General features: G+C 42.9%; 1 protein-coding gene across 1 annotated transcript; it reads left to right on the top strand.

Annotated features, from left to right (window-relative positions):
• Positions 1-20680: 20680 nt before the first annotated feature.
• On the top strand, positions 20681-43969 carry LOC132011016 (zinc finger protein 791-like). The gene is made up of 5 exons (XM_059389096.1): positions 20681-20861; positions 39050-39171; positions 39507-39633; positions 39813-39873; positions 41016-43969. The coding sequence occupies exons 2-5, from the start codon at positions 39169-39171 to the stop codon at positions 42745-42747; spliced, it is 1923 nt and encodes a 640-aa protein (XP_059245079.1). The 5' UTR covers positions 20681-20861; positions 39050-39168; the 3' UTR covers positions 42748-43969.
• The last annotated feature ends 28120 nt before the right edge of the window (positions 43970-72089 follow it).

The raw sequence follows: 72089 nt of genomic DNA, 5'->3' as shown, positions 1-72089 counted from the left end.
GCTGCAGGAAGATGCCACTGTCGCGCCAGGGTCCGGACCAAGTATTGCCTAAAAGCCAAGGGCGTCTGGGTGGCTCAGTGGGTTAAAGCCTCTGCCTTGGGTCCAGGTCATGGTCTCAGGGTCCTGGGCTCAAGCCCCACATGGGGCTCTCTGCTCAGCAGGGAGCCTGCTTCGCCTCTCTCTCTCTGCCTGCCTCTCTGACTACTTGTGATCTCTTTCTCTGTCAAATAAATAAATAAAAATCTTAAAATAAAATAAAATAAAAGCCAACGTCCAAGGAGGGGGCGGGTTCCCCACCCTCAGCAGAGAGATCCCTGCGCCACAGAGATCTGGACCTCCTGCCCTGTTGTCACTCTGGAGCGGAGGGGCGGGTCCTTGCGAGCTGTCCAATCAGGGGCGCTGCCGGGGCAGGGGGGTGTGGCGACGCCCCGCAGCCACGTGGACGCTTGTGATCTTGCTGGGGGTGAGTCTCACCTGCGCTTAGCGGTTCCAGGAGGCTCTGCTGCCGCGTCTGTAGCGTGGAGACCTCCACTGGGTGCGGGAGCCATAGGGAGGACGCCTGCGGACCGAGAAGCCGGGGAAATGGTGAATGTGCGGGGCCGGTGTGCCAGGAAGGGGCGGAAGGGCTGGCGACGGGCGGTGGCGGGGACCCAACCTCCTGCAGGAGCTTCCGAGTCTGCGGAGCCGAGTCCGCGGTGGCGCCGCTCGGACCTTAGTCCCCTCCGGCGCGCGCGCTGGGCTGGCAGTCGGGACCCCGGCGTCCTGTCCCGTCCCTGCGCGCGGCCGCGTCTCCCCTCATCGCGCGGTGACCACGGAGAGGGAGGGTCGTCAGGGGACAGTCGTGACTCGGCCTCCGGGGTTCGTGCGCGGGAGGTGCTGTGGTCCGGGGCCCCAGTCCCTCCTCTCTGTCGAGGGGCACCCGTTTCTCCTGAGTGTTCCCGATGTTCGGGAAGCAGAGGGTCGAATCCACGACGCTGTCCCTCGGCCTATCCTTTCCTTGGACTGGCAATGAATGCTTGTTTCCCAGTCCCGCCCGCCTGGCCCGACGCCAGCTTCCCCTCTTCAGTTCACGGGATCCGCATCAACCGTTTGTCCTCCGCGGTGCAATGTCACTCAGCTCAGTATTTTAATTGTACATCATTTATCTACAGTCAGTGGATGGCTCGTTTTAAAAAGTTTATTTTTTGTTTCTGGATATTTTACACGAGAGGAAGCCGAGAATAATCATCTGGAACAACGTTGCGTGATATCCTTGTGCCCCGCTCCCCAGGGTCTTTCCTGGGCTCAGCTATGCTTTGGAACTTTGAACAATCTTTGAAACTTTCTTGGATGGTCTATTCTGACCCCACTGCCCCTTCCTGGTTTTGTCACATAGAAAACATTTATTTCACTCTTAAAGTCTCTCCTGTACGATAAGTGTAAAACACATTTAATCAATAGTCCTTGAAAACCAGTGTATTTCCAGAGGCAAGAAAGAGGAGAAATTCGGGAAAAAATAGTATTATATTGCATGTGTTAAGTTTTTTTTTTTTTTTAAGATTTTATTTATTTGACAGAGATCACAAGCAGGTAGAGAGGCAGGCAGAGAGAGGAGGAAGCAGGCTCCCCAGCCGAGCATAGAGCCTGATGCGGGGCTTGATCCCAGGACCCTGGGACCCTGGGACCTGGGACCGTGACCTGAGCCTGTTAAGGTTTCTTTGCTTCTCTTTTTCTTCCCCTAGACCGTGGAGTTTGTTTCTGAGGTCTCTTCCTTCCTTTTGGGTGATTTCAAATGAAATTCCAGGGCTTAGACTTGCAACACCAGAGTGTTCTAGCATGATCGTTTATAAAACGATGTCATGCAAATAATAATTAATTATTCTTTAATACAACAGTGCAATAATGACATCTTTATTTTCTGAAAGTAGGATATAATTGTGGGTTTTCTTGTTAGAAAAATACCTGACAGTTTTCTTCTCACCTTTTACATAATCCCTGGGTTTGAAGGATTTTTTTTTTTTTCTTTAAGATTTATTTATTTATTTGGGAGAGAGAAAGAGCACACACGCACCCACACCCCCTCGAGAGAGTGAGAGAGAAGCTATATGCAGCCCAAGGCTGGGGTTCAGCCTCACCACCTGAGCTCATGACCCCAGCTGAAATCAAGAGTCAGACTCTCAACCACGAGTTTCCCAGGTGCCCCGTGTTTGAGGGATTTTGCTGGATTGTTCAGACACTGGGTTTGGGTTACTTCAAATAGCAGCGGTGATCTTGAGCCACTCTGGGGAGTGTCAGAGGCATTCACCTCTAAAATAAGGTCCATCCTGCCCTCAAAGTACTTCAAAGCCCAGTCAGTTCTTTTTGTGGAGCTCCCCCTGCAGGTGTTCTATGCACTCAAACACACCCGAGAAGGAGCCCTTTATTAGTATTATTTTTTTATGTTTTAATCTTCAATTTATTTTTTTTAATTTTTAAAAATTTTTTATTTTCAGCATAACAGTATTCATTATTTTTGCACCACACCCAATGCTCCATGCAATCCATGCCCTCTATAATACCCACCACCTGGTACCCCGACCCCCCCCCCCCCACCCCTTCAAAACCCTCAGATTGTTTGTTTCAGAGTCCATAGTCTCTCATGGTTCACCTCCCCTTCCAATTTTCCCCAACTCCCTTCTCCTCTCTTTCTCCCTATGTCCTCCATGCTATTTGTTATGCTCCACAAATAAGTGATACCATATGATAATTGACTCTCTCTGCTTGACTTATATCACTCAGCATAATCTCTTCCAGTCCCGTCCATGTTGATACAAAAGTTGGGTATTCATCCTTTCTGATGGAGGCACAATAACTCCATAGTGTATATGGACCACATCTTCCTTATCCATTCGTCCGTTGAAGGGCATCTTGGTTCTTTCCACAGTTTGGCGACCGTGGCCATTGCTGCTATAAACATTGGGATACAGATGGCCCTTCTTTTCACTACATCTGTATCTTTGGGGTAAATACCAAGTAGTGCAATGGCAGGGTCAAAGGGAATTTCTATTTTTAATTTCTTGAGGAATCTCCACACTGTTCTCCAAAGAGGCTGCACCAACTTGCATTCCCACCAACAGTGGAAGAGGGTTCCCCTTTCTCCACATCCCCTCCAACACATGTTTCCTGTCTTGCTAATTTTGGCCATTCTAACTGGTGTAAGGTGATATCTCAATGTAGTTTTAATTTGAATCTCCTTGATGGCTAGTCATGATGAACATTTTTTCATGTGTCTGATAGCCATTTGTATGTCTTCGTTGGAGAAGTGTCTGTTCAGATCTTCTGCCCATTTTTTGATATGCTTGTCTGTTTTGTGTGTGTTGAGTTTGAGGAGTTCATTATAGATCCTGGATATCAACCTTTTGTCTGTACTGTCATTTGCAAATATTTTCTCCCATTCCGTGGGTTGCCTCTTTGTTTTCCTGACTGTTTCCTTTGCTGTGCAGAAGCTTTTGATTTTGATGAAGTCCCAAAAGTTCATCTTCACTTTTGTTTCCTTTGCCTTTGGAGACATATCTTGAAAGAAGTTGCTGTGGCTGATGTCGAAGAGATTACTGCCTATGTTCTCCTCTAGGATTCTGATGGATTCCTGTCTCACGTTGAGGTCTTTTATCCATTTTGAGTTTATCTTTGTGTACGGTGTAAGAGAATGGTCGAGTTTCATTCTTCTACCTATAGCTGCCCAGTTTCCCCAGCACCATTTATTGAAGAGACGGTCTTTTTTCCACTGTATATTTTTTCCTGTTTTGTTGAAGATTATTTGACCATAGAGAAGGAGCCCTTTATACTGAGAGAAAGTATGGAGCCCTGGAAAGCGGGGGATGGGAGTGCATGGGGTTGGGGATGGTGGTCGGTGAGACACTCTTTCTGAGTTTGCAACGCTTTTCTTTGGGCCATTTCTAAACATAAATTGGAGTTTTGCATTCCCAATGTAGAGGAACTCAGAGTGTAAATTGTTTCCATTATGAAAGTCAAGTTCTGTGTTCTGGGTTAGGGTCAGTGAATGGGGAACTTGTTTGGCTAAGAACCTTGAACTGAATCCTTGTGAGAGTTTCCTCATTTGGGAGAATGGAAGCCGAAGGGAGGGAGCAGTTCCATTTCACCCTGGGGAGGGGAGGGCGTGCAGGGCTCCCAGGGTTCATGCCTGTGGCTTCTTAGGTGCCCCTGCCTCCTAGGTGACATCCTCCCTCACCAGGGACAGACCCACTCTGAGGCTTCTGTCCCCACTGGCTGAGTCTAGAATGTGGAACCTTCTGAACGTGCCTTCCCCTTCTGTCCTGGGGGAAGCGGGCTGCCCCTCTGTGCTGAATCCCATGTTTGTTTCCTGGATTCCGTTCCTGATCCAACAGTGCAGCGCTTTGGCTCTGGCTTCCCTCAGCACTTGGGCTCCTTGGCTGTAAGTTGATTGAGAGACAGGGTAGAAAGCTAGAACGCTAGGGAAACCAAGTAGAATTTGTGATCTGCTTAGTCAAGTGAACCTCAACATGGGAGATGAATGTATTTAAGTTCTCAGGTTATTTTTCATTTTTGGATCAGCTTTTGTTTATAGGTGTCCCTGGAGAACACTGACAGTCAACAGGCTACAGCAAATGAATAACTGTTTTAATCGATGTGAAGAAAATGGCCCAAATCTTATGGAAATCTTTGAAAATCTAGTGCATTTAAGGAACTACAGTCGTTAAGCATCTACCTTAGGCTGAAGTCATGATCCCAGTGCCCTGGAATGGAGCCCTGCACGAGGCTTCCTGCTCCCTCTTCCACTCCCCCTGCTTGTGGTCCCTCTCGGGCTGTGTCTCTCTTTGTCAAATAAATAAATAAAATCTTTAAAAAAAAAAAAAAAGGAGCTAAACTCAAACCCCTAAAGCCTTAGAATATGCTACCTCTTTCTGAAAATATCCTGAGTGTGGCTTAGGGATAGGACGCACCGTTGATGGAAGATTGCTGACCACAATGGTCAAGAAAGAATTCTTGTGATGTTTTATGGTGCGAAAAGTAGTTTTTGTTAGAGCACAGGGACAGGACAGGTGGGCAGAGAGCCATACTGTGATTGTGAGGAATCACTGATTACACAGGGTTTTCTCTCCTTTGGAGGTGAAGGTGACGTTAGGGCCCCAGGAAATTGAGTCCCTCCGTTCCTGGAGGCCCATTATTAAGGTGGTGTTTTTCTTGTAAATCATTAAGACAGCAACTGGAGTGTAGTTTCAGGTTCTAAATGACTGTGATTTTTATCAGCTGATCATTTGTTTTTCCCCTGCCTTTGTTCTCGGGCACTACTAGTGCCTCAGGAACATCCTGTGTACATCCCACCGTAAAGGGGGTGGTTTCGGGGCACCTGCGGCTCAGTGGGTTAAGCCTCTGCCTTCAGCTCAGGTCATGACCCTGGGTCCTGGGATGGAGTCGAGTTCTCTGCTCAGTGGGGTGCCTGCCCCTCCCCCCATCTGCCTGCCTCTCTGCCTACTTGTGATCTTTTTCTGTCAAACAAACAAATAAATAAATAAATCATTAAATCTTTATAAAGGGGGTGGTTTCAGGGTGTCTGCTCCCGTTTTGCCCTCAGCTTGCCTTTGGCTCTCTCATCAGTGATGTGGAACCGAACTAATGGGAGTTTGCTCCTAGGAAGTTCGGCCAGAGGCGTGCTAGGGCGAGTGGAGCCGGGAAGGCACAGATCACAGAATAGCTGGGGGCCTAACACAGCCTCTCTTGGGTCATGAAAACCGTGTCTCATCTTTCTTTTGCTGGGGACCCGTAACTGTCTGCTTAACGATGCCGTGTGCTCTTTTACTTAGAGATTTGGAAATGTTCTTTGTATGGTTTACACTTTTGTAATTGTTAGTGTTTAAGGAAACTCTGGGACACCTGGGTGGCTCAGTCAGTGAAGCATCTGCCTTCGGCTCAGGTCATGATCCCAGGGTTCTGGATCGAATCCCAAACTGGGGTTCCTTCCTCGGCAGGGAGCCTGTTTCTCCCTCTCCTTCTGCCGGCTGCTCCCCCTGCTTGTGCGCTCTCTCTCTGTCAAATAAAGAAAATCTCAAAAGAAAAAATTTTGCTTGAGCCTCTTTATGCTATTCTGTGCAAATTGGCCCACCTTGAATGAGCCTGCCCACCCCACAGAAGGCTCCAGAGTGTTTAAACCGCTAGAGAAGACATACTCCTGCTAATGCCCCCAGGTTCTCCTCTACTCTCAAGGCTCCAGGGACCTCTCATGCCTCGGGAGTTACACATGCGGCTTCAAGTTGTCTGTAGGCTTCCGAGGCAAGAACCTGCCACTTTCCACGCACACTGTATGCCATTAGAGCTGCAGTTACCACGAGGTACTGGACTTTCCTGAAAACAGACGTTCCCCTGGACCCTGAGCATGGGACCACCCAGTTGTCCATTATGCGTTTGGTCCTGGAAACAGCTGCCCATGAGCTCAGCACAGCTGCTGAGACCCTGAGACACAGGAAGCAAACCCACGCCCCCAGCATGCTGCTGCAGGAGGGCTGGCCCTCCCCTCTCCTCAGTGCCCTGCTAAGTGCCGTTGTTCTGGAAGAGGTCACCCCTGTCCCAGACCCACTGGGTCCTTGGGGAGCTCCTTGGGTTTAACTGAGTAAATTGCAGTAGGGAGTTTATCTTTTTGAAGACTATTTGAGAAAGAGAATGAGAGAGAGAATGAGAGGGGGGAGGGTCAGAGCGAGAAGCAGACTCACTGCTGAGCAGGGAGCCTGTTCCGGGCCTCAATCCTGCAACTCCGATGATGGCAGTTGCTTAACCAACTGAGCCACCTAGGCACCCGGGAGTTTACCTTTTTGGATGACATTACCACATTTGTACATGATGGGGCTCAGTGAGATTTGCTGCTTTTTATCACTTTCTTGGGGCATCCTTGATAAAGAATGGGACCCGGACATAACCCAAACTAACAATCCAAATTAACAAACATCAGTCAGTGATATTGTTTTAAAACTTCCTTGATAAATTAGAAAAAAATGGGAGGAAAATGGGAGGAAAAATGATCAGTTAATGAAACTACAACTTACAAATTTTTTTGATAAGGATCGGAGAAGATCCCATCTGAGGTTCTATTCTCTTGAAGATAATAATCATGGAAACAGAATATTGCATTACAAACACTGTTTTCAGTTCTTACAATTGCCTTAAGAATAGTAAAACAGGGGCGCCTGGGTGGCTCAGTCATTAAGCATCTGCCTTTGGCTCAAGTCCTGATCCCAGGATCCTGGGATCAAGCCCAGCATCAGGCTCCCTGCTCGGCAGGAAGCCTGCTTCTCCCTCTCCCACTCCCTCTGCTTCTGTTCCCTCTCTCGCTGTGTCTCTCTCTGTCAAATAAATACAATCTTAAAAAAAAGAATAGTAAAATAATATGCTTCTATTCTTGTGACAGCTTCTCTCCCTCCCACCATAGCTTTATTATGACATAATTGGCAAATACAATTTGCATATATTTAAGATGTATAATGTGCAGATATGCACATATACTATGAAGTGATTTCCACAATCAAGCTAATTAACACATCTGTGATTCAGTTTAAAAAAAAAAAAAGACAAATAATGGCTGGAGATGTCCCAGATCTTGGGAGAGATATGGATACCCTGGTAAATGAAGTCAAATGTCACCAGATGGGTTCTACCCAAAGAAAACTTCACAGACACATTATCATCAAATCATCAAAAATCAAGACCGAATTTTGAAAGTAACAAGAGGAAAGTGACTCATCACAAACAAAGGAATCCCAGTTACACCGTCAGTGTACTACTCAAGTAGAAACCCTGCTTACAATCCAGAACAGAATTAAATGCTATATTCAAAGTGCCGAAAGAAAGAAACAACCAAGAATGCTTTTCCTAGTAAAGCTGTCCTTCAGGATTGAAGGAAAGAAAAACTTTCCCAGACAATCAATCCCTGAGGGGGTTTTATCCACCAGTAGACCTACTGGTGATAAAATAGCATTAAGAGAAATGCTATAGGGAGTTCTTCAAGCTTAAATGAATGGATGCTAATTAGCAACATGAAAATAATGTGTAAGTATGGGGCACCTGGGTGGCTCAGTGGGTTAAAGCCTCTGCCTTCAGCTCAGGTCATGATCCCAGGGTCCAGGGATGGAGCCCCTCATCGGGCTCTCTGCTCAGCAGGGAGCCTGCTTCCTCCTCCCTTTCTGCCTGCCTCTCTGCCTACTTGTGATCCCTGTCAAATAAATAAATAAAATCTTAAAAAAATATGGATGTATGAAACTGGTCTAACCTATATTTTGTTTTGTTTCAGTATTTGATTTTTTAAAAACTATTTATGAGATAGAGAATGAGCAGGGGAGAGGCAGAGGGAGAGAGAGCGAGTGAGAATCACAACCAGACTCTGTTGAGCACAGAGCCGGACATGGGCCTCCATTTCACTACCCTGAGATCATGACCTGAGCCGAAATCAAGAGTCACGTGCTCAGTTGAGCCACCCAGATGCCCCTTAAAGATCTGATTTTTAAGTAATCGCTACACCCAACGTGGGGCTCAAACTTATAACCCTGAAATCAAGAGTTGTATGTTTCACTGACCGAGCCAGCCAGGCACCCCTATTTTTGTTTGTTTTTAAGATTTTTATTTATTTATATGACAGAGATCACAAGTGGGCAGAGAGGCAGGCAGAGAAAGAGGAGGAAGCAGGCTCCCCACTGAGCAGAGAGCCCGATGCAGGGCTCGATCCCAGGACCCTGGGATCATGACCTGAGCCAAAGGCTCAGTAGGCTCCATGAGCAGGGTGGAGCCTCATGTGGGGCTTAAACTCACGACCCTGAGATCAAGAGTCGGACGCTTAACCGACTGAGCCACCCAGTAGGTTTTTAAGATAAACCAAACTGACAACCTTTGGCTAGACTAAGAAAAAAGTATTGAATATTCAGACGACTGAAAGCAGAAATGCAAGAGGAAAAACTGACATGACAGAAATACAAAGGATGGTCAGAGACTATATACATGCAAACAAACGGATAACCTAATATATTTGGATAAATTCCTCAAAGCATACAACCTACCAAGACTGAATCATGAAGAAACAGAAAATCGTAGAGACCAATAATGAGTAAAGAAATGGCATTATCGATAAAGTCCCGACAGAGACAAGCCCAGGACCAGATGACTTCAGTGGTGAATCCTACCAACCATTTAAAGAGGAATAAATACCAATCCTTCATAAACTCTTGCAAAAACTGAAGTGGAGGGAACAACGCTTCTAAAATTACTTTATCAGGCCAGCATTACCTGGATACCAAAGCTGGACAAATCAATGAGCTATGCCACATTAACTGAATGAAGGATAAAAATCACATGGTCATCTTCAAACGTGCAGAAGCAGCCTTTGACAAACCTCAACACCCTTTCGTGTGAAAAATTTCCCACAATTTAGTATTGAAGAAACTTTATAGATTCTGCTTTTTTTTTTTTTAAAGATTATTTGTTTATTTATTTGTCAGAGGGAGAGAGAGTGAGCACAAGCAGACAGAATGGCAGGCAGAGGCAGAGGGAGAAGCAGGCTCCCTGCCGAGCAAGGAGCCCAATGTGGGACTCGATCCCAGGGCGCTGGGATCATGACCTGAGCCGAAGGCAGCTGCTTAACCAACTGAGCCACCCAGGCGCCCCTACATTCTGCTTTTTAAAAAAGATTTTATTTATTTGACAGAGATCCTAAGTAGGCAGAGAGGCAGGTAGAGAGAGAGGAAGCAGGCTCCCTGCTATGCAAAGAGCCCGATGCGGGGCTCGATCTCAGGACCCTGAGACCATGACCTGAGCCCAAGGCAGAGGCTTAATCCACTGAGCCACCCAGGCGCCCCTACAGATTCTGCTTTAAGCAAATCCATGTGCTATTCTTTCTGTGTCTGACTCATTTCACTTAGCATAATGTCCTCCAGATTCATTCAGGTTGTACAAATGTCAGGATTTCCTTGTTCCATAAGGCTGAAAGTATTCCTTTGTATATATATGCCCCACTTTCTTTAACACTTAGGTTGTCTCCATATCTTGGCTATGATGTACAATACTGCAGTGAACATGGGAATACAGACATGTTTTCAAGAAATAACAGGTGTTGGCGAGATGTGGAGGAAAGGGAATCCTCCTGCACTGTTGGTGGGAATGGAAATCGGTGCAGCCGTGTGGAAAACAGTGTGGCGGTTTCTCAAAAAATGACAAGTGGAACTACCATACAGTCCTGGAATTTCACTTCTGGGTATTTACCCGAAGGAAGTGAAAACACTAATTTGGAAAGGTGTATGCACCCATATGTTCATTACATTATTTGCAATAGTGGAGATACGGAAGCAACCTAAGTATTCAGTGATAGATGAATAAAGACGGTGTGACAGATAGGTATAAAATGGAAGGCTGGTTACCATCGGTCACCGTACAAAATTATTACAGTATTATTATTTTTTAAAAAAGATTTTATTTATTTATTTGACAGACAAAGATCACAAGTAGGCAGAGAGGCAGCAAAGAGAGGTGGGGGAAGCAGGCTCCCCGCTGAGAAGAGAGCCCCATGCGGGGCTCGATCCCAGAACCCCAGGACCATGACCTGAGCCGAAGGCAGAGGCTTTAACCCACTGAGCCACCCAGGCGCCCCTATTACGGTATTATTGACTATATTCCCTGTGCTTTACTTTACATCTCCGTGACTTAATGTGTTTTATAACTGGAAGTTTGCACCCCTTTATAACTTTTACCGATTTCATCAATCACCCAGACTCTTCCCTTTTGGTAACCAACAGTTTGTCCTCTGTATTTATATTTCTGTTTTGTTTTTTAGGTTCCACGTACACATGAAATCACGTGGTATTTGTCTTTCTCTGACTTTTTTTCACTTAACTTAATACCTTCTAGGCTCATCTGGGTTGTTACACATGGCAAGATTTTACTCTTTTTTTTTTTTTTTTTTTTTGTCTTTGATACTAGCCATTCTGAGAGATGTGAAGTGATATCTCACTGTGGTTTTGGTTTGTGTTTCCCTGATTTTCCCTGATGCTGGGTATCTGTTTCTGTGTCTGTTGGCCATCTGTGTGTCTTCTTTGGACATATGTTTCTTCAGGTCCTTTTCCCATTTTTATTTGTATTATTTTTTTTTCTTTTCAAGATTTTATTTATTTTACAGAGATCACAAGTAGGCAGATGCAGGCAGAGAGAGAGAGAGAGGGAAGCAGGCTCGCTGCTGAGCAGAGAGCCCAATGGGGGACTCAATCCCAGGACCCTGGGATCATGATCTGAGCCGAAGGCAGATGCTTTAACCTACTGGGCCACCCAGGTACCCCTTATTTTTATTCTTTTTAAAGATTTTTTTAATTTGTCATAGAGAGCACACGCAGGGGGGCAGCAGGCAGAGGGAGAAGCAGGCTCCCTGCTGAGCAAGAAGCCCAATGGGGGACTCAATCCCAGGACTCTGGGATCATGACCTGAGCCAAAGACAAGAGGAGAGGCTTAACCCACTGAGCCACCCAGGCGTCCCCCTTTGACCATTTTAAAATAAGACTTTTTTTGGTGTTAAGTTGTATGAATTCTTTTCTTTTCTTTCTTTCTTTAGATTTTATTTATTTGAGTGACAGAACGAGCGTGAGAGACAGCACATGAACAGGGGCAGAGGAAGAGGGAGAAGCAGGTTCTCTTGCTGAGCAGGGAGCCCGACATGAGGTTTAATCCCAGGACCCTGGGATCATGACCTGAGCTGAAGGCAGATGCTTAACTGACAGAGCCACCCAGAAGCCCCAAGTTGTAAGAGTTCTTTATTTATTTATTTATTTATTTATTTATTTATTTTTAAAGATTTTATTTATTTATTTGTCATAGAGAAGCGAGAGCAAGCACAGGCAGACAGAGTGGCAGGCAGAGGCAGAGGGAGAAGCAGGCTCCCCGCCAAGCAAGGAGCCAGATGTGGGACTCGATCCCAGGACGCTGGGATCATGACCTGAGCCGAAGGCAGCCGCTTAACCAACTGAGCCACCCAGGCGTCCCGAGTTCTTTATATTTTAGATATTAACTACTACTTAGATATGTCATTTGCAAATATTTTCTCTCATTCAGTGGTTTGCCTCTTCATTTTGCTGATTGTTTCCTGTGTTGTAAAAATCCTTTTACTTTCATGTATTCCTGCTTATTTATTTTTGCTTTTGGTGCCCTTGCCTGAGGAGACCTTCAAAAAGATACTGCTGAGACCAATGTCCAAGATTTATAGCCCATGTTTTGTTTTTTGTTTTAGGAGTTGTAGTTTCAGGTCTTTAATTCATTTGGGGTTTATTTTTGTATGTGGTATGAGAAAGTGGTTTGGTTTCATTCTTTTGCATGCTGAGGTCCAGTTTTCCCAACACCATTTATTGGTTTTTTCCTAATCATATATTCTTGCCTCCTTTGTCATAGATGACCTTGTAAGTGTGGGTTTGTTTTTGTATTCTGCTCCACTGATCTGTGTTGTCTGTTTGCATACTAGTGCATACTGTTTTGATTATTATAGCTCTATGGTATAATTTGAAACCTAGGAGCATGATAACCTCCAGCTTTGTTCATTCTCAAGATTTCCTTGGCTATTGAGAGTCTTTTGTGGTTCCATAAAATTTTAGGATTATTTGTTCTAGTTCTGTGAAGAATGCCAAAAATGCTATTAGTATTTTGATAGAAATTGCACTTAATCTGTAGGCTTCTTTTGGTAGTATGGACTTTAATAATATTAATTCTTCCAATCCATGAACATGGTATAGCATTCCATTTATGTGTGTCATATTAAACTTCTTCCATCATCTTATCATAGTTTTTAGAGTACAGGTCTTTCACCTCCTTGGTTAAATTTATTCATGGGTCTTTTTGTTCCTTCAGATGTAATAGCAAATGGAATTTTTTTCTTAATTTCTTTTTTAATAGTTATTGTATAGAGATGCAACAGACTGTATATTAGTTTTATACCCTGCAACTTCACTAAATTTATTTATTAGTTCTAATAGTTTTTTGGTGGAATCTTTAGGATTTTCTACATATTATATCATGTCATCTGCAATAAGTGATAGATTTACTTTTTCCTTACCAATTTGGATGTCATTTATTTACTTATTATCTATTTTCCTATTAATTAATTAATTGATTTTTAGAGGGGAGGTGAGGCAGAAAGAGAGGGAGAGAAAGAATCTTAAGTAGGCTTCATGCCCAGAATGGAGCCCACTGTAGGGCTTGATCTCCCTTCTGGCCTGCTAAGTTTCTGTTGAAAAATCAGCTTATGGTCTTATGGGTGTTCCCTTATATGTGACTAGTTGCTTTTTTTTCCTGCCTTTAAGATTTTCTTTATCTTTAATTTTTGACATATTAATATATGTCTTATGTGGAGTTCATTGGATTCATCTAGCTTCTCACTTTCTGTGCTTCCTAGACCTGAATGTCTGTTTCCTTCTCCAGAGTAGGGAAGTTTTCAGCCATTATCTTCAAATATGTTTTATGCCCCTTTCCCTCTCTTCTCCTTCTAAGACCCCTACAATGTGAATGTCAGTGTTTGATGTTATCTCAGAGGTCCCTCAAACTATCCTCATTTCTATTATTTCTTCCTTTTTGCTGTTCAGTTTGGATAATTTTCATTACCCTATCATCCACATTCCTGACTTTTTTTTGCATCCTTTAATCTGCTGTCAATTCCCTCTAGTGTATTTTTCATTTCTTATTTGTATTCTTCAGTTCTGATTGGCTCATTTTTAATAGTTTCTCTTTGTTGAAGATTTCACTGTGTTCACCCATTCTTCTCCTGAGTTTGATGAGCACAGGACCATTACTTTGAACTCTTTATCAGGTAGATTACCTCCATTTCATTTATTTCTTTTCCTGAGGTTTTGTCTTGTTCTTTAATTTAGAACTTACTCTTCTCTCTCCTTAATTTGCCTGATTCTGTGTTTGTTTCTCTATTTTAGGTAGATCAGCTATGTCTCCTGATATTGAAGGAGTAGCCTTATGTAGAAGGCATCTTTTGGGGCCCAGAAGTACAGTTCCCCTAGTCACCAGAACCAGGCACTCCAGTGGTGTTACCCACGTGGACTGCCTATGCCCTCCTCTTGCGGATGGGCCATGACTGCAGCAGGCTTGCTTGTGGGAAGGCCCTGCTGTGATTGTTGTGGGCAAACTGGTGCATGGGGCCTCCCGCACCCACCAGTATAGGAGGTGTTTGGAGGGGGACCAGTCCTGGCCAGGGCTGCGTGCTATGTTTGATGGTGGAGATGGGTGCAGGAGCTATGAGGGGTGTGCTGACCAAGGCCAGCTGCTGGATATGATGGTGCAGTAGCTGCTTTTGGGGGGCTTTGGTCCTAAGATGTGTCTGGATGGCACCTGCCAGGGTGGGTCTGCAGGGGACACTGGGGTGAGGGGAACAGTGCTAGCAAGGCATATGGAGAGCGTCAAAACTGGCACCTGCTAGCATCGGTCAGCTAGTCTGAAGGAGTGCAAGAAAATTGGTTCTTGGCAGTGCCTCCTTCCTTGGGGAACTTCCTACAGATTCCTGTCCCTGTGGCACAGTCCTTAAAATTAGTCAGTAAATCTCTCTCTTTTTTGCTTAAAGATCTTATTTATTTATTTGACAGACAGAGATCACAAGCAGGCAAAGATGCAGGCAGAGAGAGAGGAGGAAGCAGGCTCCCCACCGAGCAGAGAGCCCGACGCAGGGCTAGACCCCGGAACCCTGAAGATCCGTGTCTGACAATTTGTAGATCTCCATTTCTGTGGGTTTGGTCACTGAAAAAATACTGTGTTCTTTTGTGGTATCATTTTTCCTTGCTGTTTTGTGTTTCTTGAAGTTTTGTGTTGCTGTCTTTGCATTTGAAGACGTGGTCAGCACTCATAGTATTTACTGACTGACTTTGGGAGAGAAACACCTTCACCAGTCAGCCCAACTAGATATTCTGAGGCTGTCTCAAACCTTTTCTATGGATACACCCACATCATGCCTCTTTTGCTGCCTCTTTGGCGGAAATTTTTTTTGTAAAGATTTTATTTATTTATTTGACAGAGAGAGATCACAGGTAGGCAGAGAGCCAGGAAGAGAGAGAGAAGGAAGCAGGGTCCCAGCTGAGCAGAGAGCCTGATGTGAGGCCTGATCCCAGGACCTTGAGACCATGACCTGAGCCGAAGGTAGAGGCTTTAACCCACTGACCCACCCAGGCACCATCTTTGGGGGAAAAATTTTTTTTATTAATTTTTTTTCAGCGTAACAGAATTCATTGTTTATGCACCACAACCAGTGCCCCATGCCATAGGTGTCCTCCATAATACCTACCACCTGGTTCCCCCAACCTCCCACCCCCCACCCCTTCAAAACCCTCAGATTGTTTCTCTGAGTCCATAGTCTCTCATGGTTCACCTCCCCTTCCAAATTCCCTCAACTCCCTTCTCCTCTCCATCTCCCCATGTCCTCCATGTTATTCCTTATGCTCCACAAATAAGTGAAACCATGTGATAATTGACTCTCTCTGCTTCACTTATTTCACTCACCATAATCTCTTCCAGTCCCGTCCATGTTGCTACAAAAGTTGGGTATTCATCCTTTCTGATGGAGGCACAATACTCCATAGTGTATATGGACCACATCTTCCTTATCCATTCGTCCGTTGAAGGGCATCTTGGTTAAGAAACTAAAAATAGAGCTTCCCTATGACCCTGAAATTGCACTACTGGGTATTTACCCCAAAGATACAGATGTAGTGAAAAGAAGGGCCATCTGTCCCCCATGTTTATAGCAGCAATGGCCATGGTCGCCAAAATGTGGGGAAAATTTTTTTTTAATTTTATTTATTTATTTGACAGATAGAGATCACAGGCAGAGGCAGGCTGCGGGGAGGGGGGGGGTGGGGAGGCGGGTATCAGGCTCCCCGATGAGCAGAGATCCCAATGCGGGGCTCGATTCCAGGACCCTGGGATCATGACCAGAGCTGAAGGCAGAGGCTTAACCCACTGAGCCACCCAGGCGCCCCTTTGGGGGATATTCTTAAGGCTCTATGCCTTCTCTTGCTCTTTCAAAGTCAAGATGGGTGCTGAGAGCTTCTCTCTGTCCTCTGAAATACTCAATATTCTCAATGAAATACTTCTTCTGTCCTCTGAAATACTCAAGTGTCTGTGTCTTCTCCCAACTCCTCCAAGTCAGACTGGCTGAATGCACATGCTTGAAAGACATCTGCTTGTGCTTGCGATCTCAGGGTTTGCAGGGAGCTGGACACAGGGTTAGAATTGAGGCACGTAGAGCATCAGGCACACCCATAAGCCAGTCGGAACTGTCCCCAGCAGCTGTTCTGGGAGCCTCCTGATGGTGTTTGTAGCAGACACTAGGGTCTGCAGCCTTTTAAAAAAATTTCCAGGTCCCGGATGGTATGAGCCCTGCAGACTAGCCAGTATCAGCCTTCCAGCTGCCCATCCATGCCATCCTGTACATATTCATACTTTCTTTCTTTCTTTCTCTTAAGATTTTTCTGTATTTGGGAGAGAGAACACACAAGCATGGGAAGGGGCAGAGGAAGAGGGAGAGGCAGACTCCCCACTGAGCAGGGCGCATAGTGCAGGGCTCCATCCCAGGACCCTGGGATCATGATCTGAGCTGAAGGCAGATGCTTAACTGACTGAGCCCCCCAGTTCGCCCCTGTGAACATATTTCGCCCCTCCCCTACATATTTTTAGAGAAGAAAGCAATGGGTCTCTTTTGCAGTGTCCTGTACCACTGGGGAAGCCAGTGCTCAGTCACTTTGCTCTCTCTTTCCCCATGGAAGGAATCCCAGGGCAACCTGAGGGGGGGTCTCACCAATGAGGTGTGCTGCTCTGAGGGCGGGGGCGGGGGGACGCAGGTGAAGTGAAAGTGTTCTTCGTCCTCTCTGCAGTCTGTCTGCTCTCAGTTTATCTGCTCCGGTTTGTGCTGGAAACTCGCCCCTGGACTTCCCGAAAGGTATTCTCAGCTTTGGGTGGTTGTCAAAACTCGTGCACTGGGAGATTTTAGGAGAAAAGTCTTAATCTACCTTCTTTGTGATGTCATTCTTTTTTTTTTTTTTTTAAAGGATTTTATTTATTTGACAGATGGAGATCACAGAGAAGCAGGCAGAGAGAAAGGAGGAAGCAGGCTCCCTTTGGAGCAGAGAGCCCGATGCGGGGCTCAATCCCAGGTCCCTGGAATCACGACCTGAGCCGAAGGCAGAGGCTTTAACCCACTGAGCCACCCAGGCGCCCCTGTGAGGTCATTCTTTTATTGATTCACATGTAATTTAAAAGTGTGGTGTTTAATCTCACAGTATTTGGGGGTTTTCCAGCTATCTTTCTGTTACTGACTTCTAGATTAGTACTCTTGTGCTCTGCAGCATATTTGGTATGATTTCTTTTCTTTAAATTTTTTAAGCTCTCTTTTATGTTGAGACATAAAGTATGGTCTGTTTTGGTGAATGCTTCATGTGAACTTGAGAAGCATGTATATCCTGCTGTGTTTGAATGAAGTGCTTCATGGATTTCAATTATATCCCCTTATTTGACGGTGCTGCTTAATTCAATTATGTTCTTCTTGATTTTTTTCTTGCCAAAACTCTTAATTACTGACGGAGGATGGTAAAGTCTCCAACTATGAGTGGATTCATGGATTTCTCCGTGGATTTTAATGAGCATGTGTCCTTGGACTGTGACCTTCTTTGGTATAATAGGAAAGATATTTGGTCTTTGTCCATGGTTCCCAGCCAAGACTTTCTAAAGCCCTTGGACTTTCTGAGTGGTGAGGGTGACCGGAGCATCTTGTGTTCTAAGGAGGTAATTGTTTGCTGGTCCCTAGATAGCTTCAGGATGGGAGTGAGTCACCAGGAAGACCAAGCTTGGATTTGGAGGCTTTGAACCTTTAGCTCAGCCCCCAGCCCTTGGGTAGTGGGGATAAAGGAGTTGGAGATGGAGTTATTAGCTAACTGCCAATGATTTAGTCATTCATGCTTACGTAAGGAAACTCTATAAACCTCCCGAAACCTCAGGATTCAGAGAGATTCTCCGATCAGTGTGCTGGAAGTGTGTTGCATCTGGAGAAGGCATGGATGTCCCCTACCTCCCCCATGTCCTTTGCCCCATACGCCCCTTCCATTTGGCTGTTTCTCACTTGTACCTTTTACAATGAATCAGTAATAATAAGAGCATTTTATTAGTTGTAAAGTGTTGCTGTCAAATTAACAAACATGATTCAGGGAACTTTTGAATCTGTAGTTGGCCATGCAGAAATGAGTGTAGCCAGCCGCCTCTCCCCTGTTTGTGGCTGCCTTCCAGTGTGGGGGCAGTTTTGTGGGACTGAGCCCTTAAACCGTGGAATGTGATGTTAACTGTATTTTGTGTCAGAGTTAAATAGAATTGTTGGGATGCCTGGGTGGCTCACTTGGCTAAGCACCTGCCTTCGTTCAGGTCCTTCGGTCAGGACTCTGATCCCAGAGTCCTGGGAGCGAGTCCTGCGTGGGGCTCCCTGCTCAGCAGGCAGCCTGCTTCCCCTTCTGCCTGCCACTCCCCCTGCTTGTGCACGCGCTCTCTCTCTCTCTCTCTCCCCCCCATCTCTGACAAATAGATAAAATGTTTAAAAAGAAAAAAAAGAACTAAATAGAATTGTAGGCCACCTTCATCCTTAGTGTTGGAGAGCTGGGAAAACCGGTGGTGAGAAACACACCATGTACTTGCTCTCAGGAGTTAGAAAAAACAAAAACAAAAACCCTCTCAACCTTACAAATGTTTCTAAGCCCCACCTCCCCTCAGCACAGGTCATGGAGGAAAGCTAAAGGGAACTCAGGTTGGCTGTTTCATCGCCCCCCCGCCACCTCCCCATGCCTGCCGTGTCAGGTCGATTCTGGCAAAATCCCAAGTCAGTCAGGCTCTTGAAAAGCAGATTATATTAAGGACAGGTCTTGTTAAAGAGAACGATATGGGCATATGTCAAAATGGCTACATTTCTGTCTCTTGTTTCCAATTCTAGAGACCGCAGTTTGCCCTGTGATTAGTGCTTTCACAGTTACATGGTGTTGATTTTAAGTCTTCTGGCGAGGATAGGAATGTCCCCTCTAAGTTCCTTACATACCAGATGACAACCCAGAGGTCTCTAGTTCTTAATGTCTGTTGGCTGACACCTGTAAAAGCCTCATTCCTCCTCCTCCTTGTGCCCTGCATCTGAACAAGGTGACAAGAAAGTCCGGCTGCTCACTGCTCTGGTGCCGACAAGACATTCCATCCCGGGAGGCCCTGCCCTTGTGCCCAAACTCTCATTCCAGACAACCCTGGAACGTCAAGACAACCTAGGACAGGCTCTTTCCCTTGCTGTTTCTTTCCTTTTTCTTTCTTTAAAGACTTTATTTATTTATTAATTTTGGTGGGGGGAAGAGGGAGAGGGGGAGTCTTAAGTAAACTCAGTGTTGAGTGTAGAGCCCCAACATGGGGCTTGATCTCATGCCTCTGAGATCAGGACCTGAGCTGAAACCAGGAGTCATTTGCTTAACTGTGCCACCCAGGTGCCCCCTTTCCTTGCTCTTTCAAGGCACTTCCCACCTGCTTGGGAGGCCTGCCCTCCCTGGACACTTCCATAATCAGAGTAATTAACCTTTTCATTTGTTCCTGGAAGGGATATGCTGTCAACCGAACCTAGAGTGACCCCCACCCCCCACCCCCAGCCTGACTCTTCAGGTGACAGTTACAGGAGGGGTAACATGGTATATATGTTGTAATACACTTTACTTAATTATTCTATTAATAAATAGTCCAGATCTTTTCATATCAATACGTGCCACCCTTTGTTTTAAAAAAAAAGTAGGTATGATAATGAGTTTATGCAAGCAATTCTTTCTAAATAGACAGTTGGATTTTAACCAATTTTGCCACCGAAACCATGAGTAAAAACTCAGATTGCCAAATTACAACAAACATAAACAAATTATGTTCTTTTCAAACAGAATTTCTTAAGATTTTTATCATCACATATATTGAGGAAAGAATGTACAAAATGTTTTGCGGTAGGATTTGCTAATAATATAAACATCCCCGAAGTCATCATCAAGATTCCTAAGTGTGGGCAGTAGTGAGAGTCTCATGTTCCCCTCCGTGGCTCGCCTCTGTCCTGCCCCTTCGATGGCCGCTGTCCCCATGCTTTGTTTATCCGCGGTACCTTCACAGTCTCTTATTTGTCCCTAAGCAGTGTTCTTTCCGTTTTCCTCCTGTGACCTTTGAGCAGGTAAGTATCCACGGAATGACGCTGAAAGGTTTTCCAGTGGGTTTTTGCCTCAGTAGGTCTCTGACCTGCGAGCACCTGAGGCTTCGGGGCTGGTCTAGGACTGTGGGGTTCAAACCTCCCAGCACGCTAAGTGGCCCAAGGCTTCGAGATTCTTTCCAGACAAACGAGTGCGGTTGGGGGGCGTGGTGGGCAGAAGACTCCCTGGTGGCAGACGGTCCAGGATCCAAATGGAACCAGACTCCGCACTAAGTGAGGTCACTTGGGCCCGTGCTGGTGAGGAAGGGTCCCGGCTCCGTGAGTGGCCTGGCGGCCTCGCGGTTCAGAGCGACGTCCTCGCAGAGACCAGGTGGCAGCCCGCCGCCCGAGCAAGGTCGACTCAAAGACTTGACCTCCGGCCCGCTGTCACTCAGGCGGGCGGGGGCGGGGCCTCGCGCACGGCCCAATCAGGGGAGTCGCTGGAACGGTACGTGCGGGCGACGCGCTGTGGACGGTGGGGACTGGGTGCCGTCACCGCTGTCCGGCTGAGGCTCGCATCACCTCGCGCTGTCCTGAAAGGCTTGGGGAGCTTCCGCCACATCCTCTGTGGCCGTGAGCCCCGCCGGCCGCGGCAATCGCATGGTGGTCGACCCGGTACCCCAGAAAGCGGGCAATGGTGAGTGTGCGGGGCCGGGAGTCGGGAAACGGGGGCGGTGGGACCGGCTGGAATCGGTCGAGGGGGGGAACCTGGCTTCCCCGCGGTGAACTCCGGAGTCTGGGGACCCGAGGCCGCGGGTGGCGCGGCACGCAGCGCGGGGCGGCCCGGCCGCAGGGACCCATGCCATCCTGTCCCGTCCCTGCGTGGCCGCGATCCCCTCAGATCGGGCGGTGACCACAGGGAGGGTCATCAGGGGACGGTCATGCCTCGGTCTCCCGGGTTCGTGCGCGGGAGATGCTGTGGTCTATGGGGTCCCCTTCCTCTCTCCCTGGGGGGACCCAGTATCCCTGCACTTTTCCAAACATTTGGGGAGTAGGGTCTCAAAGTCACGACCCTGTGCCCCCAGCCTAGCTCTTCATGGGACTGGCAATAAATGCCTCAATTTCCAGATCTTTCCGTGTTTTCTGAAACGCCATCTTTCCTCTCCAGTTCAGAGCATCATTATTAACTATTTGTTCTCCGGGATGCATTTCATATTTCATATTACGCAGTATTTTATCATTTATCCACAGAGCCATGGATGGCTCTTTTTAAAGGTTTATTTTTGTGGGTATTTTACATGAGAAGAAAGCGGAGAATAACCACCTGGAACTGTTTTATGAAATCTTTGTGTCCCGACCCCCAGCAGGATCTTCCCTGGACGCTGACATCCTGTCGGATGTCCTTTGAGTGGAGGTTCTTCCTTAAAACTTTCCTGGTGATCTGTCCTGTCAGCATTGCCCTCCTTGCATTTGTCATTCTGAAAAGATTTATTCACTTGAGACTTCACTTGGGAGACAGTATAAAGTATTTCCAAAAAGGTGAACTTCAGAAAAAAAAAAAGAATTATTTCTTCCTATTTGTTACAGTTAGTTCCCTTTTTTCTTCTAAGTGGGTACAGTAATATTCTGAGATCTTTTAGTTCTTTCAGGTGATTTTAAATGGCATAGCAGGGCCCAGACCTGTGACAATAAGTGTCCCAACCCAGTTGTTTACAAATCGATTTATTTTCTTGGAAATAATGGACATTTTCATTTTCTGATAGTAGAAAGTTGGTTTTCTGGTTGAACTAGTACAATTCCTTAAAATTTTCTTTCCTCCTTTACACATAAACACTGATGTGTGAGATTTTGCGGGATTCTTGAACCCCTGGGTTTCTGTCATTTAAATGACCAGTGGTGGTCTGGAGCGTTGTGATTGGGGAGCAGAGGCCTGAGGCCAGTAACTCCCAAGCTGAGACCAGCTCTGAGCTGGCAAAGGCACAGGGCGTTTTCTTAGTTAGTCCTAAATGTTTTTGTGTGTTTGGGTTTTGCATCCGTGATACAGGTGCACTCAGAGTGGAATTTGTGTACTGAGAAATTGTGAGAGTCTGGAGTTCTGTCTCCTGGACAAGATGTTTATGAATTTGGGCATTTATTAGGGTCACAACCTTAAACTGAATCTGCCTGAGAGTTTCCTTTCCTGGGGGAGGAAGTTCCCATAAGCTGCCCGGAGAAAGTAGGGTGTGCGGGGCTCCTAGAGCCCATTCCTGCAGGTTCTCGGGTGATCCTCTCCTGCACCACAGGGTGCTGTCTCACCTGGGAATGTCTAGAGCCCAGCTTGGAAGTGGGTTTAATTTCTGAATATGGGTTTTCCTTCTTAGCTCTGGGTAAGCAGGCTGCTTATCTGAGCGGCCTTGAATGTTTGCATTTCTTTCCTTGGCATTCTTTTTTATCTGTTGCATACTCCAGTCCTTTCAGTCTAGTCTTCCTTAGTAGTTTGCAGTTTTATTTCCTGTCCGAATGGGTAAGATTTTTTATTTTTATTTCTCGGGCTTTGAAAATGTAAGTTGATTGAGAAAAATGTGTGAGGCAAGAAAATCTTGAAACCAAACAATTTTTATTCCTTTTAGGCACAGTCTCAAGCTGTGAGGTGGGCATATTGAAGTTCTCAGGCACATTTTTTCATCTTTATTATTATTTTTTTTAATATAAATATTTTATTTGGGGGGCACCTGGGTGGCTCAGTGGGTTAAGCCTCTGCCTTTGGCTCACTTCTTGATTTCAGGGTCCTGGGATCGAGCCCCGCATCGGGCTCTCTGCTTAGCAGGGAGCCTGCCTCCCTCTCTCTGCTGTTCTGCCTACTTGTGGTCTCTCTCTCTAATAAAGTCTTTTATTAAAAATACTTTATTTAAAAAAAATTTTTTAAAGATTTTATTTGACAGAGAGAGAACATGAGAGGGGGAAGGTCAGAGGGAGAAGCAGCCCCCCTGGTGAGCAGGAAGCCAGAGCCAGCCTCAATCCTGGGACTCCAGGATCATGACTTGAGCTGAAGGCAGTCACTCAACTAACTGAGCCATCCAGGTACCTAAAGATTTTATTTTATTATTATTTATAAAAGATTTTATTTATTTATTTGACACAGAGAGAGATCATAAGTAGGCAGAGAGGCAGGCAGAGGGAGACAGGGGAAGCAGGCTCCCTGCTGAGCAGAGAGCCCGATGTGGGGCTCGATCCCAGGACACTGAGATCATGATCTGAGCTGAAGGCAGAGGCTTAACCCACTGAGCTGAAGGCAGAGGCTTAACCCACTGAGCTGCTCAGGCGCCCCTAAAGATTTTATTTTTAAGAAATCTCCACATCCAACTTGGAACTCGAACTTACAACCCTGAGATCAAGAGTCGCATGCTCTACTGACTGAGCCCGCAGGACACCCCTCATTTCTCACATATAGAGCCGTTTTTGTATGTGCAGGTCTCCAGGGAACTTTGATGTTTAAAAGGCTTTACTATTTTTTAAGGCAAATGAATTTGTTTTAATTGATGTCAGAAAAACTACCCGAGCCTATGTAAATCTTAAAAATCCTAGTAGGTTTCAGGATTTAAATGCAGTCCCCTAATGCAGTGCAACATACTTTCATTCCTGACAGTATCCCTAGTGTGACATGTGGCAGAGGTACAAACTGTGGTGTCCCTTGTCCTTTTAGTTAGAGCACTGAAATTTTTCATTTTTTATGGGCTGCACTTTTATACTGGCTAGTACTTAAAGAATTAGATCTTAGAATGTTTTCCTGTGTAGAAAAGTTTAAATTAATTTTTTAAAAAGATTTTATTTATTTGACAGAGATCAGAAGTAGGCAGGCAGACAGAGAGGGGGAAGGTGGCTCCCTCTGGAGCAGAGAGCCCGATGCGGGGCTCAATCCCAGGACGCTGGGATCATGACCTGAGCCGAAGGCAGAGCCTTTAACCCACTGAGCCACCCAGGCATCCCAAGTTTAAATTAATTTAAAATTGAATTTAAAGTAGCAAAAGTTGAAAACACTATTAAGTAGTAAAATATAGTGTATATAAGTGTGTTTCTTTTGTATTAATTGCATGCTAAGGATTACAATTCATAAAAAACTAGTAGACCAGAAAAAATGTCAAGATACTAAAAGACGAGAGTTCAGGGTTTTTTTGTTAGAGCATTTTATGTTTACGGAAAAATTGATCACAAAGTACAGAGGTCCCACTTGACCTCTCTGCATCCACAGTTTGCAGTATTTTTTACATCTCCTGTTCCTGTGGTGTATTTGTTACAACTGATGGAGCAGTAGTCCTGGCCTGAAGTCCGCTGTTGATACAAACATAGATGTTTTGTATTCAGTACAATCTGTGGGTTTTGGCAAAGGTACAATGACAAGTGTCTATCATTTCTTTTTAAGATGTATTTACTGATTTTGGAGAGAGCACGTGCATGTGTGGGGAGAGGCGGGGTGAAGAGGAGGGAGAGTGAGAGTCTCAGGCCGACTCTGCTGAGCGTGGAGCACGACGCGGGACTCCATGCCAGGACCTGAGATTGCGACCTGCGCCAAAACGAAGAGTTGGGCGCTTAACCAACTGCTCCACCAGGCACCCCGTGTCCATCATTTCTCTCTAGTATAGAATAATCTCTTGCTTTCCTAAAAATAGTCTGTGCTCCCCCTATTTGTTCAGTCAGCATTCCCTCCAACACCCCAGTCTCTAACCGGAAAGATTTTTAACGTGCAGAATGTCCTGCACTTAGAAACTGCATTTCAGGTGGCGCCTGGGTGGCTCAGTGGGTTAAGCCGCTGCCTTCAGCCCAGGTCATGATCTCAGAGTCCTGGGATCGAGCCCCGCATCCGGGCTCTCTGCTCAGCAGGGAGCCTGCTTCCTCCTCTCTCTCTGCCTGCCTCTCTGCCTACTTGTGATCTCTCTCTCTCTCTGTCAAATAGATAAATAAAATCTTTAAAAAAAAATAACTACTTTTCACCTTGTGCGAGTGTCTTCTTTCACTTAATATACTTTAAAGGTTCCTGCTGGTGTTTTGTTGGCTTTATCCTTTAGTTCTCTTGATCACTTAGCAGTATTTATCACATGCGTATATCATGGGTGTTTCCTCATTCTGCTACTGAAGGATATCCTGCTGAACTCTTGGCAGTTATGAATAAAACATCCGTAAACATTCATTTGCATGTTTCTGTGTGAGTACGAAGTTTCAATTAATTTGAGGAACTACCAAGGAGTATGATCACTAGATCCTTTGGTGAGAGTATGTTTAGTTTTATAGGAAACTGCCTGTCTTCCTAAGTGTTTTGAAAAATTGTATCCTTATAAATAAGTGTCTAGTGACACCCATTTATATTCTAATTCCCTGATGACATTTGAAGTTAAACTTCTTTTCATATGCTTATTTGCAGTCTGTGGTGTACAGTCTTTTGTGGTGTGTGTTCAGATCATTTGCTTTTTTTTTTTTTTAATCATTTGCCCATTTTAAATTGGATTTTTGGGGGCGCCTGGGTGGCTAGTGGGTTAAAGCCTCTGCCTGCAGCTCAGGTCATGATCTCAGGGTCCTGGGATCGAGTCCTGCATCGGGCTCTCTGCTCTACAGAGCAGAGAGCCTGCTTCCTCCTCCTCTCTCTCTGCCTGCCTCTCTGCCTACTTGTGATCTCTGTCTGTGAAATAAATAAATAAAATCTTTTTAAAAAATTGGATTTTTTGTCTTAGCTTTAAGAATTCTTTGGACATTTTGGGTGTCCTTTATCAGATAACTGTTCTGTAAGAATTTTCTCCCTGTATGTGACTGTTCATTTTATTTTTCTTTTTTCAAGATTTTATTTTTATTTGAGATAGAGTGAGAGAGAGAGAGCACAAGCAGGGGGAGCAGCAGAGGAAGAGGGAGAAGCAGGCTCTCCACTGAGCAGGGAGCCTGGCACGTGGCTGGATTCCAGGACCCTGGATCATGAGCTGACCGAGAGCAGATGCTTAACCCACTGAGCCACCCAGGCGCCCCGTGACTATTCATTTTCTTACCACTCTATTTTGTAGAACAGGATTTTTATTTTAATGAAATGAAACTTCCCATTTTTTTCTTTCATGGATCTTGCTTTTGGTATTGTATCTTAAAATACATCAGTTAATCCAGGATCATGTCCTGTGTGATCTTTTAGGAGTTTTTAACTTTAGATTTACAATATATTTTTGGTTGAGTTTTAGGAAAGACATAAGGTCAGTGTCTAAATTCTTTTTTTGTTTGTTTGTTTATCCTTTGCATGTGGATAGCCACTCTTTCTAGCACTGTTTGTTTAAAAGAATTTTTTCAGGGCGCCTGGCTCCCTCAGTCCATGAAGTATTCGACTCGTAATCTTGACTCAGGTCATGGTCCCAGTGTCCTGGGATTGATCCCCATGTTGGACTCCACACTCAGCATAGAGTCCGCTTCAGATTCTCTCTCTTCCTCTGCCCCTACCCCTGCTCATGCATGCGTTCTCTCAAAATCTTTTCTTTTTAAGATTTTACTTATTTGACAGAGATCCCAAGTAGGCAGAGATGCAGGCAGAGAGAGGAGGAAGCAGACTCCCTGCAGATCAGGGAGCCCGATGTGGGGCCTGATCCCAGGACCCTGGGATTATGACCTGAGCCAAAGGCAGAGGCTTTAAACCACTGAGCCACCCAGGTGCCCCAAATCTTTTTTTTTTTTTAAAGACTTTTTCTCTATGTATTGCCTTTTTGTCCTTTGTCAAAGGTCAGTTGACTGTATTTGTGTGAGTCTGTAGGAAAACAGTTGACTGCTGCTTCCTTCAACCTTGCTGTGCTCTGTTACTGATTTTTTCAGAGTGATCTCTGGAATTGCTGGGGGCTCTATCAGATAGTCTACATAGTAAACCATGTGCTATGTAATTCACAGGTTTATTTTTTGCTTCTCAATCTATATAACTTTTATTTCCTTTTTTTGCCTTACTGCATTAGCTAGGTCTTCCAGGATGATGGGGAATAGGAGTGGAGAGAGGAGACTCCGTACCTTGCTGGTTAGCTTGCCAGAAAAGCAACGAGTCTCTTGCCATTATCATCGTGTTAACTACAAGATTCATGTCGATGTTCTTTTCCAAGAACAGGAACTCCTCCCCTCTATTCCTAGTGTGTTACCGTGTGTGTTGAGTTCTCACATGTTTTTTCTTTTTCACCTCCTTGTACTCCTGATAGTAGTAATCTCTGTCTTCCTTCTCTTCTCACTTAGATTGACTCAACATGCACCAATTCCATTCGTCATTTCAGAGAACTAGCCTTTGGCTTTCTTGATATTGTCTCTTCACTTCCTGTAACTCTTTTTTTTTTTTTAAAGATTTTATTTATTTATTTGGCAGAGAGAAATCACAAGTACACTGAGAGGCAGGCAGAGAGAGAGAGAAGGAAGCAGGCTCCCTGCTGAGCAGAGGGCCCGATGCGGGACTCAATCCCAGGACCCTGAGATCATGACCTGAGCCGAAGGCAGCGGCCCAACCCACTGAGCCACCCAGGCGCCCCACTTCCTGTAACTCTTAATGTCTTTTATAAGTTTTACTATTTTATTTTCCTTATTTATATTGAGATATAACTGACATGTAACATTAGTTTCAGGTGTACAACATAATGGCTCAGTATTTGTGTATACCGTGAAATGCTTCCACAGTTTAAGTCTAGTTAACATCCTTCATTGCACATAGTTACAGTTTCTTTACTTACCATAGAACTTTTAACACCTACTCTCTTAGCAGCTTTCAAATATTCAGTGTTAACGGTGTTAAGAGCTGTGGGTACCATGTCGCATGCTGCATCCAGTGACTTATTTTATTACCAGAAGGTTTTTTTAAATTTAATTTAATTTAATTTTTATTTTTAAGATTTTTTTTTTTATTTGCAAGAGAGAGAGAGCATGAGAGGAAAGAGGTCAGCGGGAGAAGCAGACTCCCCACTGAGCAGGGAGCCTGATGTGGGACTCGATCCCGGGGCTTCAAGATCTTGACGCTAGCCGAAGGCAGTTGCTCAACCAAATGAGCCATACAGGCGCCCCTATTACCAGAAATTTGTACCTTGTGACTCCCTTCACCCATTTTCCCCACCCTTCACCTCTGGCAACCACCAGTTTGCTTTGCGTATGAGTTTGTGTTTTTGTTTTAGTTTTTATTTTTTTGTAGGATTTATTTACAGAGAGAGCTTGTGTGCACGCATGGTGGGGAGGGGCAGAGGGAGAGAGAGTCTCAAGCAGACTCTGCCTAAGCACGGAGCCCGACGTGGGTCTTGATCTCACGACCCTGAGATCATGACTGGAGCCAAAACCAAGAGTGGGATGCTGAACCGACTGTGCCACCGGCTCCCCTGTGGTTTTGTTTTCAGATTCCACGTATAAGTGAGATCATACAGTATTTGTCTTTCTCTTCTGACTTTTCCTCTTAGGATAATATTCTCAAAGTTTATGTGTTAAAAATAGTAAGACTTTGGGGTGCCTCAGTGGGTTGAGCCTCTGTCTCTCGATTTTGGCTCAAGTCGTGAGATAAGGCCCCACGTGGGGCTCCGCACCCCTGGAGCCTGCTTAAGTTTGTCTCCCTCTGCCCTTCCTGCTCTCTCAAAGGGGCAGTATTTTATTCTTTTTCATGGCTGAATAATATTCTATTAATGTATATCAGTTTGTCCATTGGTGAACACTTGTTTTCATATCTTGGCTATTGTAAGTAATAATGCAGTGAATATAGGTTGCTTATATTTTTTAGAGTTAGTTTTTTTCTGATAAATACCCAGAAGTGGTATTATTGGATCACGTGGTCATTGTAGTGCACAAAGGTTCCCTACATCCTCACCAACACTTGCTATTTGTCTTTTTGATGCCAGCTGTTCAGACAGGTGTGAAGTGATAGCTCATTGTGGTTTTGATGTGCCTCTCCCTGGTGATCATGATGTAGAGTACCTTCTCATGTACCTGTTGGGCACCTGTGTGTGTTCTGTGGATAAATGTCTGTTTAGATCCTCTGCCCGTTTTTTTTTTTCTTTTTTAAGATTTTATTTATTTATTTGACAGAGAGAGTGATCACAAGTAGGCAGAGAGGCAGGCAGAGAGAGGGGAGAAGCAGGCTTCCTGCTGAGCAGAGAGCCCGATGCAGGGCTCGATCCAAGGACGGTGAGATCATGACCCGAGTTGAAGGCAGAGGCTTTTAACCCACTGAGCCACCCAGGCGCCCCTCCATTTCATTTTTTAATTGGGTTCTTTTTTTGGTTTTGAGTTTTAGGGGTTCTTTATGTATTTTGGATATAACCCCTTGGATATAACCAGAGATACAATTTGTAAATAATTTTCTCCCATCGAATAGGATTTCTTTTTAAGGATGATTTAAGGATTTCATTTAAGGATGATTTCTTTTGCTGTGCAGAAGCTTCTTAGTTTGATATAGACCTACTTGTTGACTTTTGCTTTTGTCGTCAGATCTAAATAGTCATCTTTAAGATTGATGTTAAGGAGCTTATCACCTGTTTTCTTCTAGAAATTTTATGGAGTCATGTCTTACACTCAACGTCTTTAATCCATTTAGAGTTGAGTTTTGTGTATGGTGTAAGAAAGTGGTCCAGTTTTCCCGGGACTGTTTATTGGAGAGACGGTCCTTTTTTCCATTGTAAATGTTTATTTCCTTTGCTGTAAATTAATTCACCACAGAGTGTGGGTTTATTTCTGTATTCTCTGTTCTATTCTATTGATCCGTATGTCTGTTCTATGCCAATGCCTTATTGTTTTGATTACTAGGGCTTTGTAACATAGTTTGAAATAAGAGAATGTTGTGCCTCCAGATTTTTCTTAAGATTGCTTTGGCTATTCAGAGTCCTTGTGGTTCCATGCAGATTATAGGACTGTTCTATTTCTGTGGAAATGCCATTGAGATTTTGACAGGGATTGCATTGAATCTGTAAATTGCTTTAGATGGTGTGGATATTTTAACAGTAGTAATTCTTTCAATCCACTGGGCATGGAATATCTTTCCATTTATTTTGTGTCATCAGTTTCTTTAATCAGTGTCTTACAGTTTTCAGTATATATGCCTTTCACCTTTTTGATCAAGCTTATTCCTATTCTTTTTGATGCAATTGTAAGTGGACGTCATTTATTTATTTTAAAAAAGATTTTATTTATTTATCCGAGAGATAGTGAGTGAGCACAAGCAGGGAAAGCAGCAGGCAGAGGGAGAAGCAGGCTCCCTGCTGAGCAAAGAGCCCAATAGGGGGCTCCATCCCAGAACCCGGGGATCATGACCTGAGCTGAAAGCAGGTGCTTAACCAATCTGAGCCACTTAGGTGTCCCCTGGACTATTTTTTAAATTTTATTAAGTTTTTCATTTTAATTTCAATATAGTTAACATACCTTTAAATATTTTTATGTAGTTAAGGTTGATTGTTTTCTTAATTTCTTTTTTTTTTAACTTTAAACAAATTTTTATTACACAAAAGGAACGATCAGAAATTAAGAAAAAGTGAATATGTTTTCTTAATTTCTGATTGTTCCTTATTAGTGTAGAGGAATGTAACCTTTTTTTTTTTTTTTTGGTGGAATCTTTAGAGTTTTCTGTATACAGACAGTTCCCAACTTAATGATGGTTCAGCTCAAGATTTTTTGACTTTTTGATGGTACAAACGCAACATACATGCAGTAGGAACCATATTTTGAATTTTGATTTTTTCCATTCTCAGTATACAATTCCGTGTTCTCCTGTCCTGGGTGGCAGAAGCAGCCCCAGCTGTAGCTTCCAGTCAGCCCCACAATTGTGAGGGTAAATGACTGTTACTGTTAAAACCCTTCTGTCCCTATACAACCATTCTGTTTTTTTTTTTTAAAGATTTTATTTATTTATTTGACAGACATATCACAAGTAGGCAGAGAGGCAGGCAGAGAGAGAGGAGGAAGCAGGCTCCCTGCTGAGCAGAGAGCCCGATGTGGGGCTTGATCCTGGGACCCTGGGATCATGACCTGAGCTGAAGGCAGAGGCTTTAACCCACTGAGCCACCCAGGTGCCCCAACCATACTGTATTTTACTCTTGGTATGGTATTCAATAAACAACATGAGAAATTCAACACATTGTTAAAAATAGGCCTTGTTGGGCACCTGGGTGGCTCAGTCAGTTAGGTCATGATCTCAGGGTCATGGGATTGAACCCTGTGAAGGGCTCTTCACTCAGCAGGGAGTCTGCTGGAGAGTCTCTCTCTTGCTTCCCCTTTATCCCTTCCCCCAAACAAATCTTTTTTAAAAAGGCTTTGTAAAAAATAGGCTTTGTAAAAAAAAAAGAATTTGGCTTTGTGTTAGCTGATTATACCAACTACAGGCTAATGTAAGTGGAGTATGATTAAGGTAGGTGACACTAAGCTTGTATGTTCATTAAGTTAGGTATATTAAATATATTTTTAGTTTTTTTTTTTAAAAACTTCATTTGAGAGAGTGAGAGCACATGAGCTGGGGAAGGGGGCAGGCAGAGGAAGCATACTCCCCACTGCGCTGGGAGTCCCAACTTGGTGCTTTGGTCCCAGGACCCTGAGATTATGACCTGAGCTGAAGGCAGGTGCTTAACCTTCTGAGCCACCCAGCTGCCCCTACATTTTCAATTTAGAGATATTTCCAATTAATGATGTATCAGTACATAACACAATCATAAGTTGAGGAAGATCTGCAGAATATCCTATCATCTATAAACAGACCACTTCACCTCATTTTTTCTAAACTGGGTAGCATTTTTCTTTTTCTTGCATAATTGCCCTGGTAGAACTTTCCAGCTTTGTGTAGTGGGCATCCTCCTCTTGGTCCTGATCTTAGTGGAAAAACTTTCAGCTTTTCAGCACTGAGTATGAGGTTATCTGTGAGCTTGTCATGGCCTTTATTATGCTGAGGTATTTTCTCTGTGTACCACTTTGTTGAGAGTCTTTTATCATAAATGGATATTGAATTTTGCCATATGCCTTTTCTGCATCCATTGAGAAATCATGACTTTTGATCTTCATTTTGTTAATACGGTTTATTACATTGATTTGTAGATGCTGAACCATACTTGCATCATGGAATTAATCCCACTTGATTGTGGTAGATGATCTTTTTAGTGTGTTGTTGGATTCACTTTGCTCGTATTTTGTTGAGGACTTTCCTAGCTTATGTTCGTCTGGGATACTGGACTGTAATGTCCTTATGGCATCTTCTGGTATTAAGGTAACACTGGCTTCATAAAATTAGTTTGGAAGTATTCCCTCCTATTTTTTAGTAAGCATTTGAGAAGGATTTGGTATTACTTTTTCTTCGAATGTTTGCTAGAGTTTACCAGTGAAGCCATCTGGTCCTGGACTTTGATTTGTTGGGATGCTTTTGGTGACTGGTTGACTCTTTTTACTAGAAATCAGTCTATTCAGATTTTCAGCTTTTTCATAATTCAGTCCTGATATGTATTTTGTTTCTAAGAGTTTATCCATGTCTTCTAAGTTGTCCAGTTTTTGGTGAATAATTGTTCACAGTAGTCTCTTATGACCCTTTGTATTTCTGTTGTACCAGTTGTAATGTCTTCTCCTTCATTTTTTTAATATATTTGAGTCCTCTCTTTCTTTTCTTTTAGACTCTAACGAAAGGTCTATCCATTTTATTTATCAAAAAAACAAAACCAATATGGACACCTGGATGGCTCAGTTGGTTAAGCGGCTGCCTTTGGCTCAGGTCATGATCCCAGAGTCCTGGGATCGAGTCCCGCATCCCAGCTCCCAGCTCCACGGGGAGTCTGCTTCTCCCTCAGATCTTCTTCTCTCTCACTGTCTCTCTCTCAAATAAATAAATAAAATATTAAAAAAAAAAAAACCTCTTAGTTTCACTGATTTTTTTTTCTATTTTTAATTTGCATTTTGTTTATTTCCACTATGATCTTTGTTATTTCTTCTTCTAGCTTTGGACTTTTTTCTTCTTTTTCTAGCTCCTTGAGGTATAAATTTGGATTTATTTGAGATCTTTCTTGATGTAAGCATTAATTGCTATGAAATTCCTTCTTGGAACTGCTTTTGCTGCATGTTGTAAGTTTTGATATGTAGTATTACCATTTTCATTTTGTCAAGGTATTTTTTGACTTCTCAAGTTGATTATTTTCACCTGTTAGTTCGGTAGCATGTTAATTCATCTGCACATATTTGTGAATTGTCCAGTTTTCTCCTTGAGTTGATCTGTAGGCCCACCATTATGATTGGAAAAGATGGTTGATGTGACTTTAATCTTCTTTAGTTTATTAAGACTTGTTTTGTGGCCTAATATATGATCCATTGTGGAGAATGTTCTATGTGCATGTAAGAATGTGTATTCTGTTGCTTTTAGATGGAAATGTCTGTTAAAAATGGGTCACTTAATTTCAGTGTTTCCTTACTGTTTTTCTTTTTTTCTTTCTTGGTCTGGATGATACATCTAATGATAGTTAAGATATTAAAGTCCCCCACTATTATTGTATTGCTGTTTCTTCCTTTAGATCTGTTACTATTTGCTTTATATATTTAGATGGTATAAACTTTATATATTTTGAGGGTATAAACATTCACAAGTAATATATCCTCTTATTCATGCCTTTATCATATAATGACCTCCTTTGTCTTTTATAGTCTTTGTCTTAAAGCCTATTTTGTGTCAGACAAAATAGCTAGTTTTTTTTTTAAGATTTTATTTATTTGTTTGACAGACAGATCACAAGTAAGCAGAGAGGCAGGCAGAGAGAGAGTAGGAAGCAGGCTCCCTGCTGAGCAGAGAGCCTGATGCAGGGCTTGATCCCAGGACCCTGGTATCATGACCTGAGCCAAAGGCAGAGGCTTTAACCCACTGAGACACCCAGGCGCCCCGTCCATTAACATTTTAAAGTAATTATTGGTCGGTATGTACTGATTGCCATTTTGTTCACTGTTTTCTAGCTCTTTTTGTAATTTGTTCTTTTCTTGGTTCTTTTGTGATTTGCTGATTGTCTGTAGGACTATGTTTAGATTCCTTTCTCTTGTGTGTGTCTACTATAGGTCTTTGCGATTCCCATGAGTTTACTAGAATAGCTTATGTTTAGTAATCTAAGTTGATAACAATTTAAGTTTGAGTGTATTCTAAAACTCTGCATTTTTATTCTACCTCCATTTTATGTTTTTGATATCACAGTTTGCATTTTTGTGTCTCAGTTAACAAGTTAGTATAGTTATTTTCATACTTTTGACTTTTAACCTCAACTTCATATGATTAACCTCCCACCTTTACATTAGTCTGAATTTCACTACATATTTACCTTTAATGGTGTAATTTGTACTTTCATATTTTCCTGTTACTGATTAACATCCTTCCATTTCAATGTAAAGAAGTCCCTTTTGCATGGCTTGCAAGGCCAGTCTAATGGTGATGAATTCCTTTAGCTTTTGCTTCAGTTGGAGAACTCTTATTCTCCAATTCTGAAAACTTTACTGAGTTGAGTTTTCTTTGTTAGCAGTTTTTTTCTCTTTTTAGAAAATATTTTAGGGGCACCTGTGTGGCTCAGTGGGTTAAGCCTCTGCCTTCCGCTAAGGTCATGATCTCAGGGTCCTGGGATCGAGCCCCACATCAGGCTCTCTGCTCAGCAGGGAGCCTGCTTCCCCCACCACCATCCCCCGCCTGCCTCTCTGCCTCCTTGTGATCTCTCTCTCTGTCAAATAAAAAAAAAAATCTAAAAAAAATTTTTTTACTTATTTGTCAGAGAGCATGAGCTAACACAAGCAGGGGAAGTGGCAGGCAGAGGGAGAAGCAGGCTCCCCAGTGAGCAAGGAGATGGATGTGGGGCTTGATTCCAGGACCCTGAGATCATGAACTGAGTTGAATGCAGATGCTTACTCAACTGAGCCACGCTGGTGTCGCTGGCACTTTTTTTTCCTCCCCCCACCCAGCACTTTGGATATGTCACACCATTCCTTTCTAGCCTGCAAAGTTTTTGCTGAAAAAATCTGATGATCTTATGGGAGTTATCTTGTACATAACACGTTTGGTTTCTCTCTCTCTCTTTTGCTGGTTTTAAGTGCCTCTCCTTATACTTTAGCTTTGACACTAAATGTAGTGCTTCTTGGTGTGAGTCTCATTGGGTTCATTGTATTTGGAGCTCTCTGGGATTCCTGAATTTGCTGTTTCCTTCTCCAGGTTAGGGAAGTTTTCGGCTATTATTTAAGTTTTCTGCTCCTTTCTCTCCTCTTTGGGAATCCAGTAATGCAGACTTTGGTCAACTTGATGTAGTCCCATAAGTCCCTTAAGTTGTCTTCACTTTTTTTCATTCCTTTTTCTGTATACTGTTCTGATTGGGTAAGTTCTGCCCTGTCTTCATTTTTCAGTTCAGTTCTTCTTCAGCTCTATGACTTCTGTTTGGTACTTTGTTTTCTTCTGCTTGTTGGAATTCTTTCTTTTTTCATCCCATTCTTCTCCTGAGCAAGGTGAGCATTTTTATTACTGTTATTTTGGACCCTTTATCGGATAAATTACCTATCTCCTTTTTGTTAAGGTCTTTTTCTAAGGTTTTATATTTTGCTTTTGGGGGGAATACATTGTTCTGTTTCTTTGGTTTACTTGACACTCTCTTGGTTTTTATGTGTTAGACAAAACAGCCCCCTCTCCCAGTTTTGAAGGAATGAACTCATGGAAGAGAGCCCTTTGTTGTCTCTCAGACCTTTGTGATTGTTCAAGAAGGCTATTTGTAATTGCTAGGCTCCTACAGTTGCTACACCAGACAACTTTTAATAAATTCTATTTTCATATCATTCAGTATAATGATTTCTTCAGACTTTTTTGCTCCCAGTATTTAGAAGTTTTTATCTCCATGTCTTTGGGGTTTTCCAACTACTTTCCTGTTACTGATTTCTAGATTAATGCTGCTGTTTCCTGAGAACATATTTGTAGGATTTCTGTTGTTTCAAATTTAAGGTGTTTAAAAAAATTTTTTTTTTCTCAACGATTTTATTCATTTATTTGACAGAGAGAGAGATCACAAGTAGACAGAGAGGCAGGCAGAGGGGGGGGGGCAGGCTCACCGCTGAGCAGAGAGCCCGATGCAGGGCTCAATCCCAGGACCCTGAGATCATGACCTGAGCCAAAGGCAGAGGCTTAACCCACTGAGCCACCCAGGTGCCCCACAAATTTAAGGTGTTTTATACCCCAGAAGGTGGTTTGTCCTGGTGAGGGTTGCATGTGCACTTGAGAAGAATGGAAATTTGCTGTTAATGACATATCCCATGGATTTCAATGAAACCTGTTGCTCACTGGTACTGTTCAATTAACTAGTCTTTCCTGATTTTCTTCCTGCTGGAATTTTTGCGTTACTGATACGGGGTTGTTGATAGGCCCATTTTTTGCCTAACATATTTTGCTATTCTGTTATATATACGAAAGGATTGTTAAATTTTCTTGGAGATTTGACCCAGTGATCATTACATGATTCCCTCTTCATCTGAAATTTCCCTGCTTTGACGTAGGCCTCGTCTGAAATTAATCTGCTCTGCTGGCTTTCTTTTGGTTACTGTTGGTGTGGTACATCTCTCTCCCTCCTTTTATGTATATTTGTGTCTTTATTTATTTATTTGTGTATTTATTTATTTGTGTCTATATTTGTGTTCTTTTTAATGTGCTGTTACAGTATCATTCGGCTGTAGGATTTAGACCATTGATGTTTAAAGTGGTTATTGATAATGTTGATTAGTAGCTACAGTGCTTTTTACTCTTTCTTGTTGTCTCTGTTTCTTTGGTTTCTGCCATTTTTCTGCCTTCGTTGGCTTTGATTGAACATTTTCTCTCTTCGCAGCATATCAATTATAGTTTCTTTACTTTGTTTTCCCGAGTTTACCTCATGTCAGAGTATTCCTAATTTTCCCCTGGCCCATGTAACATGGTCATTCATTTCACTTACCCAAAAGCTTATTACTGAATGCAAAAGTGAGGTCTATCAGATTTGTTAGTAAACGAAAAGGTATTTTATTTTAGTTTCTTTCCTAATTCTCTTACGTACCTCCCAGTGAATTTCTTCTCGTGTTCTTTGAAAACCAGGTGTACTCGTGTCAAATTCCTCAATTTTTGCCTCAGAAAGTCCTTATTTCTTCTTCATTTTTGAAGAACAGTTCTAACCGAATTGTAGGGTGGTGGTGGTTTACTTTTCAACACCTGAAGTGTTTCACTCCAGTCTCTTTCTTGCTGAAATGGTTTTGGAAAAAGTCCTGTTTGATTCTGACCTGCGTTTCGGTGTGACCGAGGTTGGTTCCTCCCCTCGCACGCCTGGCTTCCTTCACTGTATTCTCTTCATTTTGTATTTTTCTGCAGTTTGAATAGGATGTGCTTGAATTTGTGTTTTCAGTTGTTTGGGGTTTTTTTTTTTTCCCCCTTCATTTTCCCTTTTGTCTTCTCTTAGCTTCTCTTGAATGGTAGGAAGATTCACTTTTTCTGTTCCTTTCTGCCTTTCTTTTCCATCAGTTAGTCCCATTTTGTGTATTTGATCCTTGTCATTATCCCAAAGTTCTTGGAGAGTGTGTTGTTCTTTTTTTTTTTCCCTGTTTGCTTAGGCCCCAGTGAAACAGATTCTTCGGAGGACAGGCCTTGTTAAGAATAGAATATTCTGGGCATATTTCAAAATAGCTTCTTTTCTGTCTCCAATTTTGAAGACTGTGGTTTGCCCTGTGTCCTCAGTTCTCTGGCGGAATCTAAGAAGAGTTGTTTCATTTTAAGTTTTTTGCTTTTTCCTTGTGAGGGAGAGACTGCTTCTGAGTTCATTATTTGACAAACAACAACCAGATCTCTGGCTCTGATTTTTTTTTTTAAGATTTTATTTGTTTATTTGACAGACAGAGATCACAAGCAGGCAGAGAGGCAGGCAGAGAGAGAGGGAAGCAGGCTCCCCACTGAGCAGAGAGCCGATGCGGGACTTGATCCCAGGACCCTGAGATCATGACCTGAGCCGAAGGCAGCGGCTTAACCCACTGAGCCACCCAGGCACCCTCTGGCTCTGATTTTTGATGCTTGATGCGTACAGCTTTGAAACTCCTCCCTCCTCCTCCCTCCTTGGTCCGCTTCTATCCAAGACAGGGAGAAAGCCTAGTGCTTCCTGCTTTGGCAGCGGCAAGAGGTTCTGTTCATACAGGCTCCTGCCCTTGTGTGTGAACCTTTAGTCCACTCAGAGCCTCAGAAAAAAGTCTGCCTGCTTTTCCCTGGTCTCTCAAGCCATTTCATGCCAGCGTGAGAGGCCTGCCTTCCTCCCCGGAGACCTCAGTTCCAGAGTGAACGTGCTTACCCCTCGCGGCATTAGCTGGTGTCCTCAGCTGAGGGATTCCTGTACTTGGGGATTGGCTGTGGTGCTTCTGTGCACCACGTCGCAGCTCATAAATGAGAGAAAATGAGAGGGTCCCCTCTAGAGGGACTGGTCGGGAACTTCCTCCTGAAATTGGAGGATGGAGATTTTATGTTCTCTTGGAGGAGAGCACTGCTGAATCCATTATTTCCTCCTCATGAACAGACTCACCATCAAACCATTGTGGATGTTCGTGAGCTCCCTTACAACCCGCAGCTCTATTCGTCAAGGTTAGCCTGGGCCAAGGACGCTGTTATGGTTTGACCAAAAAGAGTTCTTCTAGCACTTTCTTAACTCAGCATGTGTCCTAAAAAGTGAGAAGCAGCCCTGAGGCTCATTGGATGGGGTTTCTGTGGAGACCTCTGAGCCGTCGCTTCTGAGTAACTTCTGGCTAGGTGAACGGGACGGAGATACGGAAAAACGGATGCAGTAAGTACCACAGCGGTGCAGAGGAGGGCTTCTGCACAAGAATATTTGCCTTTGTCCAGCTACGTCTGGCTACCTCTGATGGCCTGGAGGACTTCGGGCCGACACGGAAAGCTGATCCTTGTTACAAGTTGCATTTCCATAGGCCTCCGGGACGCTCGTGGCTGGTGCTGGGACTAGAACAAGCCTCCAGTTCTTCACTGTGTTTTACTCATTAAAACCTCGTGCAGACTCGAGCCCGTGCATCATGGAGTGCTGAGTTAAATGGTATGTAAGAAGGAAGGAGATGAGAACGTCCTTCTCAACAATAATTAGCGTGCTTAAAATAACACTGGTCTCATTTGTATAGCATTTCGCTCATTCCTCCAAGGTGCTCTGGACCCCACCATTAGAGAACAGTAACATTTAAAGTGATCACAGTAACAATGAGTAAATAATTTGCATGTGTTCATGATACTGTTAAATTTATGAGGAAGTGGGAACAGAAAGTAAATTCTCACGACCAAGACGTAAATGTTTGGAGACCACAGAATCACATACATAACATAACCTTCCTATAAATTGGGTATAAATCCCCAGTGCTGTCATTTGGGATGTTTTAGGATTCAGTGACCTTTGAGGATGTGGCTGTGAACTTCACCCTGGAAGAGTGGGTTTTACTGGATTCTTCGCAGAAGAAACTTTACAGAGATGTGATGCGGGAAACCTTCAGAAACCTGGCCTCAATAGGTAAAGATGATGACATTCTTACTGAACATTAGCAGTTAGAGAATAGGTATTTCTTGCCCATCAGTCTTGTTCTAACATGTGGGAAAAGCATACATTAGTAAGCTAACAGAGACCTAAAATCTAGTAATTTTTTATAATTTCTAAAAACATGGAATTATTTTTCTCCATTTGCATTTTAGGGAAAAAATGGGAAGGTCATGACACTGAAGATGGGTACTATACGCAGGGGAGAAGACTAAGGTGAGTCACACAGTATAGCAGTGTCCCACGTAGAATCCTTCTGTGGCATGAATTTTTTTTTAAGATTTTATTTATTTGACAGAGATCACAAGCAGGCAAAGAGAGAGAGAAGAGGAAGCAGGCTCCCCGCTGACCAGAGCACCCGATGTGGGGCTCGATCCCAAGACCCTGGGATCATGACCTGAACCGAAGGCAGAGGCTTTAACCCACTGAGCCACGCAGGAGCCCCGGCATGAATTTTCTAAAACCAAATTATTCAGAGGTGCCGGGGGCTCAGTCAGTTCTATGTCTTCCTTCAGCTCAGGTCATGATCCCAGGGTCCCGGGATGGAGTCCCATAGGGAGCCTGTTTCTCCCTCACCCTCTGCTTGCCACTCCCCCTGCTTGTTCTCTCTCTGTCAAATGGATAAATAAAATCTTTAAATAAATAAAGCCCAAAGTGTTCAAATTTATCCTTAAATTTTTTTTCACTGAAAATATTTACTTAAATAGGACATAGGTGTTCAGTGTTTGCAAAACTGTCCACTTGGAAACAGCGTAAAGAACATCCCTGTATGTTGAGATGCCTGGGTGGCTCAGTCTGTTATGTGCCTGCCTTGGGCTCAGGTCACAATCTCAGAGTCCTGGGATCAAGTCCTGCATCGGGCTCCTTGCTCAGTGGGGAGCCTGTTTCTGCTTGCCACTTCCCCTGCTTATGCTCACTCACTCTCAGTCTCTAATAAATAAACAAACAACCCTGTAGGTTAATAATCTTTGTTTACATGATAACTGTGGCCAGTTCTATTTATGAAACATTCAGTCTATTAACTTTTCAAACACTTAAGAAAGGGCAGGAGACCTTCATTTTGCTGTAAATTATAAAAAATGTAATTCTAGGGGCACCTGGGTGGCTCAGTGGGTTAAAGCCTCTGCCTTTGGCTCAGGTCATAATCCCAGGGTCCTGGGGTTGAGCCCCGCATCGGGCTCTCTGCTTAGCAGGGAGCCTGCTTCCTCCTCTCTCTCTGCCTGCCTTTCTACCTACTTGTGATCTCTGTCTGTCGAATAAATAAATATTTTTTAAAAAAAGATTTTAAAAAGTGTAATTCTAGTATCCTGCTAATACAAATAACCAAGAAATATTCATATATTTCTCATTTTTTACAGAATTCATATGGTAGAAAAACCTTATGAAAACAAAGAGGATCACTGTGGAGAAACCATCACCCAGACTCCAGATCTTAATCTGAACAAGGAAAGTCCTTCTGGAATAAAACCATCTGAAGGTCCTCAGTATAGAGAAACCATCACCCAGACTCCAGATCTTATTCTGAACAAGAAAACACCTTCTGGAGTAAAATCACCTGAAGGTCATCAGTGTGGAGAAACTATCACCCAGACTCCAGACCTTAGTCTGAATAAGAAAAGTCCTTCTGGAATAAAACCACCTGAAGGTCTTCAGTGTAGAGAAACCATCATCCAGACTCCAGATCTTAATCTGAACAAGGGAACGCCTTCTGGAGTAAAACCATGTGAATGTAGCGTGTGTGGAAAAGTCTTTGTGCGTCATTCGTCCCTTAGTAGGCACATCAGATCTCACAGTGGACATAAGCCATATGAGTACCACGAATGTGAAGAGAAGCCATACAAGTGTAAGGAATGCGGGAAAGCCTTCAGTTACCGCAAATCTGTTCACAGACACGAGAGGACTCACACTGGGGAAAAGCCGTACGAATGTCAGGAATGTGGGAAAGCTTTCACGTGGCTCACGACTTACCGAAGACACATGATAACTCACACAGGAGAGGGACCTTACAAATGTAAGGAATGTGGGAAGGCTTTCAGTTGTTCCACTTCGTTGCGAACACATGAGAGAACTCACACTGGAGAGAAACCCTATCAGTGTAAACAGTGCGGTAAATCCCTCAGGTCCCCTCTGGGTCTGCGAATACATGAAAGAAATCACACTGGAGAGAAACCCTATGAATGTAAGCAGTGTGGGAAAGCCCTCAGTTGTCCCAGTTCCTTTCGAAGACACGAAAGGACGCACACTGCAGAGAAACAGTATGAATGTAAACAGTGTGAGAAAACCTTCAGCTCCCCTCTAGGCTTGCGGATACATGAAAGAATTCACACAGGAGAGAAACCTTATGAATGTGAGGAATGCGGAAAAGCCTTCATTTCTCTGTCAAGCATTCGAACCCATATGATCACACACACTGGGGATGGACCTTACAAGTGTAAGGAATGTGGGAAAGCCTTCATTTGTCCCAGTTCCTTTCGATCTCATGAAAGGACTCACACTGGAGAGAAACCCTATGAATGTAAACAGTGTGGGAAAACCTTCAGTTGGCCCAGTTCCTTTCGAATACACGAAAGGACACACACTGGCGAGAAACCTTATGAATGTAAGGAGTGTGGCAAAACCTTCATTTATCGCACAACCTTTCAGGGACACATGAGAAAGCACACTGGAGAGAAACCCTATAAATGTAAAGAGTGTGGGAAAGCCTTCATTTCTCCCTCGAGTGTTCGCACGCACATGATAATGCACACTGGAGATGGACCTTATAAATGTAAGGAATGTGGGAAAGCCTTCAATTTTCCCAGTTCCTTTCGGATACACGAAAGGACTCACACAGGAGAGAAGCCCTATGAATGTAAACAGTGTGGTAGAGCTTTCAGTTGTTACACGTCCTTTCGGACACATGAGAAAACGCACACTGGAGAAAAACCCTATGAGTGTAAGGAATGTGGAAAGGCCTTCATTTATCGCACTACCTTTCGAGGACACGTGAGAATGCACACTGGCGAGAAACCGTACAAATGTAAAGAATGTGGAAAAGCCTTCAGTCGTCCCAACTCATTTCGAAGGCATGAGCGATCTCACACTGAATAGAAACTTCCTGAATGTAAGCAGCGTGGGAAAAATGTCAATGGACCTTCATCTTCACATGTGAAAGCCCCACGGGAAAGCAGTCCAACAAATATAAGAAAGCCTGATACACATGAATCCCTATGTAATGTTCCAGAACATTATATGTAACCTCAATCATTGTAAAAGTTATAAATATATTGTATTTATCAGTGCCTCATTCTTAAAGTGGATCTCTGGACTGTGGATATTTACTACTTAATTTCAAAAATGAACATTGAGGTGAGATAATTCTGTAAGTACTCTTTTTACTGTTGTTTAAAGATTAATAGATATTTGTTTTCTCCTCAAATCAGTAATATTTTTCTCTTTCCATTTTGGAGTCTGATCCATGGATGAATCGAGGTGGTTTCTAAATGTGCGAGTAGGTTTAATTTTAAAATAATGGTTTAGAATTGTTGATAAATGACATTTTGGTATTTGTTGGGATTTTCCCACTGGCCGCCTCTGTCAGCTACTGGATCTCCATTACCCATCAAATATTCCATCTTTCTTAGGAGAAAACCAGTTTTTGTCACCGGCGTAATGTGACATTTCCTAGAATCTGTTCCCTTTGTGATTCTACCTGTAGCCTCACTTGCATGAGGTTTGGAAGGCCGGAGTACTGGAGGCGTTAGGTTTCAGAGCTGACAGACAGACAGAAGCTGTATAGGAGCTTGGAGGATAACCTGCTTATAACCTGTTTTCCTGATCGCTTGCCCTGCCAGTCAAGAGTGCCCTCAAAACCACAATTAACTGCCTGACTTCCATTTCTCAGAGGTCCAGGTTTCCACATACACCTTCACATGTTCTGCATCAAAGATCCACCACAGTTTGGATTTTCCTGCCAGTGCTCGTGCATCCAGGCGACTAATTGGAGCTTTCATGGTTGGAAGTATTCTCTGCTGCTCAGACTCTCCTCTCCTCTAGACTGCATTCATTTAAGGTCTAATTTGTGTAGTAAACACCTTGTTTTGGTAATACTGCTAGTGACCACGTGTTCCTGATTCCACTGCGATAGCTACAATGATGCCATCCAAAAGAACCACCTTGGACTTTGGTCCTCTGCTGTGCCGCGACTGTGAGAACTGGCCCCTCCCCCGTATCAGGCTGATTATGGATGTTTCCCTTAGTTCACAGCTGTGTGTAGTTCCTCAGTGTGTCTTCAAGTATGTTTGTATGTGATTAAAAGCAATGCATTTGTCAAACAAAACCTTCCATAGTCATTTCTTAAAACATTAACTGGGGCACCTGGGTGGCTCAGTGGGTTAAGCGCCTACCTTCGACTCGGGTCAAGATCTCAGTGTCCTGGGGTGCTTGGGTGGCTCAGTGGATTAAGCCTCTGCCTTTGGCTCAGGTCATGATCTCAGGGTCCTGGGATCAAGCCCCACATCGGGCTCTCTGCTCAGCAGGGAGCCTGCTTCCCGCTCTCTCTCTGCCTGCCTCTCTGCCTACTTGTGATCTCTCTCTCTCTCTCTGTCAAATAAATAAAATCTTTAAAAAAAAAAAAAAGATCTCAGGGTCCTGAGATCAAGCCCCCTGTTAAGCTCCGTGCTCAGTGGGGATTCTGTTGCTTTCGCTCCCTCTGCCCCTCTCCCCGACTTGTGCTTTTGCGCTTGTCGTTCTCACTCTCAAAATCTTAAAATATTTTATTAACTGTTTTAATACAATTTGTATGCTACCAAATACCGAGTCTCTCATTTCCTGGGAGTATATATTAAAATATCCCATTGTAATTATGAATTTTCAGATCAGCTTTGTAATTTTGTCAAGTTTAGCACGCATTCTCAATATTAGCTTGTGTATACGTGCTGAGGTACTTTTCATTCTTTTACAGGTATAGTCTCTGTCATGAAAATAACTTCTCATTTGGTCAGTGTCCTCTTGCTAGACAAAACCCACTGTGTTTCCATCAGCAGTCAGCAGCAGTGTGATCAACTTCAGGAATAACGGGCGCCTCAGTGGCTCAGTTGGTTAAGCATATGACTCTCAGGTCGTGGTCTCGGGGTTGTGAGTTTGAGCCCCATGTTGGGCTCCAAGGTGGGCCTGGAGCCCTACTTTAAAAAGGACTGCTGGGGCGCCTGGGTGGCTCAGTGGGTTGAGCTGCTGCCTTCGGCTCAGGTCATGATCTCAGGGTCCTGGGATCGAGTCCCGCATCGGGCTCTCTGCTCAGCAGGGAGCCTGTTTCCTCCCCTCTCTCTCTCTGCCTGCCTCTCTGCCTACTTGTGATCTCTCTCTGTCAAATAAATAAATGAAAAATCTTTAAAAAAAAAAAAAAAAGGACTGCAAACCCTAAATGACTGATTTATCAGTAAGAGAGTGTTAAAAGGACTTACATAATTTGGGTTTTTGCTAGGTGATTTGATTACTATTTAGTAAAGACAAGAAGTTTCTGGATGTACTCGATGCTTTGTGGAGGTAAACTTAATTCCACCATTGTTTTTACCGTCCAGAAAATAATTATGATTACCAGTATAGTGGGGCTAAGCCTATAAGAAGCTCCACTCAGACATATTTCTAAGAAGAGGAGAATTTTGGTCATTTTTGTGACTTAGACCTGTCTTTTTCCCATTTTGAAAAACATAGTTAAAAAATACCCTTCTTTTTTTCTTGATCCATCACGATCACCAAACTGCTTTGGTGGAAGTATTTGGTATTTTTCTCTTCAACACAGTACAATTTGGCAAGGCCAGTGCCAGTCTCCTACAACTGTTGCCCTTCCCACTTGTTATCTAAACACCAATATATTTCCTACAGTGAACTGACGGACACTATTTACCACAGAGAACCTCAGTGAAAATATGTAAATTCTCTCCTCTGTAAACTATGTTTAATATCTCCTTTTTAATGTCACTGAGCCTGTAAGTTTAGGTAAATTGTGAGAGAACAAAACCTAATGGGCGAAAAAAAGAGAACACTACTGTTCTGATCACGCCTTTCTTGCTCCGCGACTACTCTTGATGCTAATTTTTGAACATCCCTCCTCTGTCAGACACTGTGTACTCAAAACATACCCAAGCAAAAATAGTAAAATCAGCGTAGGATTTCAATATAGAGGCATTAAACACGAGTTATTGCAGTCTTGGTGCTCATATTTTTGTGGGAAAAGAGAGATGGTTAACAAATAGTAACATTTGGGATAATAAGAGAAGTACGGGCTTTGATAGAAAGAAACGACATTAAATAACAGGGAAGCTAGGAGTGTGTATTACTTTTCTATGAGGATAGGAGCCTGAGTGAGCAGGGATGTCACTCAGTAGTGAGTGACCCCTGGAATTCCCACCATGCAGTACGTCGTCAACACTCAGGAACAGCCTTGGTGTGGAAGTACACAGAGGGCAGTAGAAATGGAGAAAGTCCGGCATTGCTGTGATTAACAGTAACGATTCCCCATAAAGATACAGTCCTGGCTCATCTTCCTTTTTGCAGTTTTCTGTATGTAATTTGTGATCTTGGGTTTGGCCTGGGTATCTGGGGCTTGAAACTTACCACTAATTTGGGCCACAGATATCTATGGTATTTTTTCGTGTTTACTGTCATTTTTGAGAGCGTTTCAATTTACCTGTATTTAAGTTTTACAGTATTTGGCACCTAAATTTTGCTTGTGTACTAACTGCATAATATAAACCCCCATTAAGCCCTGGGGTGTCTCCCAGTTTGAAAAAGGGTTATGATAATCTGCCTGTTCTAGTTCTTCCGTTTATTCTGTGCAGAGAGAGCTATTTACACAAGCCCACTGCGATTTCCCAGTGGAAACATCAGAAATAGCTAACTTTAGAAGGCAGTTAGTTATTCAAGGAATAACTAAGGAAAGCTGCAGACACAAAGTATAATTTTGAGTAATTTTATGTAAAAGGAAATATCTTTCTGTAAGAGGAGTAATTGGAAGCTTTCTGTTTGACCCACAAAGCCCCACGGCCCACCTCTGTCCACATGTGTCATTTCCAAATGCTTACACTTCCAGCATGTGTGACAAACTAGACGGATATAAAAGTGACCATCGTGAATTTTATGAGCAAAGGAAAGTCAATCTTGTTCATTTTTTTAGTACTGACATTTTTTTTTTTAGCATTGTCGCGGTAAGTTCACGGTTATTAGTCTCTCTTTGGACGCCTCCACCAGCATTCCTTCATCTCACAAAAGAAAAACTTGCGCACAGGAGAGCAGGGTCCAGGATCACAGCTCACAGTAGTGGACTCGCTCCCATTTGGAGGTCTGATGGGTGCTACCTACTTAACTAGGCATCGTCACAATTTTAAACTCAAAAGCACTGCGAGAAATTTCCACTTTGACAAATTTGCCATCAAGTTCCACAAATGACTCTGAGGACAGTGTGTTGTTTGTATTACATTCTGGGAAAGGCAAACTTGGGAGCCTAACGCAGATGAGTGTAGCCAGTGGTGAAGGGGTTTAGTACAGGAATGTCCTGGGGTTCATCCTTTGTGGTGTTACTACACACTTGTGAAAACCCCCCCACTACACTTTAAATAGTGTGCATGTATAGACTAAAAATGAGTAACAGAAGACGACAAAAATGCTTTCATATGCTGGGAGAATCTTGAATTTTGCCAAACCCCAACTGTCATGTGTGCAGCTCTTCTTTCCCCCACACCGGGGCTACTACTTAGGAGGAACTAACAGACTGAGGAGGGAGGACTCGGTCCCCATCAGGCCTTTGCTTGCCATCCCGTCGGCACCTCGACTGAAATGTGAGGGCTCCGAGAATCTAAATTCCTCAGGCCATCTGTGGAAATACTATGGTTCTGGAACATGGCGGCGCACCCCACGGTTCTCCGCGGGCACCATCTGAGGACCTCCTGACGTCTCAGAGGCAGGACCCTATCCTTACCTTGCTGTCCTGAGGCCCCTGACAGCTCTTATTTTCCCATCTCAAGCGGACTTTGCCTGCTTACTGGGGAGCATCTTTGGAAATCCACTCCTGTCCCACTTGGGAAGATTTCTCTACCAAGAGCAGGGGCTGTGAGGTGCGAGGGTAGAAGGCACAGCACAGGGCACGTGCCCTTGAGCCACAACAATCTGAGCTGTTGCAAAGTTAACCTGCTCTGCTGGCCTTGTCACCAGATACCTACAATTGGATGACTCTAAATGGGAAAGCACATGGCTCTAGAGTCTGACCAAAGAATGGTCACTCCATCTGTGTCTCCCTCCCCAGACTCCTATACCATAGAGGCTTCCACAGCCTCCTTTCAGACCTCCCGGGATCTCCAAACATGGAAATTGCCACAGCGTGCTGGTACAAGTAACTGTTCTCAGCCTGGTACTAAACACCATTAGAGCAGCCAGTGTCGGCAATCCATAGTCTTCCTGGAAATAGGACCTGAGATGATGCTCCAGGGGGAAGCCAGCCTTCCATTTTGCCTTGGGTCTTGAGTCCCAACCTGCTTTACCACAGAGGCCCCTCACTGAAAAGGTATTGGTACCTACAGGAGAAAGTGTGTGCCCCTGTCCTCCAGATGAGGTGATCATTCTGGAGGAGGTCACCCCTTTTCTAGACTCATTCACTGGCCATTTGGGGAGTCCGATGGGGGGACCACGTGAATGACGAGAAGAGTTGATGAACCTGATGGACCCTGTGCCACCACCCTTCCTGATGAAGTCAACTGCTTTCTGTTCCCAGATCAAATAGGCCATCATGATCAAAGACCTCATCCAAGTGTCCGCTCAGTTACTCAAACTCCAGGCAATCACGCTAGCACTACAGGATGCTCTGGCCAAGAGTCAGACTCACCCACACGTTTTTACACAACCTTTGGCCAGGGCCAATGATAGCTTCTGTCTGGTTGTACCAATAGAAACAACTCCTTATCCAGGGTTACTCCTTTTGGGATAAAGAACTCTAGGAATATCCTGAATCACGATTATGCAATTATGTACAGATCCCTCCTGACTTGGTACATATTAAATGAGTACTCCATAGGCTTATTTCAGTACTCAGGGCGATAAATTAACTCAAATTTCTGAGACTCATACTGACATCTCAGACATAATATTAACCTTGGCCCTGTGCGTCCATGAAATGTGAAACCACCGAGACCGCTACCCTAAAGCTCTAGGCAGAATGCAAAGGCCTTCTCTGACACGGCTTAGTGACTGACCAACACACCCGTTGTGAAAAATCACACCACTGGGAATATAAAGAATGGAAGAATTCCCAGGCCAAGTAGAAGGTTATAGCAAAGAGAAAATACACTATACATGACTCTTTATCCCCTCTATAGGGCTACTTGCTATGATCAAACCATGCTAGATACTTAGAAACTACTCATTGAGCCGATCAGACTTGCCACTGATGAAACCAAAATGCAAGGACTAAGACATTCTAGACATTGATGTGATTTACTCATTTCTCAAAAAAAGACACACACACACAGCTTCTGAAAAAGGCATTCAATGAGGCTTGTCTCTTATAAGCCCAGACTGTAGATCCTCATAGAAGCGAGAGTGGCTTACTTAGACAAAACTTGCTATCTTCTAAATGGGTCTTTCTGCTGTTCAAGGCATTAGACTCAACCCTCAGTCTTTAGGGCCCATTACTTTGTTCTTGTCATCATGTTTGCTGATACGTTATGAGAAGAGGCCTTTCTACATCCGACATTTATGTCAAAATGGTCATTTTCACAGGCCCTTATTCACTCTAATAGTGCCCAACAGCCCACACTCTCAAAGCCCACCCCTGGACCTTCCTCCTAACATTGCCTGTACTCTGTACCCTGCGTGTCAGTATTTCATTTTGCGCTCCCTCTTTCAAAACCACCTCAGGGCCATCTCAACACAAATGGGATATTTTCCTACCAACTACACTCACACATTCATTGTCATGGGAGTCGCCAGCACTGTCCAGGCACAGATGACGTTATTCAACAAACTCATGTAATTGGTCCCAATCAAAAAATGTCCCAAACACTCTAAGCACATGTAGCAGACAGCTGATGTTTTAGACGTTTTCCATGGAGGGAAACTGGCAACTACGGTAGCTGATGACTACTCGGCTTTGGACTATTTACTGGCCAGGCGAGGAGAGTTCCAGTCCCTTAAAGGGATTACTTGCTGCACATGTAGACAGCACTGGCAAAGTGTCATCAGTAACTCAACAAATGAGACAATGGATGAAAAGAACCAAATACATTACTAAAATAATTGAATAGAGCTCTGAAAGCCTACTGACATGATATTCCCGGGTCTCTCCCAAAACCTTAGGATGACTAGATTCTTAATGCTTTTTCAAGTTTTCCTCATCTTGATTATAACATGTTGCTTGGACTTTTCATGTGGCTTTAAAAATTCATATTCGGGGCACCTAGGAGGCTCAATTGGTTAAGCATCTGTCTTCGGCTCAGGTCATGATCTTGGGGTCCTGGGATTGAGCCCCGTATTGGACTCCCTGCTCACTGGAGAGGCTGCTTCTCCCTCTCCCTCTGATCCTCCTCCCTGCTTGTGCTCTCTCTCCTCTTTGGCATGTTCTCTGTCAATAAAAATCTTTAAAATAAAATTCATATTCAAATTTGTGTAAATGCAATATGCCATTATTCAGTCAACAATCACCAAAGAGTGAACATTAATAAAGACACTAACTCCTGGGGTCCCTGGGTGGCTCAGTCGGTTAAGTGTCTGCCTTCAGCTAACATCATGATCCTGAAGTGCTGGGATGGAGCCCTGTGTTGGGCTCCCTGCTCAGAGGGGAGCCTCGTCCTCCCTCTCTCTGACACTCCCCCTGCTTGTGCTCTCTGGCAAATAAATAAATAAAATATTTTTTAAAAAAAAGACACCGACTCTTTTTTGATGTTTGACTGTTGGCTTTAGATACCCACTCACCCTGCCTGGCCCACAATGGACAACAAAACTAAGAGGGTTCACACATGGCCCTTCTCTATTTGTGCTGACGGTAGGGGGCTCAAAGCTTGAAAATCACAACCTCAACTCCTTGACACATTAAAGGGTGTACCTGCTCTTCCCCTGTTGATCCAGCCACCCAAACCCAGCTGTACTTGCCCTACCTTCTTAAAGTGCCTATGAGTAATGAACTGCAAGTTTCCACTCACTGTTGAGTGAGGAACCTATAGGAGCACAAAATGTAAGAGATGAGTTGCTTGAGGACAGACCGCTTTGAGAATTAAGTGGGTTGAGGAGCCCAGTCTTGGGGTGCTCCCTACAATTCATAAATTCTTCCAAACCAGGTTCTCACCCTGAAGATCAGAAAAAATTGCCTCGTGGTTCATGCAGAAAACAGGAGGAAATGTTTTGATACATACACAATGCATTCTGTTCTCTGTAATTTAAGCCATCCTCCAAAGAAAAGGGATTTGCCAAAGCTTTATCTGATTGGGGAAAGAGCAGTTACACAACTACAGCCCTCTTCACCTTTCCTTGTTGACAGAAGGGGAGGAATAAAGGCCAAGAAAATTTTCTGATTTTCATAGTCCAGGGATTCTATGCCATCGAAACATCACAGGTCTAATCATAATAGGATATGTCCCCTCCCAAAAAACCTAGTCATCATATTGGCAGATTCCTAATGTAAGAACTGGATTAAAATAGCTGCAAGACACAGACTCTACCTAAGATTGAGTTGGTGGGATACCCAGACACACTGGGGAGAAAAATTCAAGGACACTGGAGGATACTGAAGCCCATGATATCTACAGCCAAAGTAAGTATTAAACGCTTTCAAGAATACATAAAACCTCCCAATTAAAGGCTTATTTTCCTCAAATCCTATTAACTGATATACCATGTCTGGCTTTCAGCCCCATATTGGAAGACAAACAACAGATTGTCAAAATAACTGATGCAGAATGTGCAGAACTGCAAGAGAAGATAAGCAAATCCACAATTACAGTTGAAGACTTTGACGTTCCCCTATCAGACAGACCCAGCAGGTAGAAAACTGGCAAATGAATTGTTGAAGGAGCAGTACTATGAATCAACAAGTCTTATGTGATATTTATATTTGTGATATTTATAGATTTATAGATATTTATAGATGACTTCATCCGACTGCAGGATGAACATTCATCTCAAGACATTTATCTCAAGAGAACATGGAACAAGTCCAGAGAGACTACATTCTAGGCCATAAAACACACCTGAAAAACAGTAAAGACTAGAAACCCTACAAAGTATGCTCTCAGACCACAATGGATTTAAACTAGAAATCAGTAGCAGAATCATAGCTGGAAAACCACAAAATATGGAAGACTTCTACATAACACATACATCAAAGGAGTCCTGAGAGAAATTTTAAAATATTTCAGCTGGGGCACCTCTCTGGCTCAGTCAGAAGAGCATGTGACTCTTGGTCTTGGGGCCATGAGTTTAAGCCCCATGTTGGATGTAGAGATTATAAAACAACAACAAATCTTTTAAAAAATATTTCAACTAGGGGCACCTGGGTGGCTGAGTTGGTTAAGTGTCTCAGGTCATGATCCCCAGGTCCTGGGATCGAGTCCCACATCAGGCTCCCTGCTCAGTGGGGAGTCTACGTCTCCCTTCCTGCTCAGTAGGGAGCCTGCTTCTCACTCTCCTCTGCACTCATGCTCTCTGTCGCTATTTCTGTCTCTGTCTCTTGAATAAAGAAAATTAAATCTTAAAAAAAAACCAAAAAACTAAAATCTAACCAAGTCAAAATCAAAAAGGCTATTAACAAGGTGCAATAAAAAATGGAGACTCTTACTGCTAGGGTAAATGAGGCAGAAGAGAGAATTAGTGATATGGAAGACCAGATGATAGAGAATTGAGAAGCTGAGAAAAAGAGAGATAAACAATTACTGGATCATAAGGGGAGAATTCAAGAGATAAGTGATACCAGATTTATCAAAAAGAAAAGATTAAGGACCCAAATAAATAAAATTATGAGTGAAAGAGGAGAGATCAGAACCAATACTAAAGAAATACAAACAATTATAAAAACATATTATGAGCAACTATATGCCAGCAAACTAGACAATCTGGAAGAAATGGATGCATTCCTAGAGATGTATAAACTACCAAAACTGAACCAGGAAGAAATAGAAAACCTGAACAGACCCATAACCAGCAAGGAAATTGAAACAGTAATTTTAAAAATCTCCCAAAAAACAAGAGCCCAGGGTCAGATGGCTTCTTGGGGGAACTCTACCAAACACTTAAAGAAGAATTAATACCTAATATTCTGTAATTGTCCAAAACATAGAAATGGAAGGAAAGCTACCAAACTCATTTTATGAGGCCAGCATTACCTTGATCCACAAAGCAGATAAAGACCCCATCAAAAAGAAGAATTACAGACCAATATCCCTGAAGAACATGGATACAAAAATTCTCACAAAATACTAGCCAATAGGATCCAACAGTACATTAAAAGGATTATTGACCACGACCAGGTGGGATTTATTCCAGGGCTGCAAGTTTGGTTCAACATCTGCAAATCAATCAATGTGATATTACATTAATAAAAAAAAAGAACAAGAACGATATGATATTCTCAATAGATACAGAAAAATCATTTGACAAAGTACAACACCCTGTCTTGATCAAAACTCTTCACAGTGTAGGATAGAGGGTACATACCTCTCTATCATAAAAGCCATCTATGAAAAACCCATAGCAAATATCATTCTCAATGGGGAAAAAGAGAGCTTTTTCCCTAGTGTCAGGGACACACACGGATGTCCACCATCACCACTGCTATTCAACATAGTACTAGAAGTCCTAGCCTCAGCAATCAGACAACAAAAGAAATAAAAAGCATCCATATCAGCAAAGAAGTCAAACTCATCACTCTTCGCAGATGACATGATACTTTATGTGGAAAACCCAAAAGACTCCACCCCAAAACTGCTAGAACTCATACAGGAATTCAGGAAAGTGTCAGTATATAAAAATGAATGCATAGAAATCAGTTGCATTTCTGTATACCAACAATAAGATGGAAGAAAGTGAAATTAAGGCATTGATCCCATTTACAATTGCACCTGAAAGTATAAGATACCTAGGAATAAACCTAATCAAAGAGAAAAAGAATCTGTACTCAGAAAACTATAGAATACTCATGAAAGAAATTGAGGGAGACACAAAGCAATGGAAAAATGTTCCATGCTCATGGATTGGAACAATAAAAATTGTTTAAATGTCCATGCTATCTAGAGCAATCTACACATTTAATGCAATTCCTATCAAAAGACCATCAACTTTTTCACAGAAATGGAACAAATAACCCTAACATTTTTATGGAACCAGAAGAGACCCTGAATAGCCAGACGAATGTTAAAAAAGAAAACCAGAGCTGGTGGCATCACAATTCCAGACTTCAAGCACTATTACCAAACTGTAATCATGAAGACAGTATGGTACTGGCACAAAAGCAGACACATGGCTCAGTGGAACAGAACAGAGAGCCTGGAAATTGACCCTTAACTCTATGGTCAACTACTCTTCAACAAAGCAGGAAAGAATGCCCAGTGGAAAAAAAGACAGTCTCTTCAACAAATTGTATTGGGAAAATTGGGCAGCTACATGGAGAAGAATGAAACTGGACCATTTCCTTAACCCCACACAAAAATAGACTCAAAATGGATGAAAGACCTCAGTGTGAGACAGGAATCCAACAAAATCCTTGAGGAGGACACAGACAGTAACCTCTTTGACCTCAGCTGCAGCAGCTTCTTCCTAGAAACATCACCAAAGGCAAGGGAAGCAAGAGCAAAAATGAACTACTGGGTCTCATCAAGATCAAAAGTTTGTGCACAGCAAAGGAAATAGTCAACAAAACCAAAAGACAACAGACAAAATGGGGGAAGATATTTGCAAATGACATATCAAATAAAGGGCTAGTATCCAAAATCTATAAAGAACTTATCAAACTCAACACCCAAAGAACAAATAATCCAATCAAGAAATGGGCAGAAGACATGAACAGACATTTCTACAAAGAAGACATCCAAATGGCCAACAAACTCATGAAAAAGTGCTCAGCATCACTCAGTGTCAGGGAAATACAAATCAAAACCACAATGAAATACCACCTCACACCAGTCAGAATAGCTAAAATTAACAAGTCAGGAAACAACAGGTATTGGTGAGGTTGCAGAGAAAAGGGAACACTCCTACACTGTTGGTGGAAATGCAGGCTGGTGCAGCCACTCTGGAAAACAGTGTGGAGGTTCCTCAAAAAGTTGAAAATGGAGCTACCCTACAACCCAGCAATTGCACTGCTGGGTATTTACCCTAAAGATAGAAATGTGGTGATTCAAAGGGGCACCTGCACCCCAATGTTTATAGCAGCAATGTCCACGATAGCCAAACTATGGAAAGAACCTAGATGTCCATCGACTGATGAATGGATAAAGAAGATGTGATGTGATGTGTGTGTGTGTGTGTGTGTGTGTGTGTGAATATTATACAGCCATCAGAAAATGAAATCTTGCCATTTGCAATAACATGGATGGACCTAGAAGGTATTATGTTAACTAAAATAAGTCAATCAGAGAAAGACCATTATCACAGGATCTCACTGAAACATGGAGTTTGAGGAACAAGGCAAAGGATCATGGGGGAAGAGAAGAAAATTGAAACAGGACGAAACCAGAGAGGGAGACAAACCATAAGAGACTCTTAATCTTAAGAAACAAACTGAAGGCTGCTGGAGTGAAGGTGGGGGGCAGAAGTCGGGTGTGGCTGAGGGATGGACATTGGGGAGGGTATATGCTATGGTGAGTGCTGTGAATTGTGTAAGACTGATGAATCACAGACCTGTACTCCTGAAACAAAAAATACATTCTATGTTAATAAAAAATTTTTTTAAAAAAATTGGAAATGCATCTGAGAACTTAAACTCACCCATCTCACCTCTTGAGGTTCTCTCTCCTAAAAGGTACAAAGAGCCCGGGCTCCAGAATGTTTTTGCCTAACTCACACCATACTTCTCAAACCCCAAGAAATTTTCAAACCCCAAGAAATGAAAACTCTTACATACTCACACAGGAAACCAATTCCAAAATGCTAAGGGAAAATCAGTTATATTAGGGCCACAATAAGGTCAGGAACACGGCAGGGATGTCCATTATCACCACTGCTATTCAACATAGTACTAGAAGTCCTAGCCTCAGCAATCAGACAACAAAAGGAAATTAAAGGTATATTAGGGCCACAATGTTCAAATGATAAAGGAACCCAAAGGAAAGAAATGCAAAATTTTGAATCAGCTGAGATAAGCAGCCTGCTTCCCTATAACTGAAGAGGAAAAGCCACATTCTGAAGTTCAAACACCTTCCCAAGCTTTGGCTCTGGACTCCTCTGGTGGAGACGGAAGCCCTGGAGTGGGTGGCACAGTCCCTGGTAAGGGAGGGTAGGGATGCCTGAGCAGCCATACCAATAAACTCACCCCCAAAAGCATAATGGAAATGCTCCCTCCCTCTGGCTTCCATTCTCACAAGTGAGGACCATCTCAGCAGGATTCTGACCCAAATAACTCCCACAATCATAGACCCTTGGTCAAAAGACAGAACTCCTGATCTTCACAGACTTTCTCAATGTAGGCAACTGATGTATACAATCACCTACAAATGTATACAGTTTAGACCTGAGTGCACCTACACTATCTATGGAGGCAGAACTCCAACCTGTGTCTGTGAGCTGGCGGCCACAACCATAGGAAGCCATCGCCTGCTCACCACCCACCTACCACTGAACATGCATCCCCACCTATCCAGGGGGGTGTAGCTTCTCCCAGCAGACAGGGCTCCTGTGAGCAGCAGGACATCTGCAGGGGGAGGCTTCCCAGGAAGAACCAAGTGGTACTTCCCTGTGCCATTAGCTTAGAGACTCTGACCTCAAAGCCAGGTTGCTTTGGACCACCACTGATATTTAAAAAGCAATAAGCCCAGTGTTCAGAGAATTCAGTAAAATCACTCAAACCCAGTTTTTTGAGTGTGAAAGAAAAAATTGTAAGGCACTTTTTCTAGTTCAACCAGAAAATTCACAAATCTCTATTCCTTTCAGTAAATAAAGATGTCAATTAACTGTCATTGACATGGCAAGAAATTGCTTGGAAAACAAATCTATCTGAACACTCCTAGGTGTTGCAAGTCTAAGCCTCAATATTCCATTTAAAATCATCCAAACTCAAGAACCTCCAAATATTACTAAATGCCCCCAGGGGAATACAAAAAAAGGGAAAGAAGAATCTTTTAGCAAATGGAATGTTATAATATGGAATCCATTATTTCTTTTTTTTTTTAAGTTCTGAAATTTAGTTCTTTCTTGCCTCTTTGGAAATATTTTACACTGTGTTTCAAGATTTATTGATTTATTTTTTTTTAATTTATTGAGAATCAAACCCAAGTGAAAACAAACTTTGAAGGGGACAAACCTAGGGAGGAGCAGTGCTGACAGGAGAGATCACCCAGAAAAGTTTCCAAAGATACATCTCTACCCAAAGGACTTCCCATAGGATGTCTGTGCCCAGGAAACATCCTGGAAGGTGTAGGGTGGTGAGGGAGAGGCGTGGGATTTCATACAACATAGCTCCTGGTGGTTAATTTGCTGCTTCTCATGTAAAATAACCACAAACATTTTTTCATCTGTCTGCCTTAAGAAATTAAAAATGGAGCTACTCTATGACCCTGCAATTGCACTACTGGGTATTTACCCCAAAGATACAGATGTAGTGAAAAGAAGGGCCATCTGTATTCCAATGTTTATAGCAGCAATGGCCACGGTCGCCAAACTGTGCAAAGAGCCAAAATGCCTTTCAACAGACAAATAGATAAAGAAGATGTGGTCCATACAGACAATGGAATATTATGTCTCCATCAGAAAGGATGAATACCCAACTTTTGTATCAACACGGTGGGGACTGGAAGAGATTATGCTGAGTGAAATACATCAAGCAAAGAGAGCCATTTATCATATGGTTTCACTTACTTGTGGAGCATAAGGAATAACACGAAGAACACTGGGAGAAGGAGAGGAGAAGTGAGTTGGGGAAATCGGAGGGGGAGAGGAACCATGAGAGACTGTGGACCCTGAGAAACAAACTGAGGGTTTTGGGGGGGGGATGGGTGAGCCTGGCGGTGGGTATTAAGGAGGGCACGTATTGCTTGGAGCGCTGGGTGGGGTGCATAAACAATGAATCTTAGAACACTGAAAAGAAAAATAGAATTACAATATTAAAAAAAAAATAACCACAAACAAAAAATATACCTTTTAAAAACAGCTGGCCATGGACTATGGGAAACTGATAAGCAATTAAAACACCGGCTCAGGTTGAAACGCACCACGGAGACTAATAGTGGACGATGCTGTGAATCAGAAGGCGGCGTTTGGGGACGCGGAGAGCGATACAGAAATTTCGGGATTTACTGCTACCCTTAGGAAGAGCTAGGCTGGGGGAAAGGATCCTGGATTTGACCCTCTGCTTCCCCCAAATGTGGAGCCCTCAGGAGAAAACGGGTGCCCCTCAGGACAAAAGGAAGGACTGGGGACCCCACAGACCACAGCACCCACACACACGCTAACCTCAAAAACAGAGTCACGACTGTTCCCTGATGATCCCCGTGGTCACCGCAGGACTGGGGGACACACGGCTGCACGCAGAGACGGGACAGGAGGCGGGCACCCGGGACGGGACTAAGGTCGGAACGGGGCCACCAGGGATTCTGGCTCCGCAGACTCGGGGGCTCCCGCGGGAGGTTGGGTCCCCGCCACCGCCCGTCGCCAGCCCCTAACCCCCTTCCTGGCACACCCGGCCCCGCACACTCACCATTTCCCGGCTTCTCGATCCACCAGCGTCGTCCCTATGGCTCCCGCACCCGGGACAGCTCTCCGCGCTATAGACGTGGCAGCAGAGCCACCCGGGACCTTTAAGCGGAGGTGAGACTTGACCGTGAGCAAGATCACAAGCGTCCACGTGGCTGCGGAGCGTGGCCACACCCACCTGCCCTGGCGGCGCCCCTGATTGGACAGAGTAACTGCAGCTGGTGGTCACGTGGGTGAACTGACACTGCTTTCACTTTTGCACCAGTACTTGGCCTCTCCAGGATGTTTGCATTTACCTGCACCGGAATGGGAGGCAGGTGTGCCCAGGGAATTCAAGACTCAGGTGGCTCAGCCTGTTAAACGTCTGCCTTCTGCCCGCGTCATGACCTCAGTGTCCTCCCATCGAGCCCTGCGTGGGTCTCCTTTCTCAGCAGGGAGCCTGCTTCTCCCTCTGCCTGCTGCTCCCCCTGCTTGCCCTCTCTCTGACAAATAAATAAAATCTTAAAAAAAAAGAAAAAAGACTCAGTTTCTAGATGGTCTTACCAGTGGTGGAGGAAGAGGGGGCGACCATGTCAAAAAACTGGAATAGGAGGGTTTGTTGTTGTCTAGAGGTCGGGAGCTTGGCAAGAAAGCGCTCGTGGAATTGTGACCCTCGTTTAAAAACACAGACGCTTAAAAGTCACCTCGCCATATATAATCATGGGTCCGCCCCCATCTTTATATTTTAAGAGATTTTATTTATTTGAGAGAGAGAGTACAAGCAGAGAGAGCTAGAGGAAGAAGCAGACTCCCCGCTGAGTGGGGAGCCCGACGAGGGGCTCGAGCCCAGGACCCTGAGACCATGACCTGAGCAGGTCAGACGCTTAACCCCCTGAGCAACCCAGGAGCCCCCTCCCCATTTTGATTTTTGACCATTGATTGCAGCTTTCCACCCTTCCCTTGGCTACCCACATATATTTGGTAATTTAAAGAACCCCTTAACCTCTCACCCCTTGGCTCTGATGGGAAGTTAGAATCTTACAGCTCTATGCTAAGCACAGGGACTCCTCTGGGAACAACCACAAACTATGAGCCGGGTTCAATAAGTTCTCAGGTGTACCTTTCACACTGGAAGGAAATTTACACCAAATTTTGAGTGTGTGCCTAGAGGACTTTGACGTGTGAAAGGCTATAATATTCCTAAGGCAATTGAATTCTTATTTTCACTGATATAAGAAAAACAAATCATCCTATAAATTTGGGTTGCACCTGAAAACTACTAAAACACTTAACAGATTGGATGGCAAAACTCTGGCACTGAAAAACTTAATGCGTTTACCCCTTCATTTGAACAGTTTATCCAGACATATCAATGGACCCCTTTAAAGTGTACAGTGCAATGATTTTCAGTACAATGTATTAAAAAATATATGCAATAATCGCCATTTTATAATATTTTCATAATCTCAAAAAGTTCTTAACCATTTTCCTCTTCCTGCCTTCAGCCCTGGGCAACTATTAATCTACTTTCTATCTCTGTAGGTTTTATTTATTTAGTTAGTTTAAATTTTATTTATTTGACAGAGGGAGACCACAAGTAGGCAGAGAGAGAGGGGGAAGCAGGCTTCCCGAGGAGCAGAGAGTCGGACGTGGGGCTCGATCCTAGGACCCTGAGATCATGACCTGAGCCAAAGGCAGAAGGCCTAACCCACTGAGGCACTCAAGCACCCCTAGTTAGTTATTTTTAAGATTTTATTTATTCGACAGAGAGAAACACACAGCGAGAGAGGGAACACAAGCAGGGGAGTGGGAGAGGGAGAAGCAGGCTCAGCAGGGAGCCCCATGTGGGGCTCGATCCTAGGACCCTGAGCGGAGCTGAAGGCAGTCGCTTAACGAACTGAGCCACCCAGGCACCCCAGATTTTATTTATTTTTAAAGATTTATTTATTCTGGAGAGAGAGAGAGCATGAGCAGAAGGGGCAGAGGGAGAGAGAGAGAGAATCTCAAGCAGGCTCCATGCTGAGGGTGAGCCCTGCATGAGGCTCATTTCATCACCAAGAGATCGGGCCTGAGCTGAAAACAAGAGTGGGATGCCTAACACACTGGGCCACCGAAGGGCCCTTCTATATACTTTTTTAAAAAAGATTTTATTTATTTATTTGACAGAGAGAGATCACAAGTAGGCATAGAGGCAGGCAAGCAGAGAGAGAGAGGGAGAAGCAGTCTACCCACCGAGCAGAGAGCCTGATGTGGGGCTCGATCCCAGGACCCTGAGATCATGACTAATATTCATTGACTTTCTTATGAATGAAATTATGTAAGAAGTAGTCTTTGTGGTTAACTTCATTTACTCTGTTGAATTTGTTTACATCATCCTGCTCGCTTCCGCAGCACATATACTAAAATTGGACCGTTTACATTAGCATACGTTTTTTAAAATATATTCATGTTGTAGCATGTATCGATACCTCATTTGTTTTTGCAGCTGAATAATAGCCCATTGTGTGGATTATTAACCTCAAAAATAGGGCGCCAGGGTAGCTCAGTCAGGAAAGCGTCTCCTTTCGCTCAAGTCAAGCATGAGCTCAGGGTCCTGGGATCAAGTCCCTCATCTGGCTCCCCGCTTGGCAGGAAGTTGGCTTCTCCCTCTACCCCTGCCTCCCTTTGTGCTTGCTCACTCTCTCTCAGGCTCTCTCTCAGGCTCTATCAAATAAATTGCTTTAAAAAAAAAAAAAAACCTTAAGCAAAAAATTTTAAAAATAGAACCGGCAGTTATTTTACCAGCAAAAATGGGATTATTCGAGAAAAGTAGAGAATTGCAATTTGGAACAAGCAAGATAGGGCAAAACCATAGGCAAAGCTGGAGAAAAAGGAGAAAAGGCTCTTTTGTGGAAGAAAGGGGAGAGAGTGGGCAGGATTTTGCGAACAAAAAGTCTATTGGAATAAACTGGAAGTTCAAAGTATAGGGGCTTTTCATTGGCGGAGTCTGACAGTCTCTCATTGGCTATTGCCAAGGGAGGAGAAAAAAAAACTTTCTTCCTGCCGCTGGGGTAGTCAAGTCGCTCCCGCAAAAAGAGTTTACAAGGTTCCCCTGTTCTGTGGAGTTTGCAACTGATCAGGAGCGGTAGGGCCCGAGAGCTCCCCCTGCTGGCCTCCTAGCACCATCGTCAATGAGGTTTCCCTTTATTCATTTTCACAGGATCGAGTGAGTTTTCTTCATCCGTTTCATCCATTAATGGACATCTGGTTTGTTATACTACCTTTCGACTCTTATGAATGCTATTCATGTACGTTTTTGTTTGTTTTGTTTGTTTGTTTTTGTTGTGTTTTTCTTTCACTTGGACATATGCCTGGGAGTGGAATTGAGGGCTCATATGGAAATTCTCCATTTAATCTTTGAGGAAATGCCAGACTGTTTTCCAAAGTGGCTGAATCACTTATAGTTCCACAAGCAGTGTATGGGGGCTCCAGTGTATGCATATACTCGAATACACTTATTATTCTCTCATTTGTTGAGTCTAGCCATTCTAGTGAGTGTGAAGTTGTATCTCATTGTGATTTTGACTTGCTTTTCCTTGATGTGTGATCACGTCCAGCAAATTTTCATATACTCTTGACCATTGGTATATCTCCCTTGGAAAAATATCTGTTTGGGTGCTTTGCTATTTTTAAATTGGGTTATTTGGCTTTTTACTTTTGATATGTAGTTCTTTATATGGTGGATACTCGATACAAATACCTTATCAAATATATTTTCTCCAAAATTTTCTTCCATTCTGTGGGGCATGTTTTCTCTCTCTTGCTCTAAAACATGTTATTTTTGATTGCGGCAATATACACATACTATAGGGGCACCTGGGTGCCTCAGTGGGTTCAAGCCTCTGCCTTCAGCTCAGGTCATGATCTCAGGGTCCTGGGATCAAGCCCCACACTGGGCTCTCTGCTTAGCAGGGAGCCTGCTTCCTCCTCTCTCTCTGCCTGCCTCTCTGCCTACTTGTGATCTCTCTGTCAAATAAATAAATAAAATCTTTAAAATATATATATACACAAACTATAAATTTAACATCTTAATCATTTTTTAAAAGGAAAATCATTTTAATCATTTATTTTAAAAAATAAATTTTTATTTATTTGAGAGAGAGAATGAAAGAGAGAGAGAGAGAGCACGAGAAGGGGAGGGTCAGAGGGAGAGGCAGACTCCCACTGAGCAGAGAGCCTGATGGGACTTGATCCCATGACCTGAGCCAAAGGCAGTCGCTTAACCCACTGAGCCACCCAAGCACCCCAACATCTTAATATCATTTTAAGTGAATGTAAGTAGTATGTTAAGTAGTATGTAGTACACTGACATTGGGAAACCAGTCTCCGGAACTGTTTTCATCATGCAAGGTTGAAACTCTGTAGTCATTAAACAACAGCCCCTGGCAACCACAGTTCCATTTTCCTTCTCTATGAATTTGACTACTATAGGAACCTCATATAAGTGCAATCATGCAGTATTTGTGCTTTGAGAACAGGCTTATTTCACTTAGCATATTGTCCTCAAGGTTCATGCATGTGGCAGCCTGGGTCGGGAATTCTTTTCTTGTTGAAGCTGAATCGTATCCCATTGTATGTATGTACGACATTTCGTTCATCCATTCATCCCTTCATGGTCACTTGGGTTGTTTCCATTTTGGCTATTGTGAATAAGGGTCCTATGAACAAATATCCATAACACTCTGATTTCTCTTTAGATCAAATAAATCTTTTGCCTTTTACTTAAAAAAATAGTTTATAAATATATCTGAGTTCATGTTTTGAATTCTTTGGGGTATATATACAGGGGAGGAATTGCTCAAGCGTGTAGTAACTCTGTAATTTCTAAGGAACCACCATATTGTTTTCCATATTAGTGGTACAATTTTATATTCCCACCAATAGTATACAAGGAATCCAACGGGTCTGTTTATTTTCTTTCTTTCTTTCTTTCTTTCTTTCTTTCTTTTTAAGATTTTAGGGGCACCTAGGTGGCTAAGTCACTTAAGCATCTGCCTTCAGCCCAAGTCATGATTTTAGGACCCTGGATTGAGCCCCACATTGGGCTGCCCACTCAGGGAGGAGTCTGCTTCTTATTCTCCTTCTGTGATCTCTCTTACTCTCACTCTCTCCCAAATAAATAAATAAAATCTTTTTTTTTAAGTTTATTTATTATTTATTCAGAAAGCAGGCACAGGGGAAAGAGCAGAGAGAGAAGGAGAGATTCTCAAGCAGACTCCACACTGAGCACAGAGCCTAATGCAGGGCTCAATCTCAGAACCGTGAGACCATGACCTGAGCCAAAATCAAGAGCCACCCAGGTGCCCTGGATATATTCATTTTCTTGGTAGTGTCCTTTGGAGCAAAAAAGTTATTAATTTTTATGAAGTCCAAAATATTTTTCTCTTTCTTTCTTTCTTCCCTATTTTTGCCTTAGGTGTTGTTGGGAAGGAAAATTTTTTTCTCTGGCCTTTAAGATTCTTCTTGGTGGCCTAAGAATTACATTGACATGAGATGAATTAGGAGGAAAAAGAAAACATGCACATGGAGGCCCAATAATAAATTTGAGACCCAAAGAAAAGACAAAAGCTTGAAGCTTTTATATGTTTTAGACAAAGAAACATGAATCTTTGAGGAATAAACAGTACAATGAAAACTTATTTGGGGAGCTTCAATTAGTAAGGCATTCTAAGCAGAATTTGAACTGGGGAAGTAAATTGGTAAAGGTAACAAGGTTTGTTTATATAGGCTTTTCTGGGCCCAAATCCCCTTTCTTTAACAATAGGATGTCTCTCTACCACCTGCTGCAGGGAGATTACTTTTCACTTGGGAGATTTATTTCCCGCTTTCTGAAGATAAAGGAGGGTCACAGTGTTCTTCCTGCACTGACCATTTCTTAAGTAAATAATTCAATATAACCAATTTGGGATGGTCTGTCCTGGGCCCCTACAGTGTCATATAAGAATTATTTCCCAACTCCAAGGTCATGAATATATCCTGTTTTGTTTTTTTTTTTTTTTTTTAAGAATGTTGTCGTTTTGGAGCACCTGGATGGCTCAGTCATTTAAGCATCCAACTCTTGATCTCAGCTCAGTTCTTGATCTCAGGGTCATGAGTTCAAGCCCCACACTGAGCTCCACACTGGTCATGGAGCCTACTTTAAAAAAAAGAGTACTATGTTTTAACCTCTTATGTTTGGGTCTTTGTTTCATGTTTGATAGATTATTGTATGTGCTGTGAGTAAGTAAGAGTCAAGTCCTTTCGTTTGCATGTGGCTCTCCAGCTGCCTCAGTACTGGGATTTCTCAGACCTCATCACAGTCCAATATTCACTTGATCTTCACAGGGTAAACTGGTCTTACCCTGATTCAGTGTGGCAGAGGGGAGTCTCCTAGCCCTTGAACCAATGCCCAAAGGTGGATTTACCCTCATAAGTTGAAAATTCAGGCCTACGTAAAAAACCGCCCATGAATGTGTATCACAGCTTTATTTATAATTGCCAAAAGTTGGGAGCAATGGAGGTGTCCTTCAGTAGATGAATGGGTAAACAAATGCTCCATGCAGACAATGGGATATTACATAATGCTAAAACGAAGTGAGCTCTCAAGTCATTAAAAGACATGGAGGAAACTTAAATGCATATCTCTAAGTAAAAGCAACCCATCTGAATATTAGATATTATATGATTATGACTATATGACATTCTGAAAAAGGCAAAGCTATGAGACAGTAAAAGGACAGAGGTTAGCTATAGGGGGAAGAGTGATGAAGAGGCAGAGCACAGAGGATTTTTAGGGCATAAAACTAATCTATATGATAATCTATAGGATACCTTCATGGTGGATACATGTCATTAACACATTTGTCAAAACCCATAACATGTACAACACCGAGAGTGAATTCTAAAGTAATCTGTAAACTTTGGTGATAATAATGTGTCAGTGTAGCTTCATTGATGGTAACAAGTAGACCACTCTCGTGTAAGATGTTGATATTGGAGGAAATTGCACACGTATGGAGATAGAGGTATGTGAGAACTTTGTATTTTCTGTTCAATTTTGGTGTGAAACTAAAATACCCCCCAAAATAAAGCTTGTTGGGACACCAGGGTGGCTCAGTTGGTTAAGCATCTGCCTTCAGCTCAGGTCACAATCCCAGGGTCCTGGTGTCAAGTCCCACATCAGGCTCCTTGCTCAGTGGGGAGCCTGCTTCTCCCTCTGCCAGCCCCTCCCCCTGCCTTGTGCGCGCTCTCTCTCTCTCTCTCTCTCTCTCTCTGGCAAATAAGTAAAATCTTTTAAAAATAAATTAAAAATTAAGCTTGTTAAAAGTAAAACAAAAACCCAGTCCCAGACAGCCTCACTGCTGAATTCTACCAAATGCTTAAAGAATTAATACCAGTTCGGGGTTGGGGTTAAAATAAAAGAATTAATACCAGTTCTTCACAAACTCTTCCAAAAGATAGAAGAGTGAACACTTCCTAACTTAGTCTACAAGGTCAGTAATACACCAGGTCAGAATAAGACACCACACACACACACACACGCAAACACACACATACACATGCACCAATTTCTTATAAATATGGGCATAAAAGTCCTCAACAAAATACTAGCAAACTGAATTCAGAGACATATAAAAGAACTGGGGCACCTGGGTGGCTCAGGGGGTTAAAGCCTCTACCTTCAGCTTGCGTCACCATCTCAGGGTCGTGGGATCGAGCCCTACATTGGGCTCTCTGCTCAGCAGGGAGCCTGATTCCTCTTCTCTCTCTGCCTACTTGTGATCTCTGTTTGTCAAATGAATAAATAAAATCTTAAAAAAAATAGAATTATACAATATGACCAAGTAGACTTTATATCCCAGGTATACAAGCTTAGTTTAACCCCCCAAATCAGTTATTATAGTACATCATAGCAAAAGAATAACAAACAAAACTCAACTCCATAGACAGAAAAGCATGTGACAAAATTCAACACTGTTTCATGATTTAAAAAAAAAACAAAACATGCAGCAAACTATTAACAGAAGAGAATTTCCACAGGCTGACAAGGGACAGTTAAGATCATAATTAATAGTGATAGAAAGGATCTTTTTACCCATAAAATCAGAATGAGGACAAGAATGTCCACTCTTGCTAGTTTTATTCGACATGGTATCAGATGTTATAACCAGCTCACTTAGTCCAGAAAAAAGAAGTTAAAGACATCCAGATTGGACAGGAAGGAATAAAACAGATGATGTAGAATATCCTCAGGAATCTTCTAAAAAACTATTAGAATGACTACATGAGCTCAGCAAGATTGGAGAGACAAAATTAATATACAAGGATCCATTGTATTCTTATACACTTGCCATAAAATATGTTGAAATGAAATTGAGAAAACAAGTCTATGGTAAGAGTGCTGACAACACTGACTCAATCTTTGGCCTTCCCTCTTGCTCGTGCCGGTGCAGTGACTTCCCTCGGCCTATGAGTTCCAGGCACCTCAGAGGCTAACGTGTGCCCTGACCAGAATGTGGGAAGACTTGTTCTGATCCTCCCTAAAGTGACTCACAGAAGGAGAAGGCATGGCTTTAGATAACCAGTAGAGATAACTGGTGCACGGAGGGTGCCACTTTTTTCTTAATTAATTATTAATTATTTTATTTATTTATTATATAATTATTTAAGAGAGAAAGAGAAAGAGAGAGAGCAGGGGAAGGGACAGAGGGGAGAGAGACACTCATAAGCAGACTTCCTGCTGAGCATGGAGCCCCGCGTGGGGCTCGATCTCATGATCCTGAGATCATGACCTGAGCTGAAATCCGGAGGTGGATGCTTAACTGAATGCTTGACTCACCGAGCCACTCCTGGGTAGTGCCACTTTAGGTAACTACCTTGTGGCCTCACCATCATGTCCCTTGTTCAGTAAAAGCTGGAGATTAAAGTCCAGACATGGCAGAGAATAGTTGCTCAGCAGCGGGACGCTTTGTCCACCCAAGTCCTCCCTGTCAGTAAATTACCCTAAATAAAACTGTGTAAACAGCATGGAGTGGTTTCCTTCATTTTTTGGTCTTTAAGTGCCTTCTCAGTCTGGAGGACACATTACTGACCCTCCTTCACCTTCTAATATCTACTTACCATAGCACTTATAAACTATATAAGAATAAACCGAACCCCCAAAGTGTAAAACTTAGACTCTGAAAACTACAAAACCTTGTTGGAAAAAACTGAAGAGGATCTAAATAAATGGGAAAACATTCCATGTTCAGGGATCAGAAGATTTAATAATGTTAAGATGTCAGTTCTCCCCAACTTGAACTATAGATTCAACATAATCCCAATCAAAATCCTAGCAAGTTATTTTGGATAACAACAACCGATTTTAAAGTTTATATAGATTGGGCGCCTGGGTGGTGCAGAGGGTTAGGCCTCTGCCTTCAGCTTGGATCATGGTCTCAGGGTCCTGGGAACGAGCCCCGTGTTGGGCTCTCTGCTTGGTGGGGAGATATGTGTCAAATAAATAAATAAAATAAAATAAATAAAGTTTACATGGATAGGCCAAAGGCTCTGGGGTGCCTGGGTGGCTCAGTCAGTTTGATGTCCAACTCTTTTTTTTTAAGATTTTATTTATTTATTTGACAGACAGAGATCACAAGTAGGCACAGAGGCAGGCAGAGAGAGAGGGAGGAAAGCAGGCTCCCGGCTGACCAGAGAGCCCAATATGGGGCTCGATCCCAGGACCCTGAGATCATGACCTGAGCCAAAGGCAGAGGCTTAACCCACTGAGCCACCCGGGCGCCCCTAGATGTCCAACTCTTGATCTCAGGTCAGGTCTTGATCTCAAGGTTGTGAATTCAAGCTCTGCATTGGACTTCCTGGTGGGTGTGAAGCCTACTTTAAAAAAAGAAAGAAGGATAAAAGACTCAGAATAGCCAACACAATACTGATAAAGAGCAAAGTCACAGATCTGGCAATACCTGAATTCAGGACTTACTATAAAGCTACAGTGATCAAGATAGTGTGGTTTTGCCAAAAATGAGAGAGAGGGAGAGAGAAATGGAACAGGACAACCCCCAAATAAGCACACGTATATAGTCAACTGATTTTTAACAAAGAAGCAATGACAATTCAATGGAGAAAATCCTTTCAACAAATTGTCTTTTCAACAAATGGTGATGGAATGCCTGGACAACCATGTGCAAGGAAATTAATTAGATGCAGACTTTACAATATTCACAAAAATTCACTAAAAATGGAACTCATAAACCTAAATGTAAAATGAAAAATTTTAACTTCTGAAAGATATCATAAGAGAAAATCCAGATGACTTGGGTTTGGCAATGAGACTTTCAGATACAACCCCAAAACCATGATCCATGAATGAAAAAATTGATAAATTGAACTTCACCAAAATTAAAATTTTTTTACTTTTCAAAAGACCTTGTTAAGGGAAGGAAAGTACAATCCAAAGACTGAGACAAAATATTTGCAAAGTACACATCTGATAAAGGATTGGTATCCAAACTATACAAAGAATTCTTAAAACTCAGTAAGAAAACAAACAACTTAATTTAAAGACAGGCAAAAAATCTGGAAAGGTAGCTCACCCAAGAAGATAGAAAGCAAATAAACACATGACAAGATGTTCAACACCATATGTAGCTAGGAAATTGCAAATTAAAACAACAGTGAGGGGCACCTGGGTGTCTCAGTGGGTTAAAGCCTCTGCCTTTGGCTCAGGTCATGATCCCAGGGTCCTGGGATCGAGCCCCACCTCAGGCTCTCTGCTCATCAGGGAGCCTGCTTCCTCCTCTCTCTCTCTCTCTCTCGGCCTGCCTCTCTATCTAATTGTGATCTCTGTCCAATAAATAAATAAAATCTTAAAAAAAAATGAGGTTCCACAATACACCTAATAGAGTAAAATCCAAAACACTGACAACAAAAAATGCTGGCAAAGCTGTGGAGCAACAGGAACTCTCCTCTGTTTTTAGTATGAATAGAAAATAGCTCAATCGCTTTAGATGATATTCTGGCTTCTCTTACAAGCTTACACTGCCTTACCATAAAACTCAGCCATCTCACTCCTAAGTATTTACCCAAATGAGCTGAAAAGTTATATCCACACAAAAGTCTTCACGCAAATGTTTCTAGCAGCTCTATTCACAACGGCCAAAAACTTGAAGCACCCAAGATGCGCCTTTCAATAGACGAATGGATGAGCAAAGTGTGGTGCATCTATAGAACTAAATGTTATTCAGTGATAAATAGAAATGAACTATCAAGCCACAGAAAAAAACATGGAGAGACCTTAAGTGCAATTTTAGTAAGTAAAAGAAGCCAGTATGAAATGGCTAGACACTGCATGATTTCACCAAATAACATTCTGGAAAAGGAAAAACTATTGAGATAGTAGAAAGATCAGTGGTGGCCAGGGATTTGGTGAGGCAAAGCAAAGAAGGGGAAGAGAAATGAATAAATGAAACACAAGGGATTTTCAGGACTGCAAAACTACTGTGTGGTACCCTGATGGTGGATACATGACACCATGTATCACCATCACCATCATGACACACATTTGTCAAAACCCATAAAACTATAAAACACAAAGAGTGAGCCCTACTGTGAACTAAGAATTTAGTTAATAATAATGTATCAGTTTGTCAACTCTAATCATCATCAAATGTAATACACTGGTTCATCAGTTGTGACAAATGCACTGCACTAATGCAAAATGTTAAAACTTGGGGAAACGGTGAGTCGGGGGGAAAGGGTATAAGAGAACTCTGTAGTAGCTGCTCATTTTTTGGGTGAACCTAAAACTGTTCTGAAAAACAGTCTATTAACTAAAAAGAAAGAATGAATTACCATTCCATGGAAGATTCATAAGTGTGTAAAAATGAAACCTGATATAGTATATATATTATGATGCCATTTGCATAAAAACAAAAAAAATAAAATATATCAACATAGGGATGCATATACAAGTTACAAAACTATGAAAAAAAGCATGGAAATTGTCTTATAATTCATGACACTAACTCCATCTGGAAAGAGATGGAATGATTGTTTCCTTAGGTGACGTCTTGAGTGCGATGGGTGGTATAAAGTGTTCTTCCAAGTCCTGGCCTGATTGACATTATATGGATTTCCTTTGTACTGTTTCAGTTGACTGTGCAATTATTTCATTTATCTTCCATATATGTAATATTTTAGTAAGCTTCCAGAATGTAAAACTCAATATGAAAATAAATCTCAGGGCAGCCGTGTGGCTCAGTCAGTTGAGTGTCTGACTTGATTTTGCCTCAGGTCCTGATATCAGGGTCCTGGGATTGAGCCCTGGGTCAGGCTCTGCACTCAGTGGGGAGTCTGCTTGAGGATTTTCTCTCCCTTTTCCCCTGCTTCTGCCCCTGGTTCCATTCTTTCTTTCCCTGTCTCTCTCTCTCTCTCTCTCTCTCTCTGTCTCTCAAATAAATAAGTCTTTAAAAAAATGAAATAACTTTCAGTGCAGTTCAAATTACTAGCAATAAGACACTAGAAGAAAATTTTTAGAAGATATCATAGCTATAGTTTTAATAAATTTCTATTAAAGCTAATTTTCTTAAAATCCTATTAAATGGCTAGGGTGGAAAAAGTATAGATTGAATGACATCAAAGTATCATGTGAAATAAATGTTAAAATGACATATGTCCTTCAAAAGGAGACTGAATATCACAGTGATGTAATCACTTCCCATGTAGATCTAGTGTTTTTATTTTTTTTAAGATTTTATTTATTTGTCAGAGAGAGGGAGAGAGAGCGAGCACAGGCAGACAGAATGGCAGGCAGAGGCAGAGGGAGAAGCAGGCTCCCTGCTGAGCAAGGAGCCTGATGCGGGACTCGATCCCAGGACGCTGGGATCATGACCTGAGCCGAAGGCAGCTGCTTAACCAACTGAGCCACCCAGGCGTCCCTAGATCTAGTGTTTTAATAAATTCCATTAAATTCACAATCAGGGTTTTGTTTTGTTTTGTTTTTGCTTTATCTTTTAAAGATTTTATCTTTAAGTGATCTTTACACTCAACATGGGGCTCAAACTTAACAAGCCCGAGATCAAGAGTCACGTGCTTTACCAACTGAGCCAGCCAGACACCCATGTTTTGTTTTTGAGCTCAATTAATACTCCTTTTAAAAACCAAAACATAAGACAAATGTCTAAGAATAGCTGCGATTTTGTACAGAACGCTGTTAGAGAGTATCATGAGATTGAATGTTTGTGTCCTCCAAAATTCACATGTTGAAATCCTGCCCTGCATTGTGAGGGTATTAGGAGGTGGAGCCTTTAAGAAGTAATTAGGTCATAAGGATAGAAATCTCATGAATGCGGTTATATGAAGAGACAAGAGTTTGTTTCTTCCCTCTCCATTCTACCGTGTGAGGGTACAATGAGATCACAGCCATCTGCAAACCAAGAGGTCAGTCTTTACCAGACACCAGATCTTCTAGCATCTTAAACTTGGACTTCCCAGCCACCAGAACCATAAGACACAAATGTTTGTCATTGAAGAGACCCATTCTATGGTAATTTGTGATAATAGCCCAAATGGACTAAGTTAGG

Source organism: Mustela nigripes, chromosome 2 (assembly GCF_022355385.1).
Source record: "Mustela nigripes isolate SB6536 chromosome 2, MUSNIG.SB6536, whole genome shotgun sequence".
NCBI classification, from domain to species: domain Eukaryota; kingdom Metazoa; phylum Chordata; class Mammalia; order Carnivora; family Mustelidae; genus Mustela; species Mustela nigripes.
This window is presented reverse-complemented; position numbering and strand designations above follow the sequence as displayed.

Bases quoted from the DNA above. Each gene is read 5' to 3' on its own strand.
- LOC132011016 (XM_059389096.1), top strand. The intron at 39,634-39,812 runs GTAAAGATGATG...TTTGCATTTTAG, and splicing joins CAGAAACCTGGCCTCAATAG to GGAAAAAATGGGAAGGTCAT. The intron at 39,874-41,015 runs GTGAGTCACACA...CATTTTTTACAG, and splicing joins ACGCAGGGGAGAAGACTAAG to AATTCATATGGTAGAAAAAC.